General features: G+C 42.1%; 1 protein-coding gene across 2 annotated transcripts; it reads left to right on the forward strand.

Annotated features, from left to right (window-relative positions):
- Positions 1 to 23,817: 23,817 nt before the first annotated feature.
- On the forward strand, positions 23,818 to 56,725 carry TES (testin LIM domain protein). 2 transcript variants are annotated; one of them, XM_084279600.1, is made up of 7 exons: positions 23,818 to 23,949; positions 36,596 to 36,681; positions 47,512 to 47,764; positions 48,963 to 49,298; positions 52,453 to 52,668; positions 53,822 to 53,980; positions 55,237 to 56,725. In XM_084279600.1, the coding sequence occupies exons 1-7, from the start codon at positions 23,923 to 23,925 to the stop codon at positions 55,426 to 55,428; spliced, it is 1,269 nt and encodes a 422-aa protein (XP_084135726.1). In that variant the 5' UTR covers positions 23,818 to 23,922; the 3' UTR covers positions 55,429 to 56,725. The 2 variants fall into 2 exon arrangements, with proteins under 2 accessions (XP_084135726.1, XP_084135725.1); XM_084279599.1 differs by lacking the exon at positions 23,818 to 23,949 and having other exon boundaries at positions 36,371 to 36,681.
- Positions 56,726 to 72,089: the final 15,364 nt, after the last annotated feature.

The following is a 72,089-nucleotide window of genomic DNA, read 5'->3' on the forward strand; positions in this document are numbered from 1 at the left end:
CCCATCCACCACCTCAGTGGGACAGCATGTCCCTGTCACCCTGGAAGAGTCCTTATGCTGGAAAACAGTGTTTCTTAAACGTAAGAAGAAAGTGCTAGGCACCCAGCCTCAACGTAGAGAACTATCACAGGGGATGTGACATGTTTTGACACTGGTTTCTTTATCAATCTGTGGAGAGAAATTCGTTTGTTTTTAAAAACTAAATCATAGAATCACATAGGTTGGAAGAGACCCTTTAGATCATCGAGTCCAACCACAGCCTAACCCTGACTAGTCCACCTCTAGATCATGTCCTTAAGGACCTCATCTATACGCCTTTTAAATACCTCCAGGGATGTTGACTCCACCACCTCCCTGGGCAGCCTGTTCCAATGTTTGACAACCCCTCCAGTAAAGAAATTCTTCTTGATATCTAACCTAAATCTCCCTGGTGCAATTTCAAGCCATTCTCTCTGGTCCTATCGCTTGTCACCTGAGAGAAGAGACCAACCCCAACACCTCTGCAACTGCCTAAATCAAATGCATGACAATGACACAAAGTAAGAAGATGGAAATAAATGAAAGAAAAATAATATAATCACCAAGACAAGGGGACAACCAAGGTATTGATGGTCTCTGTCCGTCCCAAAACAGGAGCAATAACACACAGACTTCATACAGACGTTGCAGGCTGGGTACTACCACGGGCTGTGTTCTCAGGAGGGAGAAAGGCAGAGGGGAACCCCAGGATTGAGTTGAGGGGGAAGGAGGAAAGAAGGGGTACGAGTGGTGGGGAACACGGGACACAACACAACACAACAACAGACTCCCCAGGACCTCCTAGTGATTCTCTAGCTAAGGAATAAAGAGGCAGGAATATAACCAGCAATAGCCGGGCTTTGCAACAGTACCTTCCAGTGCACGCTGATGATATGCTTGCCTTAGGCAAACTAGTTATCCCATTTTTCCCTTAAAGATGAAAGCCTAATTTCAGCAATCAGATTCTAAGTTTGATGTTCCATGTAGGTTTGTTTAACTAAAGTAAGCCCCATGTGTACCTCTTCTTAAAAAAGACAGTTTCATACTCTCCACTGAGTGCTTGCTATACGAATGCCCAAACTATCCACATCCAGAAGAAGGGACTAAGCTATAAGGACAGAATTAGTCATTTTGTACTTGGGCAATTCTATCCTCAGTCATGTATTAAGAAGTAGATGTTTAATGACATACGATAAATTATGTCACAAGAAGTTTTTTCTTTGTGGTAAATAACTGCATGTCATGCCAGAACAGGAACATTTCTTTAAAGTCAAAAGGAGAGGTACTTGGAGTGAGAGCTATACAGTGACACCGATGTTGTCCTGTCATTTTATTCATTAGGCTTATCGTATGACATACTACATACTTTTAAATTCCCTGGAAAAAAGCCTGTGATTCCTGCAGTTTACACAACTGAAGTACAGGGGTATGCACACACCAACCCCACTGCACCTTCCTTTAAATGAGCAGGAAGGTAAAGACACACAAGAGCATTAGGTAGAAAAATGTATTTCTATAACCAGTGTGAAGCCCATGATCCTTTCACCTCTCTGGGTATATTTAATAGAGGCTTTACTTGGAGTTTGGCAGCTTTGCCCCAGAGACAGCAACCTCCAGTGCTCCCTGACACCGCTGTCCTGGACGGGCACAACCTGCTGCAATGAAGGAGGCAGTAAAAACGCTGAGTGAAAAGGCTGAGGGTTCTGGCTGCAGTGAGTAAGGTCTTAGCTACCGTAAGATATTTCAGAAGAAATCACTGCTGCAGAGTGCATTGCTTCCAGCACCACCAGTAGCCATCCCTAACACGCCCGTCAGCCACTAGAGGGAACATGTAAATGTTACGGAATTATTAACATAGGAAAAGCAGATGTTCGCCTTTTCTTAGTCAGAGTTGGGCTTGTTCAGCTTGGAGAAGAGAAGGCTCTGGGGGGACCTTATAGCGGCCTTCCAGTACCTGAAAGGTGCCTACAAAAAAGCTGGGGAGGAACTGTTCACGAGGGCATGTTGCCATAGGACAAGGTGTTATGATTTTAAACTTAAAAAAGGTAGATTTATGTTGGATATTCGGAAAAAGTTCCTCAATATGAGGGTGGTAGATCACTGGAACAGGTTGGCCAGAGAAGTAGTGGAGGCTCCATCCCTGGATATGTCCAATGTTCAGGCTTGATGGGGCTCTGAGCGACCTGATCTAGTGAAGGTGTCCTTGCTTACTGCAGGGGGGTTGGAATAGATGACCTTTAAAGGTCGCTTCCAACCTTACACATTCTATGATTCTATGATAATTTTTTTATATCTCTTTTAGAATTTTTTTCTCAAAACTGTCGCCTACAGAATGTTTCTGAAATGTGCTCTACTGAGCCATTTCAAGTCAGAGAAAGTACAGCACTGATGTTTAAGGGAAAGTAAAATTCTTTGAAGTGAAAAATTGCCTGCAATTCAACTTTTTGCAACTCAATATGCCCCATTTTCCTTCAGATTTGAAGAAAAACCCAACAATATCACTGAGCGGTTTGTGAATAAATCTGAACAATAACCTTTCAAGGAAATTAGCCTAACAGAAAATGCTGACTCACTGAAGAATAATTTTTTGCAGAAATGAAAATTATATCTAAATTCAGTAAGTTCCTAATTTCAACTTCCATGGAATTTACAGGCAAAGTGTGACTTGCAATACCAGGGAAGGTGTTCTGCACCCCTTTCCAGCTTTCTTGCATGGTGAGAAACACATCCAAGGAGCTCTTGCATAACACTTAGTTGGTCTAGTTTTCAGACACTCTTTCAGTTTGCATAAACAAATGTGCAGGCTTATTGAGGCAGGATTTTCTTCCCTTTCCTCATGAGGTGAATGCACTAACTAGAGGAATATTTACTATTCTGGAGCTTCTTTCTCTAAGAAATTTGTAAATTTCTGGTTTATTCTAAGAAAACAGAGGGCTCTTTAAGGTCAGAAACTTGTGTATATCAGGAAAACTTTGCCCCATTGACCTCCACAAGTCAACCGGATTGTTACTAGGGTTTTAAAAGTAGCAATTTAAGATTTTAAAATAATTTCCACAGAATAGCTAGTAGACAATATAATAGAAGAAATATACATAAGTTGCAATTAACATATAAAAACGTGCATTTGGGGTAGGGTGTTAACATCTCTTAAGAAGAGTGACCTTTAAAGCACTAAATGAGGCAGTTAAATAAGGAAAAAATACGGCAGGGGTTTGGTTATTAAAATGTAATGAAAAATTAAAAGAAAAATATTTAGACTAGGGGCAGGCTAAACGTATAGCTGCTCTCACAAGACCATTAAGGAAAGAATTTTTAAGAACTATTCATAACCGCGTTACATTTTCAGGAGAAAAATACTTCGCAAACCCATAAGGTGGCAGCAAACTCCTTTTTAGTGGAGAGCAGCCACTTTCTGTCCTCTTTTGCACAAAGTTGATGGTTTTGATGCGCTTCAGGACCGCTCCTCCCGCCCCCTCCACCCCCCACCTCCCACCCCCCACCCCCAAAAAAAAATACCAGTACACCAGTAACAGATGCATTCTAACTTTAGAATTATAATTTCTCATCAGGAATATTGGACGCTTTCATAAAGTAAAACTAAATGCCATTTAGAGCCTCGGGGGGTAAAAAAAACCCAGCAGACTGAACCTCCCACAATGAAAGGGCCGAATGCGTCCCACTGTGAACTGACTGGCAACTTCTTCTCGTTAGAGATCAGCTGACTTCAGCGCTCTGGCTGTTGCATGAGCAACACCCACAGCGTGGTTCATGCAGGGGTTGCTGTGATAAAATCCCCCTCCCCGAGATTTTTCATCTTACCAAGCCCCACACCATTCCCATCCCCAGCACCCCCAGAAAGCACGTATTTGCAAGCAGCATGGCAGACACGTTACTTTTCACAGTTCGTGTTTACAGCTAAGGAACCTCCCCATCTGTGTGCCAGTGTGTCTCTCTGTCAGAAACGAACAAGCCGTATTGTATATGAAATCCTCTCATTGCTCCTGCAACTCTACAGCTGCAACACAGTGCCTGTGGTGCTGACAAGTCTCCAGGAGCCTCATCTACAAGCCGGGCCCTGTATTCCAAACCCACTTGATGTGGGAAACGAATTACCATACGTTTGGGTTTCCCCAGGTACATTTAATCGCTTTGCACTGAAGACAGGCCCAGGCAGAACACGTGGCACTGTACGTCTGTCAAGGATGGCAAAGCACAGTTATGGCTGGGCTCCTGACCATGCAGATATCCCAGGCACGGGTACCCTGCCTACGCCTACCTAATCTCAGTACATACATAGTTAAACTGGTACTTCTGCAAAGTATCTAGATTGCACAAATAATCCCATAATTTCATTATACTTTCTGATTCTGTACAAATGGCAGCCTATGGCACCCACTGCACACAGATAGGACACATTAACAAACACATGCACACACAGAATCACAGTCAAGTGCACACAGCACCCATTTTAATTTTGGTCATAACATACAAAAGCCTAACCATGTAATGGGATAATTTTGTTCATTAACATACACAAGATTAACCACATTACTGCAGTCTATATGTAACAGCAAGCGCTTGTTCCGTCAGTTTCCAAATTAAGATGATTTTTATGGCTGCTAACCTTGCAATCTCAGCCTGGAGTTTTGCAAATCTTAAATGTTAAAAGCTGTTCAGCTTGTAAAACACAGCAGGAATGAAGACTTGCATTTCTGAGCTGTCAGAGCAGCCCTTGGCTTCCTCAGAAAGCTAATGCATAAACTACTTTTCGAGATCCATAACAGTAAGCCACAGCAGCCAGTGGAACTAGACCTGAACTAGACCACACCACTTCATGGGCTGCAGGATTTGCAGCTACGACTTCAACAACTGTCACCTCTTCCTTGCCTGTGAGGGAGCGAGGAGGATTGAAGTTGCTGTTTCCTGACTTTCTCACAGGTGTTTCCTATTCCTAGGCCTCTCCTAACCAAGCTCTTGTACAGTTCAATAGTCACTGTTTTCCCTGTTTCTGCTTCCATAAACAATCACCAAATCTTTAATTTTGTCAACTGACACAAATGGCTATGCTGACATACAAGTACCCATTGTCAGGATATTCCTCTGACCTTCAAAAACTACATCCTTTTTCATCCGCGTTTCATGCATTACTGTGAGCCATCTGGTTTTATGCCTTCCTAATTCCATAAGATCATATAATACTTTGTCATAATTAATGTACCCATATTAACGATTACACATTAAATCAAAAGAAAGAAAAAGAAAAAGAATGAAGTAAGCCCCACATCTGCTCATTAAATTACTGTTACCAGCTGTGAGCTAAATTTGTCAGAAAATTGAGCTGGTTTAGTCTAGATTTATCAACAGGGCTTTTACGTGGAAGAACTATGACCTTTAGTTAGCACTATACTTTCTTCTTTGGACTTTGTTCAAAAGCTAAACTAACTTTGACTCTCGTGGCAAAGCAAAATAAGTAATAAAATGCCTTCTCTATGTAACAAAGAATAATTCTTCAGGGGGCTGGAAGATGTTCTTGCTTTAAGAAGGCATTTGGGAATGGTTTAATGAAACCATAAAAAATACAGTGGTCTAATTCTGAAATGTTTTATATATTGAATACACAAATATTTATACATGCAATAAAATCATGGCACGGAAAAGATATCTTCATGCAGCACTCATTTAAAGATATATGAATCAATAACAGGAATAAATCCTCTGATGTCATACAGTTATTTGGTTCCTTCGGGGCTAGAAACAGCTTTTAGGATTGCCTTCTTGGGCAATGGAAAACATGGTCCATTCATACTGCTGCTTGTTATATCAGTGGTTCCCTCCTACCCCTCCCTTTTCTCCATGTAAGCTGTTAACAATACAAAGTTTATTTACATAAGATGAACTCTTAGGAAAATCGAGCTTTTTTAAGCCAGGCACATCTCTGAGTTTTTATTTGTATGTAAGTTCAACCGAAATGGTTGTTACACTTTTAGAACAGAGTACAGGGCTGCCAGAGCTGAATTTCTTACCATTGTAAGAAGTTATCAGCCTCACTCTTCCATTCTGTCTTGCTTTCCAAGATGCCTGATGAGTTGTGCCAATTAAACTGTTTTCAGAGCCACATAATAAACAAGGCTGCTGTGATGCACCCACACTAATATGTGTACAGAAATATGCACATGGGCACGATTAAGAAGGAAGGGGGCTGCTTTGGGGGTCAGTGGTGATTTAGATGCATCTCAAACTACAACCTGAGGATGCTGTTTTGACAGCTTTGGCCTATAGGCCAAAGGTGTCACAGTTCTGTCTGGCCACTTGTTTCCTCCCCTCCCTTGATTACAAAAAGAACTAGTTCAAACACGTAAACTGGCAGAATGTTACCTTTGTCTATGTTTACTGCCAGCTTAGGAAGGCAAGAAAGTTCACTGCGGGATCAGACCGGCAGAAGAGAGGTGGTAAATACCTGAAACTAGGGGCCAGGAGGTGTGGGAAGGCCTCCAAACACCGAGTTTGATCAGCTCCAACTAATGTGGGAAGGGAAGTGCAAAGAGGCATTGTTTCACTGGAAACAAGTCTGCGGCTTTCAGAAAAAGAGGAAGGCTGGGGCTAAGGGGAACTGTAAGTTGTTACCTTACAAAATTTAGACTGAAAAGCTGGGAAGCTCCAGAGACCGATGGTTAACTGTAAATGATTAATCGATGCCCATGACATTTTGTTTGGTTTTCCACTTCACATAAAAGCAATTAAATCTTAATTTGCCAAAGTCAAATGTAACTTCAATCCCTTGGTATTACAAAAGGGCAAAAGACAGTGGCATCACCGTCACTAACTGATTCAAGTATGGATTAAAATTTGGTGGGGGGAAGGGGTTAAGCAGGATGGAGTGGAGGAATAAGAGAAACCAAAGAAAACCACTACCAAATAAATTCATCCATGTAAGATGAAACTTGCTGGTTAAACTCCTTTGCATTATGCCCACAGCTAGATAAATAAAATACTACTGACTCAGTACCCAGATACTCTTTGGGGTCCCTAGAGTAATTTGGTTGAACTATTTGGTTGGGTTTCTACAACCCAAGCAGCTTTCAATGTTACTTACTTCTGAGTTTCTACAAATAGCCTTGCTTTTGACGAAAAACTCTAAGAGAAAGTTGCATACCTAATAATAGCTGAGATAGCTAAACTGAGCAGCATTTCTTGAACCCCTATTTAATGGTTAATCCCAGTTAGGATGTTAATCTGTATGGTTCTCCTGCCAGCTTTGCTTTGCTCTAACTCGTGTCCAGGGATCCTTCCAAGCTCAGCCGTTCGGTGGGTCTGTGGTTCTGTGAAAATGAGTTAAACCACTCTGGCCTCAAGGCTGCAAATACCACAGCTAGGGGTGATCGGACAAGGAGTGAGATTAAGTAAACATCAAATGAAAAGAAAATGCTGTCTCTAAAGGGTGAATCACATCACCCTAAGACTGGTGTCTAAGTAAGCCAGATGAATCACCCTCTAGTAGCACTTATTTCTTTCCATAGACTATAAAGGAGGTTCAGAGCAACATTTAACTCCTAAGTGTCTAAAGCGAATGATAAAAAGCTCTTGCTTAATAAAGAGAGACAAGAGTATTTGTCTTTGGAGGGAATTCAAGAAGTTGTAGACTACCCTATGATCTATGTTTATACCTGAGCTATAATGATGCCTGGACAGATTCCTGCTCACCAGTCACCTGTGGTAAAAGTAGGTACTGTTATCAGCTGTGCTACTGTTACACCACATACCCCTCCCTCTGGTAGCTCTTTTCTCCTAAGTAGTGGGGTTTGTTCTTTTACTTACTTATTCTGGTTTAGGTTTTGCATGGTTTAGTATTTCTCTTCCATCAGATTGTTGCATCTCATGGCTTCCAGGAACGTTCAAGATAACAGCATCTGGCTGACTGAGGCTTTTTCAGGCTGGTTCATGATTAAAAATCCCCTGCTTCTTTAGTCATTAGCTTCCTACTGATTAGGGAGCAATCTGCTATTCATACACTGTGGGAACCCCTATTTAGCTGCGAAACAGGAACGCAGCAAACAGTTTGGTGGCTAGTAGGGCAGCTTGTTTAGAGAAGGCTTAAAGAAAACCTGTTCCAGGTGGTGTGGGACAGTGAAGCAATGGTGGTGATGTGCCATGTGGTGTAGTCTCTGTCATCAGCTGGAGAAAAAACCCTGGCACATAAGAGACCTCAACTCTGATGGCAGTCTGAAGGGGATATGCTGTGGCATGGTGTTAGGCTGCAGGGAGTCTCTGGGCTGGGGCTTATGGTGGTCTCATGTGTGGGAGGTATAGTCTGCTGACATGGCCAAGTAAAGGGTGTTGTGGGGATGAGTTGATTGACTGCACACCATCATGAAGGAGGAAGAGAGGACTTAAGGGTCTTCCCAGACACCTGAGCTATACAGTGAAGTAAGAATGGCATGAGGCTATGCTTGAGCCCCAGGTATATGGAGACTCTCAAAGTGGGGGAAAAGTGGAAGCTTAAGACTTCTGGCACCAACCAAATAAGTCCTTCCTCTGCCTTCAGATACGAGCTTACAGTGCCCTAAGAGCTAATGAAGGGGCACCACTTCCACTGGGGAGACTCTGAAGCCTGACCTGTGCATCAGGACCAAGATGAAGCAGTGGTTGATAATGGTTGGAAATTCCCTTATGTAGGCAATGGAGCTGCTGTCATGGGAGGTTTACTGTTTGCCATAAACCTGTGGATCCAGGACATTGTGGAGAAACCAGTGGGGATCCTGATGCCCTAATTTCTCATTGCTCATCCATACAGGCACCCAGGGAGACCTGAAGCAAATCTAGGGGGTCTACAGAGCTCAAGAGGCAAAGGTGAAGGACATAGGAATCCAAGGGGAATTTTCCTAAGTCTTACAGATGAATGGGAAAGGCCCAGTAAGATTGAACATCCTCGGAGTTACTATATTTCACTACAACTAAGGACTGGAGCAGGTTGCCCAGCGAGTTGCATAAACTCTATTCTTCGAGGTTTTAAGACCCAAGAGGACAAAGCCCTGAGCAACATAGTCTGAGTGCTGATCCTTCTCTGACCAGAATGATGAAGTAGATGAGCACCCTTCCAATCACAATGGTTCTGTGAAATAGTCTTTTTCTCCTCCCATTATTTGTAAGCAGTGACAATTCATGGGTAACCGTGCATGAGAGTGGACATACCTGAGAATGGTGAGGCTCCCATCCATCCATGCAGCAGCAACTCTGGAAATCCCATCTGATTTCCCAGATTCAATTCTTAATTATCTTTATAGGTAGGAACCTTAAAAATACTAACAAAAAATTAATCTTTTGAGAGCAGTGTCACCTTCCCTTCACTGATCCCTGAAGTGCGCCAAGATTAAAATCTGTGGTATTCTTATATCTCGTTGTGGTTTTATGATCTGCTTCACTCCAGGTTCACCTTCCATTTAAGAGAGAAAAGAAGATAATTAATTATTTTTCCCACAAAACAAGTTTATACCAAAATTGTGATGGCAGCCATGGTAGAATTTCATCCTTAGTTATATATTAGCTTTCCAGTACCTGAAGGGGCCTACAAGGAAGCTGGAAAGGGACTTTTTAGAAGGGCATGTAGTGACGGGATGAGGGGGAATGGTTTTAAATTGGAGGGATAGATTTGGGTTGGATATGAGGAAGCAATTCTTCACTATGAGGGTGATGAGACACTGGAACAGGTTGCCCAGGGAGGTGATAGCTGCTCCCTCCGTGGCAGTGCCCAAGGCCAGGTTGGATGGGGCCTTGAGCAGCCTGGTGTAGTGGAGGGTGTCCCTGTGCATGGCAGGGGGGTTGGAACTTTTTGATCTTTAAGGTCCCTTCCAACCCAAACCATTCTATAATTCTATGGTATAAGAGCTTCAAAGCAGAATGTATACTGGTGCTACACTATGCTTAAATGGAGTTTAGAATTTAAATCATAGTTATCTCTGAAAGCTAATTCAAAATCACTGGCATTTTATAATGATTATCCAAAGATGTGAAAGTCTGTAAAGCAACTAGAGCATTCTCAGACTTCACAAAAAGACTACTGTTAATGTAATTATAGCAATTAAGACTCTTCTATTAATAACTTTCTTTTCAGATTAACAAGCCACTTATATAACAATATAAAGAGGCTTCTAATTACAGTGACAACATTGTGATTTTTGAAAACTGTTTAATAATGCCTGATAAGTGACTGCCAACTTGCATTATGATGTTTTAGGAGCACTGCATAGACCTGATATTTGATAAATCTGTTTTGAAGACATGATTTGAATTGCAAATTGAATTCAGAGGAGAATGCAGCATTCTTCTGCCAGAAGTAGAATCTTTATTTGCAGTGCTGAGCAGACCTTTAAAAGCATAGCAGCACTTGATAAAACAAGTCTGTAATTTGTTCATTGATGTAGCAGGCCATCTGATGCAAAGCACACTGATGAGAGAAAGATCTGTTTTACTAATCTAGGTGAACCAAAATCTGAAGTTAATTGTCTGTTTTAAGCAAGGCATCCTTTCAACAGGAAGCATACACTAGCCCAGAACAAACAAACAAACAAACAAATAGATAGATAGATAGATAGATAGATAAATAGATAAATAAATAGATAAATAAATAAATACTATATGAATTTACTAACATTAGGAGATTGTAAATGTTGGAGCAGAGTCACACTTTGATTGCTTCAGAGCATTGTACCTATCTTAGGTATTTATGGAGTTAGTCCCTTGCTGGAAACAAAGCTCTTGGATTCTTGAATTACCTTCTTTTTCAAATGTCATATGAGTTTAAGGAAGAGTTATTATTCATATTTTATACTGAGATTTAGACAGATCAGGTTTTTCAAAAGAGAAATGAGTAAGCTTTAAAGAATGTTAGCTGATTTTTTCTGAAATTATCTCCAATACATTAGCTGGAGTCATGTAACCATTTCTGGTTAGGAGCCCGGGGTGAATGACTGCTGAACTACACGATACTGACAGGTATCAAATGGACCTACCAAATGGTGACAAGTTTTGGTGAGCATAATTCTTCAGAAATTTATAATATGGCAAAGCTAGAATCGAATTAATCTGTTCTTTAGAAAACATGAGAAGAGAATACCTAGGCTTACTGCCCACAAAAATCATAGCATTCATTGCACAGATTAGAATTATTAGAGCTGGGTGCACTTTTGGAGGAAATAATTAACTTAACTAAAAGGCAGTTTTGCTTCATCTGATGGCATTTGTGAAACTAGGCTAACTTGAGAAATAGTTTCTATTAAAGGGAAAAAAAAAGAAAAGCCATTTACAGCTGACATTTACAAAACCAGGAGAGAAGGGTATGCTTTCCTCCCAAACCTTATCTGCTAGTGCATAATAAAATTGCCATGGATTACAGAAATTTCCCTGTTTATGTATTCTAAGTGTGAGTACAGTCACAACTATCCCACATGAAGTGGAATGGATAATTATCCAAAAGCAGGGGTTGCTCCTTCACAGCAGGGATTCCACACAAAAAGAGATATATCAGAAAAATATCAGATATGTATCTTGTCAAAGCTGTTCTGCTCAGTACAAAATAATTTAAGTACGTACTTGGTGGGACAGAATGTTTCTTTACCTTACAGCTTACAGGATTTGTGTGAGAGATGCAGTATTGGAAGACAAAGTATTAGATTATGATCTCCCGTACTTCAAAGTTGAAGGCACTGACCACAAGACTACCCAGGAGGAGATCAGTACATCCACTGAGCTTCTTTACTGTACGCAGCCATTAACTTCTATTCAAAATACCTCCCAAATTGAGTGCCTAGCTGTCAGTAAAATTTCCAGTGAAACAGGAACGAGGATTTTTTAGCTCTCACAAAAGAAGGCAAAATATTCTCTGCAATTCATGTTCTAGGAAACACCTTAATGATCTGGCATTAGCAATAAATCAACATATTTCTCTGCTCTATTGTTCCACCTCCACTTGCAAATAAAACAAAAAAGAAACAACAATAAACAAAATTTAAAAAGAAAAAAAAAGAAGAAGGAAATATGCTGGGTGACATGTGAGCCAGCAAAACTTTCATCTCAAATGGTTGATATCTGACAAAGTTATAACAGACTGAAATAGACCCTGTACCCAAAAGTGTTGAATAGCTTTGGCTATTGGTACTATATTCTGTCATCCATGAAAAAATGAGCAAAGAAATAAATGAAAGAAAAAAAACCTATTGGGAGGTCAACATGTACGTGGTGAGCACACTGACTGCTGACTTTCTTTTCTCATGTACCTTTTTGCATATATTTCCTTAGTAACAGATAAATACAAGATGCTATCAAGCTATATTAAAATAGTTTTTTGAGAAAGGAGGGCAAAACATGGGAAAGAAAAGTAAACTAAGACTTCAGTCACTCCGTATAAGGGAGTGGGAAGAAGATGGAAACCAAATAACAGAGAAGCAAAGGGTAAGATAATGCATATATAGAAAAGAAAACCAAGGAAAATATATGAAAAGCTCTAATCTGATGAACCATGTTGTTCATACTGTTTCTTTTTATTAATGTCTTAGAAATTCTTTAGTCTTTACCAGTAAAGGAGTACAGTTAATGCATATATGAAGCAACTGTCAGAAATTCTGCTGGAATTTTTCATGCCTAATACATACAGAAAAGGAGAAACACACCACATACACAATGAAGTGTAAAAAAAAAGAGAATCAAGTTCAACAGCTTCTCTTTTCTTCAGCATTTATGCATCATAGTCTATGCAACAGCTTTGAGACAGCAATACACCCACTGTTCATTAGAACTAGATGTTTGACCAGTGAATTATTTAGTTTTCAGTCTTTAGCTTCTATACTGCCATTATTTTACTACTACCCATTGAACAAACGAGAATCTAGACAGCACTGTACTTCAAAGCACACAAACATACCAATAGCCTTTTGGACCCATTGATTTTGTTCTTCCTCTGTGGAATCTACAACAACCGGTTTCCCAGTGATACAATATAGAAGACGTATCCTAAAGTGAACAACTAGCTGCCCATGCTTGCCTCTCTGGTCCCATCTTCAAGGCTCAGTCCTTAATCCCCTCTGGACATAATTTTGTAGTAAAGTCGTCTCACAGCTGTATATAGTAGCCCTTCCACTTCTGCACTGACTTCTCCCTTCATCTCTCCCCCTCATCATGGAGTTCCATGAGAACGTCTCTGCTCCCAGGTACACCATCCTTCCTCTCTCCTTCTGTCCTCTTCTCGTATTTGATTATGTCCACAACCCACTCACTTCACTAAGCTGATGGGAAACTAATCAAAAGATGAATATATTTCTCCTGGTCTACTGAGTTGAAATGGCTACTCAAGGTATCAGAGAAGCATCAGCGGTGGCAGAAGGAAGGTCATGAGACTGTGTCAAGGGCAGCAGGGAGGGAAGGAGGAAGAAACAGAGCTGCTGCTTTAGTCAGAAATGGCTGACATGATCAGTTGCCTTCACCATTTGCTCCTCAACTACATAGGTATCTTTACTGATTATTATTTTTAGCATGTGAAACACACTTTTTAATTGTATGCAAAGCAATAAACCATTTGGACACCCACCTGTGTGATCTGTCCTAAGGAACCTGCTTTGACAGGGGGGTTGGACCTGATGATCTCTGGAGGTCCTTTCCAACCCCTACAATTCTGTGATTCCATGCTTTGAAGTCACTGGCTGTGTAGAGCTAAACACCTAGGCCAAACACACTAAGTGTATGCAAGCATCAACCTGTGGCTTAACTCACAGCTTTGTAGGCTCTTTGTCACAGGAAAAGAAAGCAAATTTCCTGAATGCTTTCGAAAATGCTTTGTCATTTTTTGGGTCATTAAGGTGTCCTGGTTTTGGCTGAGAGTTAATCTTATTTCTAGCAGTTGGCATAGTGCTGCGGTTTGGATTTGGGATGTTTTTAGTTGTTTTCTGATATTTTTAGTTGTTGCTAGGCATTGCAGTGTCTATACTAAGTCAAGGACTTTTCAGCTTCTCATGCCCTGCCAGGTGCACAAGGTGCTGGGAGAACACAGCCAGGACAGTTGACCCAGGCTGGCCAAGGGCATATTCCCTACCATGTAACATCATGCTCCCTATATAACTGGGGAAGCAGGATGGGAGGCAGGATCACTGACATGAAAACAGATGGGCCAGCGGGTGTTGCTTTTCTCCCTTCCACATACAGTGAGCAATTGCATTTGTGTATCACTTGCTTTATATATATGTTGTTCTTTTGGTCATGGTAGCTGTTGTGGTTGTTGTGGTGGTTTTGGTGGTGATGGTGCTTCTAGTGCTGGTTATGGTGGTTAGGTTTTTTTTGGTGGTGTTAGTGGTGGTGGTGATTATTGTGGTGGTTGTTGTTGTTACTACTATTAGTGGTATTATTATTCTCTCCCCTTGTTATCCTATTAAACTGTCTTTATTTCAACCCATTTTTTCAACCATATTTTTTTCCATTCTCCACCCCATCCCCTTGATGGGTGGAGGGGTGAGTGAGCAGCTGCGTGGCACTTAGTTACCACGACAAGGGCCTAAACTCGTATTTAAATAGAGGCAACAAGTGCTAGACTCAGAGCAACACTCTGATGTTATGTTATGATATGATGATATGACACCACTTAAGTCTGAAGAAGAATTCAAGTGCAGTAGAAAATCTTCCAGGACTGGAAAAAGGAGAAGTAGCAAGCCCAAGCAGGGAGTTTACTTACTGTAGTTTAGATAATGGTCCTAATTTTAATATTGTTTTTACTATATACCATACATAACACCAGAAATTGTAAATCAGTCCCACTGAGATTAGTCCTTTTACAAGCTGTAAGTTACTGGGTAAGATTTCAAATAGGTACCTTTTTGGTTGGGCTAAGGGTGAGTTTGATCAGTGACAGAAAAAGCAAGAGTGTCTGATCTATTGAAGTGGCATCTTGGAGATGTTATGACCCTAATGACAACCTCAATCCACTTGAGAGAAAAATTCCTGCTTGCAGAGCCAAGTCAGAAAGATTTTTTTCAATGGCTGTAAAAGGAGCCTGTTACTCAGGAAAGCTGATGATCAGTGCCTGTTTCCTAGGACTCAACAGACTTGCTTTTCTCAGATGTGGGTGGCAAGTATTGTAAAAGGCTGTAATTATGAACGGACACATAAAGAATTCAATTACCTAATGCTGTTCCTTGGCATTTGTAGTCATAAAAAGCATGATCTCATATACTGTAACTAGTTTTTTTTCAGTGGGGTTAGACATCATCTCTGAAAGCCTGGGCTGAAGTTATTAAATATACATTATAGAAGGAGTTGCTATGTTTCTATCCAGCTGGTACTTACGTTATCCCTTTTTAGACATTATATACAATCTTTATGTAAATTATTATTAATGGATAATCTAAGAACCGTAGAACATTTGCTGGAGCTCTCTTACATGGGAAAGAAGCCAAACAAGTGCTCATAACATTACATTACTTGCAGAGCTGTATAGGAAATTATTTCCCATCCCATTGGTGTTTTTTTGAGAAATCAAAAATTGTCTTGCATTGCATTGGAATAAAACCAAGAATGCTCAAAGAAAACAAAGAGGAACTGGACAGAAACACTCTTAGCCCTTTACTGAACTAATTACCCTTGCAGTAAAAGCATTTACCATGGTTACATTTTCCTACTCTTAGCTGGGCAGAGCAGGATCAGATATTAGTCTTCTGTAATTCATGGAAATACCTTAATCCTAGGTGAGATGAAAATCTTTTTCCTGTGTTCAGAAATTGCACTCATAGTGTTGGAATTCATGCAGAAAATTTTTATGTCAAGAACTGGCCTGTTCTCATAGTAAAACAAAAACTGTTTGGCATAAAATTTCCAAATAATTCTAATTTCAAAATTTTGCTACTAGACATTGAGAGGCATCTGACAGATAAACATAATTTTTTAAATCTCTCTTCAGATGGAAAATACAAGTGTCTAGATTGCTATTACAAATCAAAGTAAAGCATTAGAAACCCACAGAAATTACGAGAAAAAAACCTGCCACAACAGAATTTCTTACAAAAAAAAAAATCATATTTGTCTTTTGCTATTTTTTCACATTTTTATGTGAGACAGCACCTCTCAGTACCTTCAAAATCAAATCACGGAATGGCTGAGGCTGGCAAGGACCTCTAGAGGTCATTTGGTTCAACCACCCCATTCAAGCAAGATCACCTACAGCCTGTTGCACAGGGCCATGTCCAGATGGCTTTTGACTGCTTCCAAGAAAGGATACTCCACAACCTACTGAACAACTTGTGCTGGCATTTGGTCACCCTCACAGTAAAACTGTTTCCTGATGTTCATACAGAGCCTCTGGTGCTTTGGTTGGTGCCCACCCCATCTTGTCCTGTCACTGGGCACCACTGAAAAAAGCCTGGTTCTGTCCTTTTCGGAGGCTCCCTTCAGATATTTACAAAGCCCTCCAGGCCCAACAGTCCCAGCTCTCTCAGCCTTTCCTCATACAAGAGATTCTCCAGTTCCTTAATCATACATGCTAGCCTTCACTGGACTCTCTCCAGTATACCTGTGTCTCTCTTGTACCAGGGAGCTCAAAACTGGACACTACACTCCAGGTATGGCCTCACCAGTGCTGGGTAGAGGGGAAGGATCACTTACCTTGAACTGCTGGCAACACTCTTCCCAATGCACCCCAGGATACCATCGGCCTGCAAGGACCCAGTGCTGGCTCATGGTCAACTTAATGTCCACCGGGACTCCCAGGACTTTTCCTAACAAAGTGGCTTATCAACAGGTGAACCCCCAGCATGTACTGGTCCCTCATGTTGTTCCTTCCCAGTTACATGACTCTCTAATTCCCCTTGTTGAACTGCACGAGGTACCTGTCAGACCCTTTCTCCAGCCTGTCAATATCCCTCTGGGTGACAGCATGACCCTGTGGCACGTGAGTCACACCTACCAGCTTTATGTGATTAGCAAGTTTGCCATGGATAGACTGTCCCATCATATGTTCATGAACGTTAATGTTATTATTTTTTAAAATATAAGTAATGACTCCTTTTTGAGCAAGTTTTCGGGTGGTTTTGGTCCAAGTATATTTACTTCAATTAGGGATTTAATAATACAGGAACCTTCTTCAGTTTGCATGTTTGTAACTACTGATTTTGTACTGGGTCTAAAAAGCAGAAATGAGTTAAAGAATTCATATCACTCCAATACATGAATTCTGATTTATATCCAGCAAAGCCTACAAGTTACACACCATAATGCTTCAATTCTGTGCTAGAGCACATAAAGCACATAAAGTTCATGGACCAGTTCCATAATCCAGAACAGACTCCAAGCATACTGAGGAAGAACCAGAGCCAGCAAGCAGCTGCCTCCCTATTTATCTGAACCACCAATACTTGACAGGAAACATCTCTGCCTGTTGGGGAACAGAGACTCCTCCTATCCCAGTTCTTTCAAAGTAGAAAGCACAGGTCATTATTTCCTTTTAGGAGAGGTTTTTATTTTGTTTTCTCCCCTTTTGTTTCTGCCTCTAATAATGTCCAGAAGGTGGAAGATACAGATTCAAGTTCCTCTTCTGAATGAAGGAAGGTTTTCTTTTCCCAGCAAGCGCCATAATCATGGAGCTACCATCTTGCTTTGTTTCAAGAGCTGAAGACTCACAGAGACAGGCAGGAAGAACAACAAAGAGCATAGCTAGAGTTTGTGTGAAGGGTTCTTTGGAAGATGGTTCCTCCTCACCTGTAATGCTGTAAGTTCACCCAATACCTGGTTAATGCAGGTCCTGGGACTGCATACCCACACATATTATTCTCTCGCTATTTCAATGGACTTATATTTTTCTCCTGTAGTCCAAAAGCAGAGTTAAAACATCTTATTTAACCATCTAGCCAACATCTGGTAGCTGGGCCACAGTCATACGGAAGCTGTAGTTTGAATCTCCGTTAGGCTGAGGAAAGCTTACAGCTCTTTATTCCAACCTATCTACTTGGGCATTACAGAGAAAGTGAGATAGAGCCTCTTCTCTACTTCTTCTCTTCAGGGAGGTGATTGTCCCTCTCTACTCTGCCCTTGTGAGGCCCCATCTGGAGTCCTGTGTCCAGATCTGGGGCCCCCAGTACAAGAAAGATGTAGAACTGTTGGAGAGAGTTCAGAGGAGGGCCATGAAGATGATTAGAGGGCTGGAGCACCTCCCCTATGAAAAAAGGCTGAGGGAGCTGGGCTTGTTCAGGCTACAGAAGAGAAGGCTGCGGGGGGACCTCTTTGCAGCCTTCCAGTACCTGCAGGGAGCATACAAACAGGAGGGAAATCAACTTTTTTAAAGAGTAGATAATGGCAGGACAAGGGGGATTGGATTAAAGCTAAAGGAGAGAAGGTTTAGATTAGATATTAGGGGGAAGTTTTTTACAGAGAGAGTGGTAAGGTGCTGGTACAGGCTGCCCAGAGAGGTGGTGGATGCTCCGTCCCTGGAGGTGTTCATGACCGGGTTGGATGGGGCCCTGAGCAACCTTGTGTAGATCCAGGCTTGGGGGTTGGTGGCCCTGCCTGTGGCTGGGGGTTTGGAACTCTCTGATCCTTGGAGTCCCTTCCAACCCAGACCATTCTATGATTCTATGATTCTATGATTCTATGATTCTCACTATATTCTTACAAAGAGCCAATAGCTGTTACTGAATTTTCCAAGGATCTTAAATCACCTTCTATTTCATGCATGGTTCTGAAACTTCCTAACACTGGGGTGCATTAAAAGGTCTGTGACCAGCAGGTCAAAGGAGGTGATCCTCCCCTGGTCAGGCCCCACCTGGAGCACTGTGTCCAGTTCTGGGCTCCCCAGTGTAAAAAAGACAGGGATCTCCTGGGAAGAGTCTGGTGGAGGGCTATGAAGATGATTAAAGGCCTGGAGCATCTCCCCTATGAGGAAAGGCTGAGTTAAATGGGGCCTTGAGAAAAGAAGACTGAGAGGGAATCTTATTAAAGTTTATAAATATCTCAAGTGTGGGACACGGGGGGATAGCCAGCCTCCTTTGAATGGAGGAGGACAGGACAATGGCTGCAAGTTGGAGCACAGGAAGTTCTGCACCAACATGTGGAAGAACTTTTTCCCAGTGAGGGTGACAGAGCCCTGGGACAGGCTGCCCAGGGAGGTGGTGGAGTCTCCTTCTCCGGAGAAATTCAAGACCCGTCTGGATGCCTCTCTGTGCAATATGAGCTAGGGAGCTGCTCTGGCAGGGGGTTAGACTTGATGATCTCTGGAGGTCCCTTCCAACCCCTACAGTTCTGTGACTTTCTGATTCTGTGATTAAGCTTCTCTGAAGGATTAAATACAACGAAGTTTAGTCCAAGGGACTAAAGGTCCAAAGGACCAAGCATGAAACACACATCTAGTCACTCTGTCAATATCAGTATTCACAGAATCTCAAATCTAAGTTAACAAAACGTAAAACAGTTAATGTACAATGGAGAACTAGATATATGCTTAGCTGGGAAGCAGATAACCAGAATGCAGTTATGATTTGCAGCTGAGGCACCCACGTTCCTCTCTGGTTTTTTTATTGGACCTAGCCCAGGACGTTGCACATAACATTCCCTTGTTTTATCCAAATGGATACACAAAAGCAAATGTTATTCCTTTCTCAAACTGAAATGTTCTTTGAAAAGTAAATTAGTGTATTAGGCCACTTTGAAGCAAGACAGACTCCTATATTTATTTCACACTTAAAATTATTCTTACCAAAAAAAATCTTAAAAGCACAGTGTCATTAGTTATAACATATAAAGCACCAAGTAAACAGCGCAAGTAGAAGAACTTAGCTGGAAGCTAGTCTGAAGTATTTGCTTCAAAGTTTAAACAGAAGAAGTGTTTATTAAATTAGAGCTTTAATAGAAACAAATTTTCAGCATCACTAAGTCATTATGATACTATCCTTCCTCTCATTTGAGGATGGACTCATAAATCATCTGTATAACCTACACATCTAATGTTGGGAGATATATAGTTACTCCAAATGCATTCATCATTGTGGTATCTGAGTGCAAGAAAATCATAAAAACAGGAAGACAATCTGACAGATCATCCACTCTCTGTTGTCTGTGTTCCCAGAAGTGTGTATGGTAGAAGTATTAGCCTCATCTTCTGCCTGTTGCCTCCATGAACATTCTTGTGGGAAACATAATGCTGGGGTGCATCTTGCTCTTTCTTCAAAAAATAATAATATTTAAACCAGGCATTGGATATTTCCTAGACAGTCAGGAGAAAGCCCAGCTCCATTCCCTAGCACATTTCAATGCTGTGCGCCTGGCAACTTCAGAATCCTTAAGGGGAAGAGCTATACAGGATCACATTCACGGAACAGGAACTTGTTTCTGCCAGAAAATAGTCATAGAAAACACAGAAAAGAGTTAGAATCTTAAAATACACTTCTTTACTGATCCAGGTCTCAGAGGAAGTCTGTTCCAACAGCAATCTGCTGGTTTGCAAAATAGAAGCCTTTGATTACTGTCTGCATTTTCCATTTCACATATGAATTCCTAGGCTTCATATACAAATTCACAGATAGGAAGACTGGTAAAGTTTACCGTAGTTTGGTCTACATTACACAATTGAAGGATGCACAAATCATAACCAGAGCATCTCCAACTCAAGGAGTTCAAGAAAAATATAAGCAAACAAAATTATTATTAACCCAGCAGTGTCATAGCTTAGTCTGAGAAAAAATAGAATAAAAATGTCATGATCAAAATTAGCATTATGTTATTACTCTCAGGGAGATATGAATAAGCAAAATACACTTAAATCATAGAAGACTCTTTCACGTTTTTTAGCTTCCTAAAATGAAAAGATATTCTTATATCCATTGAAAAGCATATAATGATGACAATGAGATTTTCATTTCTCTGCTTAGCACAGTCAAAGGTGCTTAGCAAATCTTTGCAATTGCTGGTGTTTTTCACTATCACATTACATCCTTCAACAGCACATTCAAGGATCAGGAATAATCTTCCGCTCAGTACTATAATCTTAGAATCACAGAATCACTTGGGTTGGAAGAGACCTTTAATATCATCAAGTCCAACCACAGCCTAACCCTGCCTAGTCTACCTCTAAACCATGTCCCCAAGCACAACATCTACGTGCCTTTTAAATACCTCCAGTGATGGTGACTCCATCGCCTCCCTGGGCAGCCTGTTCCAATGCTTGACAACCCTTTCAGTAAAGAAATTCTTCCTGACATCTAACCTAAATCTCCCCTGGTGCAATTTGAAACCATTTCCTCGCATCCTGTCTGTTTTTACCTGTGAGGAGATACCAACCCCCACCTCTCTACACCTTTCTTTCTTAGTCTGAGAAAGTTACAAGTATTCAAACTACATTGGTCACAGGCATACCAGCTTTTCCGGTACTCTTAACTTCCCCTGGTCTTTCAGCCCCAAAACCAGTAGAAAGGAACCACTAAACTTAAAAAAAAAAACCAACCAAAAAAACCAAAACAAAACAAAAAAACAAAACCCAACCCCAAAACAGAATGAGAACAAAAATATATGTAGCTTGGCTTGCATTCAAAACAGCATGACCAGTGGGTAAAGGGAGGTGATTATCTCCCTCTACTCTGCTCTCATGAGCCCCCACCTGGAGTATTGCTTCAAGCTCTAGGTTCCCCAGTACAGGAAAGACATGGACCTATTGGAACAAGTCCAGAAGAGGCCACAAAGATGACTGGAGGGCTGGGGCACCTCTGCTATGACGACAGGCTGAGACAGTTGGGCTTGTTCAACCTGGAGAAGCAAAGGCTCTGGGGAGACCTCACACTAGCCTTCCAGTACTTAAAGGGGCTTACAGGAAAGCTGGAGAGGTGGTCCTTATCAGGGACTGTAGTCATAGGACACGGGGTAATGGATTTAAGCTGAAAGAGGGTAGGTTTAGATTAGATATAAGGAAGAAATGATTTACTGCGAGAGTGGTGAGGCACTGTGTGGAACATGTTGCCCAGAGAAGTTGTGGATGTCCCCTCCCTGCCCAGGTTGGATGGGGCTTTGGCAATCGGGCCTTGTGGAAGGTGTCCTTGCCTGTGCCAGGGGGCTGGAACTACATGATCTTTGAGGACCCTTCCAACCCAAGTCATTCTGTGATTCTAAGATTCTTTAAGAAGTGAAAAACATTTCAAAACCAACCAAAAAATTCATGCAACAGCCTTTATTTACCTCTCTTTGGGGGACACAGAGAGCGCAGCAGCATTATCTGATGGTCTATGTCCTCTCTTTTTTATTTCTAATGTTATGGTTTGAGACCAACTTCTCTTAGCTTTGTACTGAACTTCTTGGCCAAAGTCTGCCACATAGATTCATTGGTAGAAGCAGTTGGCCCATGCCATGCTCCATGATGCCTTTTCCAGCAGAAACATAGTCAAACATAGTTTTCCTTTAACCTGTTAACAGATAAAAAACAGACCAACTCTCCTTTTTGCTTCATTTCAAAGATCTTCCAAAAAGTGAAGGCAGACAAAAAAAAATTAAATTCTGAAGGAGAAGTACATTTGCCCTCTGGGGAAAGAACAAAATGACTTTAGACTTACTTGAGAAATGTTGGTATGTGTGGTGAGAAAAGATTAGGTTCTGCAAATGAATGACAAAATAATCTACCAAACTACTCACAGTCACTGCCTATTCTGTAGGAATATTTGTTACTTTTTTCCAAAGATCAAAAGAAATATGAAAGAAGAAAATATTTATGGAAGCATTCTGTCATTTTCAATTACATATACATTATATATATACTTTATCTCATCGGTGATATCCCAGGACTGATCACACACATGTGGCTTTTAAGACTGGGATCAAACTCTGAATTTTTTTCGCACTATTTTGCATCCAGTTCCCACAAGAGAAAAAAAAAAAGGTGTTTGGTTCCATGCAGAGACAAAACCGACGCCTGTAAAACGTGTGGACACCCACGATGAGATCAGGGTGTCAAAATCTCTGGATGCAGAGGAAAGCAGATCCACCTGGGCAGCACCAGTCGATTCCCCCCGCTGTGCCGAGGGTGAGAGGGCGCAGAATTTGAGCACGGAATTTGCATTAGCCAAGCAGTTCCACACAATCCCCGGGGACGCGGCTGGGCGGAAGGTCAGCAGCAGGGTCCTGCACCCACCGCCCCGCCGCTTGCTGCTGCTGCCACGGCAGAGCCTGTCACCAGCTACACACAGCTCCGCTGCCTCCGCGGACGGCCCACCCCATGCTCCCCTGGGAGAGCTCCGCCCTAGCAGGGGGCATTTCAACTCTTCTCCCAGAGCTGTGCCCAGCCGCTCCCTCCCGAGCACCCGGCAGCTTCCCGGGCTGCCGGCGGGCAGGTGGAGGCTGAGACCCGGCCCTGTCTATAGGAGGCGGAGGGCACAGCCTCGGCAGGGCCAGGCCTCGCCCGCGCTGGCCTCCAGCCCCGGCTCGTGTCAATAAACGAGTCCGAGATTAAACGTATTACTTATTTCCCCCCCCCGCCCCCCTCCTTCGGGAGGCACCGCGTTTCAAGGCATCTGCACTCGAAGGCAAAGCGCTGCGCCAGCGAATGCCTTCCCGGTGACCTTATCATCCCGCCAGGGATGACTCAAAAGCCTTCCCGGAGGCCGTGCCCAGCTCCTCCCGGCCGACACCGGCACCGGGACGGGCAGGGCAGGGCAGGGCAGTGCGGGCGAGGACGGGCAGGGCGGCGCGGCGGCGGCCGGCGATTGGCTGTCGGGCCGGCGGGCTGCCGGGCCGGGATTGGCTGCCGCCCTGCCTTTGTTCGGCTGCAGCCACTGCCGCAGGGCAGCGGAAGTTTGAGCGCGGCGGCGGCGGGTGTCGCCTCGTCTCATCGCGCCCCAGCCCGGCGTCGCCGGACGGGAGCTACTGCCTCGCACCTCGCCCCGCTCCGGAGCCCGACCCGGCGGCAGCATGGACCTGGAGAACAAAGTGAAAAAGGTACGGCGGGGACATGTTGCCCGCAGGGTTTACCTGCCGCGGCGGCCCCGGCCCCGGGGAGTGGCGGCCGCGGGTCCCCCGCTCCGCAGGAGCCGCCCCCCCGGGCCCCGGGAGCGGTGCGTCCCTGCCGGCGTCCTGCCTCTCCCCCTGCCCCGCCTCTCCCGCTCGGGCTCCCTCGGCCCGTCTCAAAGGTAGCGGCGGGGGGCGGGGGAGGTGAGAGCTGCCGCCGAGCGGACCCGCTGCTGCCTCGCTCTCCGGAGGAGCGAAAGGCTTCTCCCGGCGCCAGCTAGGGGGCTGAGGTTTATCCCCCCGGTAGCCAAGCGGGTACCTCTGTCCTGTCATGCGAGTGAAAACGCGTGTCCCCCAGCCCCAGGTAGTTGCGTTCAGGTATGCTCGGTGTGTGAGGGGGGGGTGTGTGTTTAGGTGTGAGACCCCAGTTGCGTGCTGCCTGTGGGTATGCCGCAGTTCATCTCTGACCTCTGGTGCCACTGGCCCATTTACAAGCGCCTTGTCAGCTCCTGCGTGGATTACCCTCCTGGGGCAGAGACCGAAGGGTGGGGCGGGCTGTGAAGGCACGTTCACTCGTTAGCTCGGAGTCAAAACTGGCAGGAAGTGGAGGATAAAAGTAGCAGAAAGTGATAAGGAAAGCAGCTGTATTGGATCCCTTTCCAAAACTTGCTGTTTAAGTCTTCATATGTAAAACTGATTTAATGGGGGACGCGCCTCTGAATCTGGTTTCTAGACCTTTTGCCAGTTAAATGCATCACTGGAGTCGGGACTTCTTTAATAAGAACTTCTCCATAGCTCTGGTTAGGACGGTGTTTGATAAAGACAGAAGGAGCTTTGTATGTGAGCACGGATTAAATCTGTACGTAACCTGCAACGATGCACCGAAAGTAGTCTTTCGAGTTGTGGGTCATGTAGACACACATGGTCTGCATTCCCAGTTTGCTATGTTTAAAGGTAGCGAATTGTTTCACAGTACACATATGTGCTTTTGTAGATCTGTATGCTTTTCCAACTTTCAGGCTGGAAACTGACTTGGATATGGAAGTAATTGTGCAGAGTGAAAGGCTACCTGTTAAGTCAAGGTTGAAACCAAGCCAAGCAGGTTACCCTTGGGTTACAGCTTTCTGAGTGATGTAATCATATGTGATGATCTCACCTGGATGAGGATCTTAGTTTGGAGGAACTGCGTATTTCATCCCACAGTCAACTGGAGGATATCAGTGTATAAATGGGTGTAGCTAGGTACTATTGCTGTCTTCACAGGCTAGTCGTGTGAACAGAGTTTGTACTGTTTGTGGGACTATGTAATGAAAACAAGCCTCTCTGCTTATACTTTCTGAGTCAGTTTTGAAACCTAAACTTGATGGTTTCACAAAGCTTGGTCAATGAAAGTTGTTTTTATGAACTCCAGGAGAGTAGAGAAGCATGTTTGTGGAAGACATAGCATTCCTATTCAGAATTTCTCAAAAGAGTAAATAAAAATATGCTGTGAAATGCAGATAAAAATCTGCTGACAGTGGTGTCTTGGTTTGAGTGAACTTGTAGTAGCTGAATGTCTACTTAAATTGCACTGTAATTATTGGCTAGCTGCGTGTGGTGTAAGCTTATTTGACTATTTTTGGTCATCTTTTGCAGTTTTTATAAACTGCAAAGTTTTCTGAAGATTTTTTTCTGAACCTGCTCATACAGATGCGGAAGCTGGTCCAATAGGGAGAAGAAAAAGAAAAAGCAAAGCTCTGTCTGTAGAAAGTATTTTTTATCTATTCTGTTCAGTTTTACTATTAATATTACTAAGAAATGTTTCTAGTAAACATATGTTCAGAAAACTATTTCTGTTTTTCCTATGTTTCCCCTCCCTTGTTTACAACTCCTCATCACCTTCTTTCCCTTTATAACTTGAATGAAGCTCATTTCCCAAGAGAACAGACAAGCATCTGTGGTAAGTCAGTGCAGAGAGAACTGAGAAGCTTTGCTAGGTACCAGTGTGCTTGGTACTAAGTTCTTTTTTTCTTTTGACTGATCATACCACTGTAAATCAAAACTTCTTCAGATTTTGTACACTGGAATGGATAACAGTTCACATCAACTCTGCAATAGCTGCATGTCTTCAGTTTTCACCCTTAATTCCTCTTCTGAACCCATTTGTTTCCTTATCTCTTTTTTTTTTTGTCTTTCCCAACTTCCTTCTTTCTTGTTAGGTAGAAGAACATTTTGGGAAGTTTCTGGTAAAGTTCATTAAAACCAATAAACTACTTGGCCTTTAAGAGAAACTTGTCTTGAGGTGGAGATGTCTCTGTCACACTTTTAGTCCATCAGCAGTAATGGGTTATTCAGCCACGCATCATGGTTCTCACTCCTGTCTTTAGGCCCTGTACCCTGGGCCGAAATAACTTGATTCCTTTCACCAAATCTGCTTGCTGCCTTGTGTTAACTTATTTTGTAGTGACTTGTACCTGTTTACTGGAGGGAAACATTAGGGACTACTGAGTGGCTTACCTGCCTGTTGAGTAGGAGCTTCCAAGAGCACTGGGCAAAAGAAAGGGGGAATTGCCACCTTATCCCAAAACATGTTGCTGTTCCCTTGCTCTTCTGAGCTCCAAGTGCCAGCTTGGAAGTCTGCTGCTCTTTAACCCTGCTGCTCAGCAGACCAGAAGGGAATGAATGCCTGCCCGGTGGAGCAGTGTTTGGTGTGGAGGGTCTGATACCCAGCTCATACTGTAAAGGAACAATTTCTACTCCCTCTGTGCCCAGAACTGCTGAAGTATGACTGCACAGTGTAATATAATGGGACATATTCTGCTTCCAGAAAACTCCAGATATAAAATTTTTAAAGTGACATTTCTTAAAATTTCTCCAAAAGTTAGTAGTCTCTGAGGTCTTTTCTTTATTTGTGAGCTTCTGCATTATCTCTTTGGAGAGCTGATGCTGGATTTCAAGGAGCTGGTATTGTACTGGAGAAGTGTGTACATATATATGTGAACAGTACATCTATATGCATCTGGGTTTGTACAAAAAGAAAACACTGCTGAACTAGCTCAGGGAAGTTTGTTTTCATTGTTAACATCAGGTTTAGGGTTTTTTTTGCCCCCAAATTTAACAGCTCTCACACAGTTCATCTGACAAGAATTGCTTCCCTTCCAGTATGAAACCAGTAAGGCTCAAACAGCCTACATGACTTTCAGTAGAATGAACTACTGTCCCACCTGCTGCAATTTCAAACCCATCCTTTTAGCAGTAAATAGCTTACATATTTGCTGTCAGGTAAGAGAAAAGCAACCGTCCCATGTAACGTACCCTTCTTCAATGTTTCCTGCAAGCAGTCTAAGGACAGGATTACTTCAGCTCAGACTTTTCATGTAACTGCTTCCGTTTGGTTTATTTTGTGTCCTGCAAACCCCCCCCTTGTTGTTTTCACAAGTGCCCAGAGGAAGCAGGTCCACTGTGTGGCCAGATGTCTCTTTGGTCTGAATCCTGAGTTCTGGACAACCACAGTCTGCAAGGAAACACAAACTTCAGAATACATTTTCAGTGCTGAGAATATATCTAGAACATATACCTACGCATGGAATCCTGTGTAACTTTTTTGTAGTCATGTCACCATGCTGCTTAGAGACATAAAATGACTTGCAAGCTCTAGGCAGTGAATAGTGTGGGGAAAATACAGTTGCAAGGCAGCCTATTTAGCTACTATGTGAATACTGATACCTTGCTGTCTTCCAGTTTCCTTTTAAAGGGGATGGAGACAATTTCCTCCTTTTTCTCGGGAGGGGTTGGATTCGCTCTTGCATTTCAGCAATATGATGATCGCTTTATATACAAAAAGAGATTGCACAACAGATCTGAAGCCTAAAAAACTAGCTCCAGCTTGAAAAGTACTTGTACAACAGACAGACTGCTTTTTCTCCCAAATACAATACGTGCTGTGTTCTCAAACCCTGCTTTGGGGGGGAGAATGAAGATTTAATGCTTTTTGTTGAAGACCCTGTTAGAACAAAGTTCTGCCAGTCTGGATTCCTGCCCTGTCTGTCACCTCTGTGAACTCAGTAAAGTGAATCAGTGGGTCAGGGTTCCATTCTGCAGTCTCATGATTCTCGAAAGAAAGTAAGAATCCGGCGGCACGTCTGTTCTGTGTGAGCTTTCCACAGCATAATGCTTGCCTTAGAAAATAAACTTTGATTTCAACAGAGAAGGGGTGGAGGATTTGGGGGGAGAAGAGGTGCAGCTTCTCCAGCATGGAACTCTGCACAGCTTTTTTTCTCTGTGGCATGAGACTTAGTTTGTTCTGTTGCGGTGGAAAAGCAGACAGAGTGCTTCAGACATGAAGTCAACAACTGTAATGCTCTTTGATAAATGAACGGTGAATAAAGTATGTATAGGAGCAAAGTCAACTTTTTCATGTTTTGCAAAGCAGGATTTAGTAATACCTTCTGGGCTGAGCTTCCTGTTTGAGGTCACTGTTTGTTGTGGTGTTGCTGCCATGGAAACCCTTGATAGAGCTTTTTTACTGTTCCTTATGTATCGCAAGATCAAGAAAATGCAAATTTATTCATGGGCGAGTTTTGTCTGCAAGGAGAAGTACAAAAGCAAGTGTGGAGGTGAGAGAGGAACTACTTCAGTTTTATGTACAAGGAAGCCTGAGTAACTGCTTCCTGTATAAGTTGTGGTGGGATTTTTTTTTCCCCTTCCCTCTAAACTTTAAAACAATAAATAAATAGATGTGAATTGTTTTCTGGAACACCTGTCTGAAGGCACAACCCTAGTTCCTTTTTGTCTATCACTCCTGTTTATTAACTTGGCAGAGACAGCTAGGCTAAATTAAATTTTATAGACTTTTAGGTTTTTTTCCTGTAACAAAAGTCGTCCTCAGGTATTTGATCATAAAATACTATGAAATGCCTGAACAGCAAGCCAAGAAACTCCTTGGATGCAAGACTCTGTGACTGCTAAGGTCAGGTGAAATGTTCTCTAATCTGGTATACTTATAAGCCAAGTATTAAACAGTAAGATGGAAAATTAACCTATGCTTACAGTGTTCTGCTTTTTTTTAAAGCAGAACGATCTGTTTCTGCAAGTGTTCCTGGGGAAAAAAGAATTTGCCTTCCTCTAAGTAAAATAACAACGGTCTGTAGTGGGTGTGAATGAGATTTTATTGGTAAAAGTTATTTAAAAACACTTGCCTCTTACCTCAAGAAAGTGTACTGAACATGTCTTACAAATTTATAGCTTCTTCCTAGCAAATACAAGTTTAGAGATCTAATGGAGTAGATGTAAATGTATACTGTGCTGTATATAAAGTATATTTTACACTCTATTTAAGAGACATGCATGTTTTATTTATATAAAACTTACATAAACACACAAATCTGTATATAGGGGGTATATATCCTTAATAAATCCCTCAATATTTACTTTTGACTAACATAAAGTACTGGCAAAGTTCTTCTAGGCACTGGAGATGTGGGTGAAGAGTAGGGCTGAGAAGATGAAAGCTTGTCAAGGCTGTTATCTAAGGTCTCTGACTTGGCCAAATGCATAGGGTCAAGTGTAAAGAGAGTTAAGGAGACCTCTGTCATCACAATTCCAGATTGCACTAGATGTAACTCTACTCTGGTCCTGCTCTGGGTGTGATTCTGGTCTTGTTTTTTCTTTAAGTCTGCCTAACTCTCCCTTTGTGCCTTGTTTTCAGTCTAAGGTTGCCTAGCTCCAGCTTCTAAAAGCACTGGCTGGAAGAAAAGGCCAATCTTTAATCTTCCTGCAAGACTAACGATCCTAATAAGCAAATACATAGACTTCCATGTCGGCTTCTGCAAACCTAATATCAGGAGATGCAACTGGGCAAGAGCACTGGTGTCAAAACAAAATTCATAAATATTGTGAAAATACCTCTGCAGCGATGGATGGTGCTGCATTGGAGGTTAATAGACAGCGTTACAGTGCCTGTCAACTGCGCTCAGACTTAGCTGGCATAGAGCTGGACTCTGAATAACACCACTTGTTTTCTGCTCGGCTGAGGTTTTTAATAGCTGTAAGCCTTCTGACAGTAGACTGTGTAGCAATGTCTTAAATATTTATATTCTGAGCTCTTTGATATTTAGTTGAACACATCACAATAAAATAAATTCTTAGCACTAGTGTACTGTCACAGGCTGCTGCAGCTCCTTGATTTACTTTTCTGCCTGTCCTGCCCAGATCATCTTTCAAATATTGTTCTTGGATGCGACCATTTTTTGGCATCCTTTCTGTGCAAATGGACTTCCTTACCCAAGCTTCTTAATCCCAGTCAACTTTTCCCTAAATCTAAATGCATATTTAAAGAAAGCTAGGACAGACTTGCCATCAATTTTAATAAACATGTTAAATAGTAACAAATATGGAGTGGTCCCTAGGATACTGTTCTTGGCTACAGATAATACTTTTTTCTCTCATACAATGTCTGTAGAAGCTTTGTAACAGCATTATCCTGGTATAATCATGTATTATGCTGTTTGGGTCGCTGTGGGTTTTTTCACTCTGGAATCATAAAAAATAATATAGGTCTTCTGTTTTTAAGCTTTAAAATGTTAACTTATTTTAATTTCCAGTTTGTGGTCTTTCCTTACTCAAGAAGACTTCTGCTCTACAAAATGTAGTGATGCGTTAGCATGTCTTGGCAATAAATAAAGCGCACACAGCACATGAGGTCTCTAATGCACCTTGTTCTCATGGTCTCTTTTTCTTTTTTCTTTTTACCTTGACTTCTTTGGAAGCTCCTAAAGTACACTAGGATATGCTGGAAACCTGTTCCATTGTGCTATACGTGTCTGTTTCTCAAGCTTACGTTGCACACAGGAAATAACATCGCTTAATCCAAACAGCTGAATAGATCAATTGTTAAGGAATCTTCAAACCACAAGATCCCTGGGATTTAATGGTAAATCCAAGAGTACATTTATCATAGATCTCTTCACTCACATCTGCCCTTGGAGCACTCAAGTGTATGGGAAGAGATCTGCAAGGAGAACAGCGAGGAGGATTTAAGTCTTCTCAGGGGCTCACTGTGAGCTATTGTAGCCCACTAATGACAACTTTCTTGCTGTATAATCACAACGTTTCAACAAACAGTATCACCTGTCTAGTGATGTCCTTTTTATAGAAGTTCCCTCAGGGATAAGAAGCCAAGACTTGAGCTATCTCTGATCTTTTGGGGTGACTGAGGTAAAAAGGTATCTTCAGGAAAGGAGACTTTTGTAAAGGGGCAGGAAGGTAAGAGCAGCTAGCTTTATTCCAGGGTTGTATTTGTGCTGGGGGTGATGACTACTAAATTGTGACTATTAAAACAATTGAAGACTTCCAGCAGAACTGTCAGGATAATCATGGTATGATTTGTGCCTAGCTGCTCAGTGTGAGGGAACAGAAAAGACAGAATCGGACTCTGTGCAGTGATAATGTTAGAGACAGTGGGCAGACCTGAAAGATTCTGATAAAGCATACAGATTTTCTTTCCTCTGTGTAGTCCAACACTATAATACACTGTTGAATTTGCATCTGGACAAGGCTCTGGGTAAATCTGATTGAGTTGCATCTGCTCTTTGTGGGCAGTTAGGTGACTCCCTGAGAGCCCAGTTATTTAAGATAATCTATGCCCACTAAAAGCAGGTATAAGCAAGCTTTAAAAACTATTGCTCTATATTAGGTTTTAATTTTTCTAAGATTTCTTGTTTAGTGAACTTAACCATGTTTTACCACATAAGACTGGCCTGTGGACTAAGCTGGTCTGTGTAATGTATTTGCAGCAATGATTTTCTTTTTTTTTTTTGTAGCCTCCCACATGGGGAGATGCTTTGTGTGATGGTCTGTGAAATCTTCTGTATATATATATAGGAATACAAATTTTGAAGCTAGTATTGTAAAACTGCAATGAAGCAGGACATTGATGTTTGCTGGCAGATTTAAATTAATGTGAGGGAGGAACAGGATTTGTTGGGAGTGGAAATCCAATAAATTTAACAGTAAACCTGGCTTATCAGAAGGGTTTAAACTGCTTCTTAGCAAGTACTGTGTTTCTCTTGCCCATCTGAACAAACTATTAAACACTTGAATGGGTCCATTTGGGTTTTTAAGATGACAGCAAGCTTCTGTACGTGGCTTCTTAATGTAAAGATAAACAACTTCTGACACTATTGCAGTCTGAGCTGAAACGGGGCGGCCCTTCGCCAGTTCTCAGCTAGCTGTATCCATTTAAAATTCTTTGCCCTTGAGGACTGTTTAATCTTGAAAGCAGCATGCAACGGATGATCTCAATCATATTTATATCATCTTCCATCCTCAGACTATTTAAATCTGTATTGGGTTATGTTAGTAATAACAGATGGTTTGGGATAGTTTTTTTGCTGTAAAATGAAAATTAATGGCAGTAGACAGGCAGGAACCTTCTTCTGGCAGTATTTCAGCTGACCTATCTGTGCCACTTCTCCCATAACTCCATGTATGGGGGAAAATGGGTTCTTTCCTGTTCCCAGGCGTGCGTTCCTGCTCCAGTGCGTGCTCAGCCCGCTCTGTATCTCGGGGTGCTCCGGCACAGAGCCAGCCATGGCCTTGGTAAGGCTTGGGGGATAAACAAAGCAAACTTCAGACTTGGGCTCTCAAAATTTCCTACATTATAGCAAAACTGGCTGCTAAAGAGGAAAACGGTCATTTCTGAGGCTTCCTTACCGCCAAAATGTGTCCTACGTGCTACGGGACTGGAGGAATACTTGATGTGCACTGACTTTTAGACAGAGACAAACTCAAAACCACTTTGTGCTCTTGTTGGCTTATACCTTTATTTTTGGCCTTGTAGTTTCTGAAGTAGTGTGCACTGAGACTGCTGGTTGTGAAGATGGAAGGAGGCTGGCTGGCTGTTGTCTGTGTAATCTGGGGAGAGAGTATCTTTTAGGTGGAGTGGTTAGGCAGCATCTATTTCCTCCTTAATTTGCTTTGGGCAGGGTGTTTTTAGGTTGAAAACCCCATAAGTGTTAGGAGGCTCAGAAATAATATGTTAAAATACCTTGCAAAAATAATTTTAATTTTTCTACTTGCATTTCAGGTACACTTGAAATGTTAAGGCTGTTTCTGTGTATTGTACAATAGCACTCTGTGTACAAATGATCCTGGGTTTCTAAGCCTTCTAATTACATAAGATTATAATTCCATTTTCTTCCTCTTCCCCTCTCCTTAAAAGCAGGGAGAGCCCAAGCATAAGGAATTAATGTCAGTTTGTAGCAGAAGTAGCAGCAAGAGAAGAAAATGGATCAGCAATTGCTTGCTACTTTTTTTGGAGGGAGGTGGAATGCGTGGTGTTGTGGGGTTTTTTGGTGCGTAGTTTGTTGGTTGTGTGGTTGTGTTGGGTTTTTTTAGGACAGTACAAGCACATTTTAATAGCTTTTTAGGGAGGATGGCATTAAAGAAAAAAAAAAAACAAAGCAAACAACAACAAACCCCCCCCCCCCCCGACCTTGAAAGAAAAAGCAAAACCAAAACCACCAAATAAACAAAACCCCACACAGTTGTTTTGTTTGATAAAGAGGTACTAAAGTAACACATCGTGGCCAACATTTTTTTCTCTGTGTGTGACTTGAGGAAAGTGCTCAGTTGGTGTCTGATGTACCCAGGGGGGAGGGGGTGTGTGTATAAGGACTCTGCATTCCAGGTGAGAACTGTCCTGCAAACACTCACCTTGAGTGGACATGAACTTAATTCACCCCTTGGCTTTCTACATCCAACATAGACAAAAATATTCTTAATGAAAGAGAACTGTAAATATCGTTTGGTTTAGATATCTATTGGTCTGGCTTCAGATTAGTGCCTGTAGTGTGTGAACTTCTTGAGCCCTTAGGCTGATAAAGATGTCACCACAATCACAGATCCACAGAATTTTAGGGGTTGGATGGGACCTCCAGAGACTGAATCCAACCCCCCTGCAAAAGCAGGTTCCCTAGAACAGGTTGCACAGAGAGGCATCCAGACAGGTCTTAAATATCTCCAGAGAAGGAGACTCCACCACCTCCCTGGGCAGCCTGTCCCAGGGCTCTGTCACCCTCACTGGGAAAAAGTTCTTTTGCATGTTGGTGCAGAACTTCCTGTGCTCCAATTTGCAGCCATTGCCCCTTGTCCTGTCTCCACACACCACTGAAAAGAGGCTGGCCATTTCCCTGTGTTGTAGGTTTGTATTTCTTATTCTAGGTAGGAAAGGAAGAAATAATTTCATGTACCTCTGCCTGTCCCTGCAATTCCAAGCAGTAGTTTAACTGCCAAAGTATCTCTTCTCCTTAAATAGATTATAATCTGCAGGGAAGTTTTGTAGCATCCTCAGAGATGCTTCCCTAAACCCCATCCTCTCACTTTTTACTGTTGAACATGATGCTTCATAGCATGGAATATCTCCAGCTAGTTTGAGTCATCTCTCTGGATGTGACCCCCCCAGCCTTTTGCACACACTGCAGATGGTTCACTGGGTGAGGGGTAAGGGAGAAACAGAAAAGGCCTTGATGTTGCGCAAGCTCTGCTCAGAGATAGCTAAAACATTACTGTGCTATCAGCATTGTTTTGGTCATAAATCTAAAACACAGCACTACACAAGCTACCTTGAAAACATTATCTTAATCTCAGCCAGACCCAATATGTAAATGCATTTGTGACTCTTTCTTTGTCCCTCTACTTTGTCTGATCCTAATGCAGGTATTACACAAATAATACCTAAATTAGTAGCCAGAGTGGGAGATTTAGCTACAAAACTATGCATTACGCAGTTCACTCTGCTTCTGAACTCTTGAAGCATTCATGGCTGTCTTCTGCTGGGCATATGTTGTTCTCTGTGTTTCAGTTTAGGTGGAAAATGAAGCCTCAGATTACTTCTGCAGCTCTTGTTCTTGCTGAGGAAGTGTGACATTAACAAATGCTTAGTGCGTATCAAGAGGGAGTATGTGCTGGATGGGAAAGATCTGAACAGGTACCAATGAAAATACAAATTCAGCTGTCAGCAGTGGATAGATTTCTGAATAGACTGTTTCTTTCATGGTGACTTTCTCCTTGAGCTTGAACTTGCGAGTCCTAATTTTGCACACAATTCTTCTGCGGAGAGTAGTAATTCATATCCTGGTTCAGTGACCAAGTAAGGGTTGCTGGCAGGCCCTGTGTGGAGTCAGGAGTTGGACTCAATGATCCTTGTGGGTCCCTTCCAACTCAGTGTATTCTATGACTGTGGAGGCAGCAATCCTTCAAATTACAAAATAACTGAAAACACACTCTTCCTCTATCTTATCATGTGTTCTGTGCTGAGCAAGTGGTTTGTGAATAATCTCTTCTTTCATTTTGGACAGAAACAAGTTAAAAGTAGAGTTGTTTATATCCTTATACGTACAAAAATAGTAGCATGACTTCTCAGAATAAGTTGTTAACTTCTTAATAATAAAATTGTATCACCACATCTAAAACCCTGGCATTGTATTATTTTTGCCAGAACTAAGATTAGTACTGACCTTGTCAGCCCTACCTCACTTTCCATTCATGGTAAAAGCCAAACTGGAGGTAAGCTATCTCCTTGGTGATCACCATCCCTCCCAGTGCATTCACCCACCCATGACTGGGAGCTGCTGGAGCCATGGGTTCCCCTCTGCATGTTGGGCAGGAGTCTGCACACCCATGGCCACAGTTCCATGGTCCTTCATTCCTCTGATTTAAGACCAATGTTCCCCAGAGGCTTAAAAAGCTGGAAGGGAGGCATTTTAAATTTACTGTGTTATATGGCAGCATTAGTTATTGTGCTTGGTGACTATTTTTCACCTCGGTTTCCAGTGGCTGTTACCCAGCTATATCTGCTGATGTGTTGATACATTGTGTGAATACCTGGCCTTTACTCTGTGCTGGTTTTTATATTCTCTCACTTTTCCTCTGCATTATGAGTTGGTCGCCTGTCCTTTTAATCTTTTCAGTGACACCCTTTGCATATCATTTATGGTCATTGCTTTTGCTAACTGTGCTGTTCCTCTTTCTCCTCTGTAAGCAAGCTGATATTAGTCCACTTAAAGTAATTGTAAAAGGTGTGTTCTGCTCTCAATCAGTATCAGAGTAGTTTTAAACACACTTGGAATTATTAGACCAATCATTTACATGTTTCCCTTATTCCTATCAGATGCCCAGGTTAGTGCATATAAATGTGGGATCTGTTTATTTCTTGCTCTTCTGCATTTTGCCAAGTCATACTGCAAATCATTTTGTCCTGACAGCTGGATTAAATGTCCTTTGACTTGAGATCTCATTGCCTTATTCGCTGTGGTTTTACAGCCACAGACCTAAGGAAGGGCTGCAAAGAATCTGCTGCTTCCCTTGTGTAAAGTTTGCAGAGTGAAGTGGGTGGGGGAGATAAGTTGCCAGAGAAATACTTGGGTTTGGCTAACTGCCTGCTAGCTCAACCCCAAGAACAGGCCTGTGCAAACATTGTTACTTACGTAGGCACCACAGAAAGGTGAGTTGACTCCAAAATACTACCCTGATGTCAGCTTAGTCAATGTTTAAACATCTTTTGCTTCAGTGGTGGATGATGGGTTATAAAGGCAGCAACAAGATCATTCACACAGTGTATTTCTTGAAGCTGACTGTTGTCATCTTGCTCTGTACACAGATGGGCTTGGGCCACGAGCAAGGATTTGGTGCCCCCTGCTTAAAATGCAAGGATAAGTGTGAAGGATTTGAGCTTCACTTCTGGAGGTAAGTGACACCAGATGTCTCAAGTTGTGACTCAGCACTACAGATCTTGGTACATTTATGCAAATATGTAAGTAACTGCTTTTGTTCTCTGTTTCAATTAAACCATTCAGTAAGAGCTGATGATGCTAATGGTAAATAGCCTAATCTGTGGTCTGTGCCATTACTTCTGCAGAAGCCTTGTATGCCTTTAAGATCTATCTTTTACTGAAAGAAGATGTATTTATCTAGATAGCCCAGTTCATGGATTATACTATGTGTACGTTAAGATGCAGCTTAGTGTTTCTAATTTTTAAAAACTCAGAATAAAATCCTTCTCAAAGGAAACATCCTGGAAAGGACATAATTGTTAGTAAATAATTGTTAGTGGCAGTAGTGCAGCTAGCAGTGAAAATGATTACATTTCACCAGCACTATTTAGCTATGGTCATAACTATCTGTAGCAGGGGTTTATTTTGTGAGTTTTTTAAGGTATTCTTTACATCCCAGCCACAGTGGCATCAGGTGCAGATAAAGCCTAGGAGACTTTTCATCTTTGCCCAAGTATTTGACTGCAGCTGAGACTCAGTTTTGGAAAAAAACAAAATGAGTTTTTGCTGTGGCCTGAGTTGACGAGGGTATAGCTTCTTGGTTGTGTAGCTGTAGAAACAGCTTAGAAATAACATCATAGAGCAAGAAATAGTAATATGCTAGTAAGTAAATGTGATCATCTAGAGACAAAATAATGCCATCCCGAGGGACCTTGACAGGCTGGAGAGATGGGCCTATGCGAACTGCGTGAATTTCAACGAGGCCAGGTTGCAAGGCCCTGCACATGGGGCAGGGAAACCCCAAACACAAGCTGGATGGAGAATAGATTGAGTGCAGCCCGAAGGAGAGGGACTTGGGGGTGCTGATTGACAAGAAGCTTAACATGAGCCAGCAGTGTGCACTAGTAGCTCAGCCAGGTGTGTCCCAGGCCGCATCAAAAGCAGTGTGGCCAGCAGGTCGAGGGAGGTGATTCTGCCCCTCTAGTCTGCTCTGATGAGACCCCACCTGGAAATCTGTGTCCAGTTCTGGGGTCCCTGGTACAGGAAAGACAGGGACCTGTTGGAATGAGTCCAGAGTGCCATGAAGTTGATCAGAGGGCTGGAGCACCTCTCCTGTGAAGACAGGCTGAGAGTTGGGCTTGTTGAGGAGGCTCCAGGGAGACTGAACAGCTGCCTACCAGTACCTAAAGGGATGTTGTAGTTTTGCATGGCAAGGATCTGGTGGAGGAGGGAGGGCTGCAGGGGTGACTTCTGCAAGAAACAGCCAGAAGCTTCCCCAAGGCCCAACAGAGTAAACACCAGATGGGCTCAAGGACGGACCCACTGCTAACCAAGACCAAACCCATCAGTGATGGTCAAAGCGCCTCTAAGAATCATATTTGAGAGGAAAACTGCAAGCAGCATCTTTTTACCACCGGAGAATGGAGTGAGAAGGTGTAAGAAACTGTGTAGGCACAAAGGTCAGTGAAGAACAAGGGGAGGAGGTGCTCCAGGCACTGGAGGAGGGAGATACTCCCCTGCAGCAGGTGGAGACCACGGTGGAACAGGTTGTCTCCCTGCAGCCCATTGAAGATGATGGGGAGCAAAGATCCTACCTGCATCCCTTGTAGAGATCCCATGCTGGACCTGGTGAAGACATATGGAAGACACTGATCAGTGCTGAACCAAGCTCCTGGCAGGACCTGCAGCCTGTGGAGAGAGGGGCCCATGCCAGAGCAGGTTTGCTGGGGTGACTTGTGACTCTGCGGGGGGACCAGGCTGGAGCAGTCTGGGCCTGAGAGACATTCTATGACTGTACCCCAGAGAAATGACCCACACTGGGGCAGTTGGTGAGGAGCTCAAGCCCTGTGGGAAAGGACTCATGTTGAAGTGTGTGGAGGACTGTCTCCCTCTGGTAGGACCACATGCTGGAGCGGGGAAAGAGGTGTGAGGAATTTCCCCTTCTCACCCCAGCTAAGAATGAAAAAACTCATGATGAACTGAACAAAACCTTCATCCCTGTCTCCCCCTGTGACACCTGGGAGAGGAGAAAGGATGAGAAATCATGAATAAAGTTAAGTCTGAAGAAGGGAGGGGTGGGAGGAGGTGTTTAAAGATTTGGTTTTACTTCTCACTCTCCTGCTCTGGTTTTGCTCTGTGTGTAGTGGAATAAATTAGATGCCTTTTTTTAAGTTTTGTGTTGAGTGTGTGTCATGATCTCTCCCAGTCATTATCTCAACTCCTAAGCTTCTCAATATATATTTTCTTCCCTGTCCAGCTGAAAAAGGGGGGTGATAGAGCAACTTTGGTGGGCATCTGGCCTCCAGTCAGGGTCAAACCACCACAAAGGGTCCTACAGGAAAGTAGGAGAGGGCTGTTTATCAGGGAGTGTAGTGATCAGGCAAAGGAGAATGAATGAAAGCTAAAAGAGGGCAGATTTAGATTAGATGTTAGGAAGAAATTCTTAACTGTGAAGGCAGTGAGGCACTGGAACAGGTTGCCCAGAGAAGCTGCCAGAGAGGTAACACCCACAGTGCTCAAGGCCAGGTTAGATGGGGCTCTGGGCAATCTGGTTTAGTGGAGGGTGTCCACGCCCATGGCAGGGGGTCAAAACTAGATGGTCTTTGAGGTCCCTTCCAAACCATTCTGTGGTTCTATAAATTAGTAGTTTATGCAAAGTAATTTATAAAATGTTTCTCAGCTAACATGTAGGTAAAGCAGTGAAACAGAATTTTAAAAGATCGCAGGAGAAAAAAGTGTTGTTTATCCATGGTTAAATGAGAAAGTATGTCAGTTCTCACTTGAGAGAAGGCTCATTGTTGTGTGACAGAAGAGGAAATCACAAGTAGGAGAAGAAAAAAAAGATTAGTCCAGTTAATGTTTTCTCAACTCCTCCTTTTTGTTAGCTTTTTCTTAGTTCCCATTGTTAGACCTTGTAATTCTTAGCTTATTCTTTAACAGGGAAGAATGTTGGATTAAAAAAAAAAAGGTCTGAAGAGGTTTAGTCACATAATCACATGATTACTGAGTTAGAATGTGTCTGTCTGTGTGTGTGCATTTGGAGGTGTTTGTGTGTGTTTTTTTCTTTACACTATGCTCCTGTGGTTAGGGCTTACTGTGCCAGGTCCTGAATAGAAAGCTCATGAGAGTGCTCAGTCTCCTAGAAAGCAAGAGCTTTTACACAGCAGTGGATAAAAGAACAAGTAAGAAAAGACATAAACCCAATGACTATTTAGTGAAGGTTAAGATTTAATTTGGAAATCAAATATATAGGATAGACTGGGTAAATAAGGTGGTGGGGAGCAGTCAGAGAAGCATCACCTACCTGTCTCAGATGTGGCACATAGCTCTGAAACAGTTGAAAAATAAATCATTGCAGCAACTCACAAATGGGTTGGGAAACAGCTGTTTTGCACCCTTACTGTCCCCAGTTAGCAGCTCTGACAGAGAATCTAAAGTAATTTTGTGTACAGTTTTGAAAGGTAAAAATAGATTAATATACTTTGTATGGTTTGGGAATCCAAGACCTGAACACAAAAGTATAGATTCCAGATATCTGCTCATTTAGTCATGTCAGCCTTAAAATCTGAAACTGTATCTTAATTAGAAGTGAATTTTAGCACAAATGGATAGAGTATTGTCTTTATGTATCATGAATTATCAAAATCAGTTTGGGCTTAGTCACTCATCTCACTGTTGCTCAGCTGGAAAAGGTAGGTGTTGAAGGGATTGCAGTTGAGTGGTGCAGAAGAGTAGCTCTGGTGGGTTGACCCCAACCTGCAGCCCCACATGCAGCTGCCCGCTCCCTGTGCCCTCATAGCAGTGTGGGGGAGTGAAAAAGGTGAACAAACTTGAGAAAAGTCAGTTTAATGGGTGAAGGAGGGGTGAGGGAGGGAGCAGGTGGGCAGTTACTCGCTTCCTCCCACCAGCAGACCCACGCCCAGTCTCCAAGCACTGTCCATTGTGGAATTGGAAACCCTGCCTTCTTCATCCCCTACCCCATCTTTTTGCTGTGCGTGACATCACATAGTATGCAGTGTTCCTCTGGTCAGTTTGAGTCAGCTGTACCCCCTCCCAGCTGCTTGCCCAACCCTCAGCTTACTTACTTGCAGAGTCCAACAAAGTGGAAGGCTTGCCGTTGCCAGAAGTGCCCAGCAATAGCAAGCGCTGCCGATGCTGTTGTAGCCAGGAACCTGAAGCACAGCCCTGTACAGGCACTGTGGCTAAAGTTACCTCCCTATGAGCCAGATCAGTCCGGTCAGCAGGCAGCAGTTGCTGCTGCAGGCTGCAGGCCTTGCTGGGGTTGTGCCGGGGCAGCACTGCCCTCTCCTGGGTGGAGCTGAGGAGCTTCAGCGGGTCACTTCATTCTTGGCCTGATACATGGAAAGTCGTGTACCTCAAAGAGCTAAAATGTAGTTTCTTTCCGTATTTCTGTACAAGGAAGTCTCAATTCTGCCTTCGGGGTGTCAGATTGGGAAGTGCACAGAAGAAATCCAAGCATGCCTATCTAGTAGCAGCGCTTCACATGAAGTAGCTACGCTGTTCTCCGTACTTGGGGATGTTGGGAAAATCCCTCTTCTGGGGTGGCAAGTGCCCTTTAAGCCCTTTATGCTGTAATTCTTGGCACAGGGTGGTTATATAGGTGCAGAACTGTTAATTTGGGCTGGCGTAGAAATGGTGGCACACAAAGCCCTTAGTAAAATACCTTCCTAAACTTTGCAGTTCTGAAAGCTTCAGTGTTGTGAACCCAAAATGAATACAGTAAGACCCACAGTCTACAGAGGCAGCTGAACAGTGAACAATTACCTGCTTTATCATAGTGTGTTAATAGCTTTTGCTTTTTAAATTGCCCTCAGAATTGCGGCCTGCGGGAGCAGGCAGGGACTTTCTCAGCTCAGGGGCTGAGCTTCTTTCAGACTGCAAAACTGCTCCTGCAGTTTCCAGGGCAGGCTGGCTGTAAGAGGGTGCTACCCGGATAAATGTTACTTCTCTGTGAATGCTTCCCACTAGGGGGAAGTGTGGGACAGAAGTCAGAAGTTGCCAAAAGCAAGAGGTAAGGTTCTGATTTATCTGGGTAGTGTATATACTGGGAAGTGGTAATTGTCTCCGGCGTGGATTGCCAAGATATTAAAAGCTTCTGGAGACAAGAGCCTTAAGCTTGGGAACAACCGTTTTGAGCATCTGGCTTCTCTGCAGAGATACAATCCCTGGAAGGCAGGCAGACCTTTAAGTTTGCTTTAACGTTTTCTGATACTCAGCTGACAGGCAAGTACCAAGGCACAGTTCTCAAAGCCTTTACAATTACTATAGATGAAATAGTAGCAAGGTAACATAACAGAAGGCATCACAGGAAGGAAGATGTTAGTCTTTCTGCTTGAAGGACACAAGTCTTGGGACTGGTCAGATATTTGTGAAGGGCTTCTCAGCTGCTGCATCCTGTCACTAGGAGCCACTGCAAAGCCACTGTAGGAAGGGTCACAATCTGAATTAGTTTTTGTGCTGGGTTGACCCTGGCTGGAGGCCAGGTGCCCACCAAAGCTGCTCCATCACTCCCCTCCTCAGCTGGACAGGAGAGAGAAATTATAACTGAAGTCTTGTGGGTCAAGATAAGGACAGGGAGAGATCGCTCACCAGTTACATTCATGGGCAAAATGGAGTCAACTTGGGGAAATTAGTTTGATTTTTTTACGAATCGAATCAAAGTGGGATAATGAGAAATAAAAACTAAATCTTTGAACACCTCCCCATACCCCTCCCTTCTTCCTGGGCTCAACTTCTAATTACTCTCCCTCCTCTTCCCCCAGCAGCACAGGGGGATGAGGAATGAGGGCTGTAGTCAGTTCATCGCATGTTGTCTCTGCTGCTCTGGTACGTGATTCCCTGCAGGTGGATATCTGCTCCACCATGGACCTCCATGGGCTGCAAGGGGACAGCAGCCTCACCATGGGCGGCTGCAGGGGAATCTCTGCTCAGGCACCTGGACCATTGCCTCCCCCTCCTCCTTCACTGACATTGGTGTCTGCATAGTTGCTCCTCTCACATCTTCTCATTCGTCTCTCTGGCTGCAATTGCTCCTGGTTTGTGGGCTTTTGGGTTTTTCTTAAATACATTATCCTAGAGATACTACCTCCATCATTGAAGGACTTGGCCTTGGCATTGGGTCTGTTGGTCCTAGGGGAAGCTTCTAGCAGCTTCTCACAGAAGCTATGGGTGGCCCCTTTTAGCCCCCTCCACGACCAAAACTTAGCCATGCAAACCAAATACATTTTTCCTTTCCATGCACCAGAACATAGGAAAGTAGGAAGATGTTTGGCCTTTGGTTTTGGAGAAGGAACTAGAAGTCTCTGATCCTTGCTGTCAGTAGACATCCAGAACACATGAACACACCAGCTTGGAAAGAGGGTGGAATCTCTTTACTTTCTTTTTTTCTACCCACCCAAGACATGGAAGCAAGATATAATCTACTAGATATCTCTTTTACAGTGATATGCAGCTTTTAATTCCACAAATTTTGAAACTTCCCTCTTCCTTGTTTTGAATGGGAAAAAGCTTTTCAAACTGCTGAGATTTGACTAGAGGAACACTTTTTTTTTTCCTTTGCTGAAGTCCTGAGATCTGTGAACACATAAGCAGGAGTCCCTAATAGCTCCTTCAGCAGGGATCTTGCTGAATGTTCTCAAGCAAAGGGAAAAATCTTTTTGACAGTACAGATGGAGAAAACAAGTAATTTTCGCTGTCTGTCTTCTTGATAGAGCCAGAGGAGATAAATTTAGGTCTATACATGTGAGTTTATATATGTGTGTCTGTGTGTGTGTATATAATAGCAACTGGGTTTCCTGGCACGTGTGAAGTGTTTGCTTTAACGCCAAAAATAAAAACTAAGCATCAGTTATCAGGCAGATTTGTGATGTGCTGTGGGTCGCTGCAGTAAGATACCTGTATCGTGGTCAAAGAAATGACCAGCTGATCTAGTCTGAGTAGAAGTAACAGGCCATATCCCCTCTGCAGAAGGGACAGTGACTAATGAACGGGGCTCTTAGTGGAAGAAGGTATGACTACATTGTAAACAGTACTCTGCAGGAAGAGTCATGTGTGTAAATGTCAACTGGATATCTTTTAGGACTGGACATTTTTCAAGAAAAGGGATTCTAAGTTAGGCCAGTAAACTTTTTGGCTGTTAGTAGTTGGGCCACAGGCATCTTCCCGTGGCTGAGGTCCAGGGGAGCCTTGGGGAGTGGGGGAAACAGCAGCAGCCTCAGGGATTTTCCTCCGACTTACTGAGTTATGCTGACATCAGTCATGACTCAGCATTCATCATGTTCTTTCTGGATTTTCTGCTGCATTTTGAGATTTAATTATTTACAAACTCGTAATGCTGAGGCCACTCACTACTCTTGGAATTTTGTGACACAGACCCTGTAACAGCAAACTCCTTGAAGGCAGAGTCATTCACTTGATCTTGAAAGAGCAAGGAGGTAATGTTAGGCTGAAATGTGCTCAAATTCATAATTTCAGTTGATCTGGGCCGGGCAGGGAAGGCGAGATGAGTATCTTATTCTTTTCAGTCAAAGTATAAAGCATGGTAGTTCTATGCCAATTTCCATAGTGGGACCTAGGAACAGCCTGAAGAAAAGTTTTTACTTCTTTGCAAGTGTCTGTTCATCTATTTATCAGGACAACAGAAAATCTCTCAAGGATACTGAAATTAATGAAAGATGTTAAGCCTTCAAGGTGCGACTGAGGACAATAAAAGCAATGAAGTTGGGGTACTCCCCTAGTTGGAAACAGAAACAGCATCTTAAAGCTGTTCTGCATTCTGAGAGAATGCTACTAGTAAATACATAGGCAATTTTATGACGTAGCATGAGCAAAAACAAGGTGCCTTTGTAGCTTTTCTAGCACATGTGAAAGTCTCAGGGGAAGAACTTCACCACAGCTGTTGCTGCCCAAGCACTGTGATGATATGAGCTGTTTTTATGGAGTTCTGTTTTGCAAGCAGAGCAGTTCTGAGCAGCAAGACTGTTCTTTTTTTGCAAAGGTCTGTGCAGGTTACCTGAGAGTGTCTGGTCATTCACCAGTGTTACATCCTATCCAAAGGCAAGGTGTGAGACTGGGTCTTATGATTGCTAAAGACTTAAACTGAAAGTGAATAAAGTATCTAGTAAGCTATTGTTCAAATGGACGAAGCGCTTGGATTCAAGTTCCATGTGTGCTGTGAGGCATGTAGGTGCATGATGGTTGTGATGTCATGATGAACTAAACCTGCAAAAAGTAAGGTCTGATTCTGTCACCTACTGTTAGACATCAAAGAAGATACAATCGAGAGTTGGTAATGATGTATAACCATATGCCCACCTTAAAAGATGAACAAAGTGACTATAAATTGCTTTGTAAGTATATTAAATAGTCTAAGTATTAACTAGGTAAAGGACTCGTGTAGACTGCTGAAAATCTTGCAAACCTTTGCATGGCAAGTGACTGAGATGCATGTTATGGTATTTAGGCTTAATGAGCAGTGCTAGTTCACGCTGAAACATTTTTGGGAGACTGTAAAATGTTAACTAAGTATATAGATGAGTATCAGCTTTGAAATTCTGTACTGCTTTTCTGCTGTGGAAGTGAGTTGTAAGCCATGCAAGCTGTCAGCCAGCCTACGCTTCAATTAGTGATCTCTAGGTTTTTGTGTGTCATTAGTTGGAGTCTGTTCTGCTTAACAATTTTATTTTGCTTGTTATTTTTAGAGTGAAGTGGCCCGTTTCTATTGCAGAGTTAGCTATTTGTATATGGTAACTTAAGTTGCCATAACTGTTGGTTGCTGTATAGCCACGTGACCAGGGCAGCATCTATCACACGCTGAAATAATAGTACCACACATCATAAACTGGTGTAGGTATCTTTGTGGCTGGCTGTGCATTACTTTAGAAGGACAGTTATATGCCAGTCGTCCTTCTTCCTTCCCTTCCCATCACCTAATGGGCTTGCTGTAGTCATGGCATGTTTTTGTCATGTACCTGTCAGATGCTTTAAGGTAGATGTCATGGTTTAACCTGGCAGCAGCTAAAATCAACCACACATACGCTCACTCCCCACCCCTGCAGTGGGATGGAGGAGAGAATTGACCATGTGGAAAAAACACAAGCAAACAAACAAAAAAAACCCAAACAAAAAAAAATGCAGAACAAACCAAAAAACCCTTATGGGTTGCAATCAAGACACTTTAGTAGGACAGAAATGGAAGGTAATAATAACTAAAAAATGTACAAAACAAGTCATGAACAGCACTGTTGCTCATCAACCAAAGGAGATGTTTCACAAGCCCCCAATATGTCCATTCTCCTGGCCCACCCCCTATTTATATATGAAGAATGACATCATATGGTATGCCATATCCCTTGGTGAGTTGGGGTCAGTTGTGCTGGCACTGCCCCCTCCCAGCTTGTGCACTACAGCACGTTCCCCTGCCTTCGTGTTGGCAGGGCAGTATGAGAAGCTGGAAAGTCCTCGACTGCTTGGCAACAACTGAAAACATCAGTATGTTATCAACATTATTCTCATTCTAAATCCAAAACACAGCACTATACCCGCTGCTAGGAAGAACGTTAACTCTATCCCTCCCAAGATAAGCCTTCAAGACTTTAATACTGTTCTGCATCTTCCTTTCTAGAGTTTGATGGGTTTTGGTGAGCAAGGTCAAGAAGCATTTTATTGGAAGAGGTTATAGGCTGTTTGCTATGTGAAGAATAAATAATGGAGTTAAATATTACTACTTCTTCCTCAAAGTTGAGATCCAGAAGGCTGGTTTGGGTTTTGTAGGCTGTAAGAAGAACCTTTAGTTAACATCCAGCTTTGCTGATTTCCATATACTCTGGCTGACAGCTTTGAACTGAAGCTCTGGGGAAGCCATTAATAAATAGTAAACTAGCTTGTCTAAGCAAAGGTTCTGTTTATTATATGTGAATTGTTTCATTATGCTAAAGGTAATAAATTGCTATCTAATACCCCTTAATCAAAGGAGTTCTAATGTGTTGTATATGAAAGAATACCATTTATATCTAAGTAAAGCTTTCTACCTTTTAAGGATGTTATCTGTGAAAATTCTCTGTACAGGCTGTGCCAGAATACCTCTAACTTGGTTCAGAGCCGTTTGAAAGGCTTTGTCCATATAAGCCTTGCATCTTCCCTCTTAAATGCTGAACTTTGAACAGAACTTGGTACAATTAGGCTGTATATGTGCCTGTATGCATTTTTTTTCCTTTCTAGGAAGTATTTGTTTCCACTTGATAGCAACCTGTGATAACCAGTTATCATGGATAAAGTGAAATGCATATGAAGATAGTTTATAGTGTTTGTAAATTGGAGCCTATAAAGAGAACCTGAAAAACTAATGGCCCAAATGATTGCTGGGGGGATCGTGGTGATGTGTGTAAGTTAAGTCATGGATCACCACCCATAATAAAAGTGGTAGGTGGGTGATAATGGACATATATGTGTGTAATTAATACTGAGATGTAACAGAAAGAATTATGTAGCATTATATTCAAAATGCATTAGTGTAGTTGACTTAGCTGTTTGATCACAACTTCTGTGAACAAATAATATAACTAATAGGACAACAAATTGAACATAAATAAAACAACAGGAGAAATAAAGGATGTCCTCAAGAAGGTATGTTTGGCATATTGCAGAATAACTTGTATATTCTGTAATCAAGGCACTGAAAACAAGGCTCTGGGTTCCCACTGATGTTGTTGCTCTGCGTGCAGCTGGAGTGAGCTGTAATTTTCAGCTGGGACTGTAACTTTGTTGCTGTTTCCATTAATTTCAGAAAAATATGCCGCAACTGCAAATGTGGCCAGGAGGAGCATGATGTGGTTACAAGCAATGAGGAGGATCGGAAAGTGGGGAAGCTCTTTGAAGATACAAAGTACACGACCCTTATTGCAAAGCTGAAGAACGACGGCATTCCCATGTACAAACGCAACGTGATGATACTGACTAACCCGGTGCCAGCCAAGAAGAACATTTCCATCAATACTGTGACATATGAGTGGGCTCCTCCTGTTCAGAATCAGACACTTGTAAGTCCGACCCACTGTTTCTCCATGTTTAAAGCAGGATCCGATGGGGGAGAGAGAGAGAGAGAACTATATAAGTTTACCTCTTGTAGTCGTTCTGTGTGTACCGCTTCTCTTCTTCCTCCTCAATACTGAAAAGATGGTGCCTGCTTATTGAGCCTTGCCAGTATCTTGCAGATATGGATGCTTGTCTCTGGAACTTCTTGAGAACTGGGGAGATTATGTGAGTTTTAATAGATGAAATTAAGATTTATCTGCTGAGTCCCCGGAGTGCAATTTCTCTAACTTGCCTTTTTTAGTAAAACTCGAAAAATTTGCATGGATTGTGGGCTTACACGCAGGGAAAAAAAAAATAAACAACAAACCACCAAAAAACTCACCCCCCCCCCCACCCCTAACCCCACAACAATTTATGTCATTGTTTAATGTTAAGGGGAACACTCAGTCTTGCATATAGCTTTTACTGTATATGGTCAGAACAAGGTTAGTGTTGACATCTAAAAGAAGAGCTCTTTTCCAGTATGTTTTCAGCTGAAGTAGATGAGATGGTAGATAGCCTTCTGAGGATTTTACTTCACTTCTCAGACTTTGATTGCTAAGGCGCTGTGCTGCAGTGTTGCGTGATCCCTGCTGGAATCACGTTATCTCTTCACCTGCCTTTCAAAATACCCTTTTCCAGTGAATTAATCAAACTTTGTGTATCCAAATCAACTATAACTTCATATTCAGTTACCACTTTGATTTTTTTTTTTTAGGCTTGTCCTTGCTTTATTCAAGATAAAGCTTTTTTATTTAGCTAGAATTATTTCTGCAATGGGCTGTGTGCCCCAGGCAAACTATTTCAGCTTCTACTTTTTCACTTTTTCAGCTATAGCGATGATCAGTAGTTTTAGATAGCTTTGAAGAGAGGAGGTGCTGTGTAAATGTTAATTATTGTTTACCCTGAGAAGTAATAACTCTGTTCTGTAAAAGGCTTAAAAGGAAGCCTGTCTCTGACTCTGGGAAGAAGCCAGTTAATGCATCTGCTGTATTTTATCTCCATCTACTGTGTTTTGGGAGCGTAATGTTTATGGAAAGAACCTTGTTTTTGACAAATTTGACTGTCGCTAACAACAGTGGAGATGATTTTAGTCACGTGCTTGCTTAAAAGGATGGGTCTATGGTTGAAGTGGCATCTGATATCTAATTCCTCCTGGTTCAGGCTAGACAGTATATGCAGATGCTACCAAAGGAGAAGCAGCCTGTCGCTGGCTCGGAAGGCGCGCAGTACAGGAAGAAGCAGTTGGCCAAGCAGCTGCCTGCTCACGATCAGGATCCTTCAAAATGCCACGAGCTCTCCCCCAACGAAGTTAAGCAGATGGAGCAATTTGTGAAGAAGTACAAAAACGAGGCGCTTGGCGTAGGAGATGTCAAGCTCCCTGGTGAGATGGAAACGAGAGCTACTGACAAGAACAATGTGAACAATGGTGACAGAAGCACCTCAGCCGCTGTAGGAGCGATGGAGGACAAGTCCCCAGATCGGAAGGCATCTCAGTATGTAAGTATAAGAAAGAAAAGATAAAACAAGAAGGTATGATCACCACCCGAGTGCTCTCAATTAACTTGTTTGTTAACTTGAAGTGGTGAAAATTTGGGGCGGGAAGGAAGGAAAGAAAGAGAGAAGGGGAACTGGAAAACGGTGTCAGTGTCTGCACAGAACCCTGGCTTCTGAACAAACTTAGTGCATTGCGGCAAATAACTTCCTAGGTGACCTTTTCATCTGTGTTGCAAAAACATGCTAGCTTGGAGAGACAGTATAGCAGGGTGGCTTTTACAGAATAATAATCAAGAAACTTGTGTAGTCTTACAGACTAATTGCTGCACTTCTCTCTTCTTGGAGAAGTTTAGTTTAATTTTAGAAGCCTGTTTTCTCCTCTTTCTTGGAAGGGCACCAAAATCACCCACTTGATAAATTGTGTTTAAAGTTAAATGAAACTACGAAATAATAAAGTAACACCTCTCCCTCCCATGTCCAATAAGCCAAGCCACATAATGGCTGTTCTGACTAACCTTGGTTTCATACTCAGACCTGGTTTTAATCTACCGTTTTTCTTTGGCATCCAATTCCTGCCTTCTGATAGCTCAACAAAAGATAAAGTATGCAAAATTGCCCAGTTTTCATTGATGCTTCTAAAACCACAGCCTTAATAAAGTATTTCTGGCACCACATGCAAACTTGTACTATGCATGTGTCTGCTACCACTTATAATACAAAATAGAGGGAGGATTACTGAAATAGCCTTAAAATAGCTTAGTGAAGATAGACCTTTCACTGCAGAGTGGCAAAAGCTCCTGTAACTTGGTTTCCAGAAATGTTACTGTTACATGTATGAATCCCAAAAGTTATTTGTTGCCAGGCTAATTACAGAAAATGAATATAGGAGCTCTAGATGGAGATAAAAGTCTGTTAATGTTGCTGTAGGATATGGCTTTCAGTGTTATTAGGGGGTGTGGTGGGCTGGCATTTCTCAGTGTATTTTTGTTGGTTGCTTTTAACTCACACAGTATAGTATTTCTGGTGTGAATCCTAAGGAATATAAAAATAACACTTCAGATTTAGCTTTGAACATGCCCACTTACTTAATCGGTTGTATCCTGCGCTGTTTGGTTACCTGGAGCTACTTCCTGAAATTAATCATTCCGTTACTTTTTGCCATTTGTAAGGTACTTTTCAGTATGGTGGCTTGATTAGCATTTTGTCTTAACCCAGCCTCTCCTCCTGGGTGACTAGTTTCACCACAGCAGATCTTCACTCCTCTCCTTTGAGAAAGCCCTATGGAAACAGGCACCTTGCCTTGCACCCCGCTGGCCAACTGGTGGGGACCGTGCTGTCCTCTTGAGTAGTTGTATCAAAAGGTGCCTCCTTCTTACCTTACACCCATTCATCACTTGTAAACTGTTCTTACTCAAGCACCTGTCTGTACCTCCTACTGTTCAGGCCTGGGATATCTCATCACTGCATACAGTGATTTAGAGAGTCTTGTAAGTTAAACAGTGTAAGTGAACATTTGAGTTGCTTATCTGTCGTTAGGTACTGAGCTTACCCTGGACTAAATAATCAGGATGTAGATATGTTATTTTTAAGTATTTTTTTTTGCCTGATTTCTGCAATGTGACTTAGTCTCAGCTATAAGCTGTAGCATTATCTCAACTTCTTAACAGCTCAAAATAAACCAATGCAGAGAAGAGCTCTTAAATACCTTGCAGAATTGCCATCTTTGTCTGCACTCTTTTCTATCCATTAGTTCTGCAAATAGAATTCCTTGGTTTTCATTATGTGAACAGGTTGCAATTACTTTAAATTTGATTATTTTTTATAAAGAAACAAAACAAAAGAAAACCCAACCCAGGTCTCCACTATTAATGTAAATATACCTATAATAATTGCCTCTGTTTAAAAAAAAAAAGTTATTTCATCATGACTGATATCTGAATAACAGAAAAATGGATATTCAGCACACTTTTATAAAGAGGTAAATATCTTTATACACTTTTTAACTACCTCAGGATGTCACAAATTAGATAAATGAATCATCTTGCCCTCATCTAGGTCCATGCAACTACTAAACCTTCCAACTGACTCCTCTTGGAGTAGAAGATCTAAAGTAGAAAGTAGATGTAAAAAGCTTTATATAGATATATATATTTACACTTCCTCTTTCATTCGTTACCCTTTCATTCTGTTCCAAGCTGTTGTTCCTCCCCCTTTGATGTCTGTCTTTGTGTATTTTGAAACTGCACAAACAAGTGTGGGGACCTGATCAGTATGCCTTACAGCTGTGACTGAGACACTTTAGATGTATTTTGAGATATATATATATGCACACACACAAGCAATTAAAAAAAAGCCATTTGTGACTGGGCTTGTAGAGATGTGAATCACAGAAAAAGCCTTCCCAGGATGTTCAACCCAGTCCACAGACCAACTGGAGTGCAGGAAATGCCAAACTGATGATTAAACTGTAGATGAAAATTTTTGTTTCTGTAACAAACCTTAATTTTTTTGAACTATTTGTGGTGTAGCTGTGTTCATAAATCTTGTAGTCCCTTTTCCATAACCATGCTCCCTATCCAAAAATCATTAATCACAGACTACTGGACAACAGCCATGAGTGACCAGCATCCCTAGAACACAGCTTTAAACAGAATGAGTTGGAAATTCTCTCATTATGTGGTTTTGGTGGGTTTTTTTGACCAGTGATGCAGATATAACTTGATCTTTTCATGACATATAAGTACACCTATTTTCTTTTGTGTTTTAGTCCGAGTCTAGCTGGTTAGCTCTTTGATGGAGGCTCCTTCTGATTCTTTATTCTTGAGTACATAAGACTTATAGAACATAATGTTAATTTTAATTCCATGGTTTGGGTTTTTTTTTAAAGAGTTGTAGTTGCCAGAATGTGAGTGTTAAAGTACAATAATCCATTCCCAAGTATCGCTAGTGCTATGTCAGTAGTATGTACATCATCTTGAATTGCTTTGTCGGGCCTGTACTGTGGCATCATGTTGCACTACTGCCTGATCATGGGAGTAAACTAAAGCTTTAATTTCAGTCTAGGAAGGTGGGATTTCTTAAATATGTCAGTAATACATAGTTGTTACAAAGGTACCTCTTTGAAGACTTACTTAACTCATTAATAACTTCTCTGCAGTCCTGCTACCGCTGTAAGCTGAGCATGAAAGAAGGTGACCCAGCTGTCTACGCAGAACGTGCTGGATATGACAAGTTGTGGCACCCAGCTTGTTTTGTCTGTTGCACCTGCAGTGAACTTCTAGTAGACATGATCTATTTCTGGAAGAATGGAAACCTGTATTGTGGAAGGCATTATTGTGATAGCGAAAAACCCCGCTGTGCTGGATGCGATGAGGTAGGAAATACCCCAGTCCTTTGTTCTAACACACAGGTGGTGTGAATATGACTTTTACTAAAATATTTCAGTGCAGGTATCAGAGTCATAGAATGGTCTGGGTTGGAAGGGATCCCAAGGTTCATAGAGTTCCAACCCCCCTCACACAGGCAGGGCCATCAACCTCCAGGCCTGGATCTACACAAGGTTGCCCAGAGCCCCATCCAACCTGGCCTTGAACATCTCCAGGGATGGGGCATCCATCATCTCTCTGGGCAGCCCCTTCCAGCACCTTTCCACTCTCTTTTTAAAAAACTTCCCCCTAATATCTAATCTAAACCTTCCCTCCTTTAGCTTTAGTCCATTCCCAATTGTCCTGCCGTTATCTACCCTTTTAAAAAGTTGATTCCCCTCCTGTTCATAGGCTCCCTTCAGGTACTGGAAGGCTGCAATGAGGTCCCCCCGCAGCCTTCTCTTTTCTAGGCTTTCTGACCCAGTTCCTTCAGCCTCTTTTCATAGGGGAGGTGCTCCAGCCCTCTAATCATCTTCATAGCCCTCCTCTGGACTCTCTCCTACAGTTCCACATCTTTCTTGTATTGGGGCCCCAGATCTGGACACAGGACTCCAGATGGGACTTCATGAGGGCAGAGTAGAGAGGGACAACCACTTCCCTGTCCCTGCTGGTCACCCCTCTTCAGATGGAGCCCAGGATCTCCACAAGTTTTAACTGATTGGGGTTGCAAGGAACTGAAATTGATACAGGCACTCCGCATTTGGGAAGATCCATTGTTTCCTTTGGATTTGGTGGGGGTTTTCTGCAGTCTACAGGGACAGGGGATATAATACAAGAGTACGGATTCTGTCAAGTCCCAATTATGCAGTTGGTTCCCAAGGAAGGTCACTAGGGGGAGCGCCTGACTAAATTACACCTCGTGCAGCATAGAGAGCAGCCACCCTGGTGTCTGGCATTGGCTCTTAATAAGCGTAATGGGAATGGAGGCTTTTGGAGAAGAGGCAAAACGAGTGAAGGCGTTTGGTTTTGTTGTTGAAATCATTTGAAACGGTGGAATCACCAGGAGCGCCGTGGAAATTGCAAAGTATCCTGAGGCTATCTGTATTGAAATAAACACTGCTCAAATGCACAGATTCATATTTGTCTGTATCTCCTTCACAGCTGATATTCAGCAATGAATATACTCAGGCAGAAGGTCAAAACTGGCATCTGAAACACTTCTGCTGCTTCGACTGCGACTGCGTTTTGGCTGGGGAAATATACGTGATGGTGAATGACAAGCCGGTCTGCAAACCCTGCTACATGAAGAACCACGCTGCGGTGAGATATGCACGGGCCTGCTGGCCCTCTGAAGGGAGGGAATGTACATCTGTGGGGTTTGGAGCTCTTGCTTTCTCCCCCTGTGGGAGTTTCTGAAGAGTGTAAATTGAATCCAAGTTCAGGCTCAAGTCAATCATCTGTTTCACCTTTGGAAAAAAAAAAAAACCCCAAAACACAGCAAACCACCAAAATCAGCCAAACAAAAAAAATCTCCAAACAAAAACCCAAATTAAAGGCACACAAGTATCTTGTTAATTCATAAACTTGAACAAAAGCCTCTGGCAGGGGGAAGCTGTTCTGAAAATACTTTCAGCTGCACCAATGGTGAAACAGGATTTTGTAACAGGGAGTAATGTAGGTGAAGATGAGTGACGCTGCTAAATGTTTAGTTGGTGTCAGTCATAGTTGATTGTGACCAGTGGGATTCAACTTCAACTGGTCTGCTGAAAGCCTGTAGTAACAATTGCAATATAGGTACTTGGTTTCTTTGTGTTTCTAACCATATGAATTATGGAGGAGAGTGACTGATGGGATAAAGCTGAAAGTTTGGGGAAGGATGGTAGTTCTTCATTCCTAGGTATGCTAGCAGCTCTATTCTGAGATGATTGTCCATTCATATCTACTAATTTGCTAGCTATCAGCTGGGAGTTCAATCTAACGTTCATCTAGACTGTTTGCATAGTAAATGGAGGAAAAAACTGTCATCTCCTGATGGCAGTTAATAGTCTTCCAAGGTAGGTGTGAGGAATTATCATTTGGAAAGGCTCTTTTGTCTCTCAAAACATTAACTCCCTTTTGATCTAAATGATAATTTTTGATAACCAGATTTTAAGATTAATTACATCTCAGACTTTCTAGAAACCTTTAATACTTTGCCATTGCTTTACAGTTACCAATGCACAGAAAAATTGGTAACTAATCTCTTCAGATGTAGGGGTTATATGAAGATCCATACTGTTTGGCATGACAAGTTTTTATCATTATTTGGGTGTTGGGATATCCTAACTATGATAATTGTCTTAAGTTTCGCCCCAGCATCATCGAACTTCTTGTGTGTGTCTAATTATCTTGTGTCTTAAGCTGTATTTTGATTAGAAACACTGCTTTAAAATAAAGAAAAACCAAAAGCTGGAGCTTTATTTCAAAGGCTTCTTTTGAGACCTGTCTTTTCCAAAAGCAGAATTATGCCAGCTTTTGTTGTACTTGTTGAGAGGGTGTGTAGGTCTCACTTAAGTGTTGTTTTTGTTTCTGAACAGATCTGCCAAGGCTGTCATAATGCTATAGACCCAGAAGTTCAGCGGGTGACATACAACAACTTCAACTGGCACGCCACGCAGGAATGCTTCCTGTGTTCCTGCTGCAGCAAGTGTCTCATCGGCCAGAAGTTCATGCCAGTGGAAGGGATGGTCTTCTGCTCAGTGGAATGTAAGAAAAAGATGATGTCTTAAGAGAAGACGTGCACAGAACCAAGCGCTGCTGCGTTCCAAAGCCTCTTGCATTTCTACTGTAATAGTATTGGGGCATTTAAAATTACTGAAAGTATTAAATAGCATTTTCCCAAAGATTTTTTGTTTTTATTTTGTTTTAATGACTAAAACTTGCTGTGTAATCTTCATGTCTTAGCTGTAATAATGCTGTCTTCTTTTGGAATGTTTTCCCTGAGTCAAATGACTTTACATCCCAGAAATGTAAGGAAAAAAAATGTGTTATGAACTATAGACACTTTTAAGGAAGCTCTTAACCATGAAGGGACTTTTGGCTCTTTCTAATGGAAGAAGAAAATGTGAAAATGCTTTGATTTCCCTCGTTTTTTTGTATGATAAATGTACCTCTTCCACTTTCCAGTCTCACTAATTTATCGTTTTTATAGTTTCCCTGCTTTCATCAAGCACTTTAGACAAGATGCTCAGCTTTAGCATATGGTTCTGTTCACTAGACCTCAAGTATGCAGGGGGACTGAAGCTTAAAAAAAAAGGTTGCCTGTAATCACTTGCTTGTTGTTGACACTTGAGTTCTTGAGGGATAGTGACTATTCTAACATCTAGTTTGTAAAGTAACTCTGCCCCAGTAGAAAACTGAGGTTGCTCATGTTTCTCTTCCTTACAACTATAAACACCTGGAAAATTTTTGATTTTGTAAATACTGAAGTTACTTTACAGCTTTTATTGGGGGGTAGGGAGGCAGAGAAAAATAATATGATGGTCTTGCCCCAGTTTTTTAAAAAATAAAAAGACCAAACCAAAACTCCACCAACATTAGTGGATGTCACTCTTATCCTTTCAGAACAGGCTTCTGTTCTTTCATGAATGTTCTTTTCATAAATTGTGCCTTTTATCAGAGGGATGTGGCACACAATATGCGTTTCCAAGAATGTAACTCTGCAGAGGGATCATACTTAGGCTTTTGATTTCTAAGTTCTTTACCAAAGCACAAAGAGGTCTTCCCCAGAAGATACTTCCAGTATTTGAGTAGAAAAAGAAATAAAAATCACAGTTGTGTATTAGCTTTGCATACTAGATAAACCAAATGTGTGGCTCTTTCTTTTTCTTAGGAATTACAGATCTAAAGTGAAACTTGTTAGCTGCCTTTGTGCCAAACAGTGCATGGAGAGTCTTTGGCCCAAAAACAAATTAAAATAACATAATTTTAAAAAATAAATAAATCTATGCAAGTCTTATGTTCAGCTCTTTATTTTAATTTGATGGTGGCTGTATTGTAACACTTACAAATAAAAACTAGCATTGTTCACTTGAATGGTGTAGTCATTCTGTTCTTGTTTAATCCCCTCAAAGGGAGACAAAGAGGAGGAGACATTGCCATACTTGCTTAGCTTTGACATTATAGGGGCAAAAAAAGGCAATGAAATATAAGGCCTGTATGACTGTAGAGTGCCTGTTGTCTTGTGGAACGTTGCTAATGTGCTTATTGGTGCCAAACAACAGGTCTTGCTCCAACAAATACATGACTTCAGAACTTGCTGTGAATTTGCTTTTTGTTCACATAAGCTGTGTATGACCTGAGTGTTAAGATACAGAATCATAGAATGGCATGGGTTGGAAGGGACCCCAAGGATCACAGACTTCCAACCCCCCCTCACAAGGCAGGGCCACCGACCTCCAGGCCTGGATCTACACAAGGTTGCCCAGGGCCCCATCCAACCTGGCCTTGAACACCTCCAGGGATGGGGCACCCACCACCTCTCTGGGCAGCCTGTTCCATATAGTATTGGGATGTTTTGAGTTTGCACAAGTGAATTAATGTGCTGAGAGAATAAAGTGCCTTGTGCCCCTCTGAGTACTGCAGAAACAAGACACTGGTGTGAGATACTTTGGATGATGCCTAAATTGAGACATAAGCTTTAGGTCCATGCTCTGGAATCCTGTAACAGCTTTCCTTGGGGATTGTCAGGACGTACAAAAAACGTGTATATCTTCTAGCATGTACTCCTGGGGCTGTATTCTTGCCAAATTTCAGCTTTAAAACAAGGCACAATGTGATACCTCAGCGAAAGAAGGTATTTCCATTTTTCTATCTCTGTGCTCTGTAGCACATGCTGCAAGAATGCCACTCAGGGGTGAGGGACAAGGTCTTACTTAATTCTTCATAGAGTCACAGAATGTCCTGAGTTGGAAGAGACCCATATGGATCATCAGGTCCAACTGCTGGCTCCACACAGGCCCAACCAAGTCAGAGCATGGGACTGAGTGCATCATCCACACGTTCCTTGAACTCGTCCAAGCTGTGACCACTTCCCTGGGGAGCCTGTTCCAGTGCCCAACCACCCTTTCAGTAAAGAACCTGAAATTATTATCTATGAGGATGGCCTAATAGTGTGCCTGGGTTTTACTTGTCTTGAGTGCAGCTGTCCTCACAGACTCAGTAACATCTAACCTAGAAGTCTGAGCTGGTGTTTATAAAGAAGTCTTTGTGAAAGGCTGTTGTGCAACTTTCCCTGCCCCTCCCTTGCCACCCCATGTGACAGCTTTATTTCTTCTTAATGAGATTGCACTGATGGCAGCCTTACTTTTCACTTTAAACCTTGTTCTGTGCAGTTTGGTTTATTAAACTTTATTATTGTGTAACCTTCATTTAAAAGGATGAGCAGGCACTCCCTGAGGACCTACTCATTCCATCAAGACAGAATTGCTAAGGAAGTTTGTGTCAAACCAAACGTCTCAGTAGTTCATCTTTCTGGGACTGGCTTTTACTATGGCCCCTTCTGAGGCATGCTGGCTTGCTCTATTTAGCTAGCTCCCTTCTTCAGAAGGTTAATTTTCTCTTGCTTGCTTGATCCTCTCTGGCTCTCTTCCCTGGAGCCTGATGCATCTAGGTGTTTCTGCTATGGGGGTAGCCAAAGTTTAATTTATGTCCATGCAGTAATTGGAAAAGATCCTGTGCAGATGATACAGATGGGAGACACAGATACTGCTGTGTGATTACACAATCACAATGGATCAAGAGATGATTAGGAGTGTTAAGCAGCTCTTGTAAGGACCTAGGAAGGAATTAATGTTCCTGAAGATAAAGCTTCTCATGTTAGCTGAGCAATATGTCAACATGCTGAAGCCTGAAAACAAGCATCAAGGAGATTTTGTTCTGTTGCTGTCATAACAAAAATATTGGAAGTTAAGTGTTGGTTTGTTTTTTTTATTCTCTTGTATTTTTGCCTGTTTTATCATGGAGGTCCCTTCACATCGACTTATCTTAGTAAGCTAAGAGTAGAAGCTGGAAGCTTCTGTCTACTTCAGTAATAACAGCACATACTTTTCAGATGAAATGTTGAACTCGGGGTTTGCGAGTTGAAGGTCTGTGCTCAAGAGTAGACCTTTGGGGGTAAGAAGGCCTTATAAGCACTCATTACAACAACATCATAATCATCAGGAATAGTTAATTGGCTGGAGGAAATAGGAAGAGGCAACTGGCCAGATCTGTTTATCATGCCCCTGCCTGAGTGATGTATTTGATTTTAACACTTCACAGGTTGAGCACCAAATAAAGACAAGGATTACCAGCAGAAGACAAGTTTGGCTTTGTCATTATCAGCGTGTGCAACCAGAACAAAACCTGAATTTCCCATTGGGATGAAATCTGCTGCCTGTCTTGGCTTTATGTTCTGCTTTGCATTTTATGCAGCTACTGTGACAACATAGGTTGCTATGACTCAAACTTTGAGATGAGGGATGTGTTTGTAGGGTCTTGCTGCGAGGAACAAGTAGGATTATACACTAGAACAATTTAAGAGTAGAGGGATGAAACACAAGCGGCCTGTTTCTTAGGCAAAGATAGCAGAGGGCACCAAGAGTCCAAACTGGTCTGTCTGGGAACTTGATTTTTCTTTTCCACATGGCAGTGACAGTCAGCCTTGTCAAAGAACACCTAAAATTACCGGGTTTGTGCCCACCTATGCCTCTAGCACTTCATGAAATTTTGAAATCTGTTTTGTGCACAAAAATGACAGACAAGGTGCAATGCCACTGAGGTTACTGGCAAATCTTGCTTCACTTGACCTGTTGATAATCTTGCCTGGAGCATCTAGGTATTACTTGTTGGTTGACCACAGAGCCCACCATCTTCTGCTAGGTCTCTGTACCTCTCCGTATGTCAAGACTGTGCAGTGCCCCATTTTACCCTAGAATGGCAGGACTCCAGTCCAGCTGCTGGTGTAAGGCCTGCTGCCCACATACCCACATTACTCCACGCAACACAAATTTTATTTTCATTATAATGTTCCATGTGAAACACAGGGAGGGTGTGTTCCCCTTCTTTTCTATCTCTGGACGAGTGGAAGGCTTGCTTCCAGAAGTGTGAAGCCTGGATACAAGGTTGTCTTCAAGCATTTCAGCGCTAAGTTCTGCTTCTCATCATTCTGGAGAGCATCCCAACCATCCAGCTGCAGTGTCACCTCTGGGCAGGTGCTTTTCATGCCAGCTGTTGGAGGCAGGCCATGACAATTAAGAATGTCACAGTCAACCTAAACTACACAAAGCAGCCAATGCCTGGCTTTGAGTGTTAGCCAAAATGTGCTATTAAAACTGCAACGCTGTGTCATGAGCAGCCAGCAGTGGGTAGGATCACACAGAGCTCGATTTGGTGGGTTTTGTCTTGCAAAGAGCTGCTTGCTAAGGATACAAAGCTGGAGGCTCTCTGCACTTACAAAGGCTGTAACTGATCATCCACTTTGATCTACTACCCTACTGTTTCAAAGTGCCTAGGCCTTGCAAGAAGTCTGTAGCCCAGGACTTGCTGAGTCTGTCTTTACTCACTCCTTCAGTAAATAAGTAGATTGAGTATATTAATTAAGCGTAAGGCTTAAAAATGGCACTTAATACCATTAAGTGTGCTATCAAAAAGGTCCCAGAAGCAAGTGTTAAATGGAAAACAAATCATCTAAAAATCATCAACAACCCTGGAAAAGTGGAGAGGGAAAAGAAAAAAATCAAAAATCAGGATCGTTTCTTCCATGTCTTTCTTAATAGAAAGATGGATACAGGAACTTCAGGGAGCAGAAGTCCAAAATCACCTGAGACCGGACTAGGCTCAGATTGTAGATTGCCACCCTGTATTCACTGCTTAAACCACAAAACATGAGCCAGATATTTTTTGCCCTCTCTCTGGCGGGCACCCAGGCATCCTTGCCCTCTACCCGGCATTGCTGTGCCGCCCCCGGAGCAGCACTGCTGAGTTTTGTGGTTGCTATGAGCAACCCCAACACAACCTTACGGATCAGAGTTTCCCCCAGTGCCTCCCCCGCCAACCCAGCCACAACCGACCCAAATAAGAGGATGTCTCTGCTACAGGTTAAGCCCGGCATTGTTCAGCTTTGGCTTCAAGCCCAGCATTGTTGTCGAAAAAGTTTGCCCCCACTTTATGAGAAATTACTCAATAGGGTTCTTAACTTGTCATTCGCTGGGGGGGTGGGGGGTGGGGAAGGAGTATCATCACAATAAAATATCCAGAGCATTTATTGGCTGCCCTGGACAAGTTGTTTATGTGACTCAGGTCTTGATTTTTATGTCCTCAGCAATTGGAATATTCGCAGCCGGAGCATGATGTTCTTCAGCTACCCAGCAGATGCCGTCTGTGCTACGCTGAGCACCCCAGCGCCAGGCAAGACCCTGGGAGGCACCCGTGTAAAATGAAGTTTGGAACTGTAAGAAAAAGGAGATGTTCTGGAGGTTTTAAGGAAAGGGTGAATCAAGGAGGGAGCTGTAAATCCAGGAGCTGTGCGGGACTGGAAAACAGGATGAGCATGAATTCACCTAGGAGGAGGAGGCGGCACGGGAGAGGTATTTTAGGATGAATACAGGTAGAGTGGGTAAAGAGGGGCATGGGGGAAAAGTAGTGGAATAAGCCAAGGGAGATAATGCTGAATCATGGAGGTGCTCTGGAAAAATCTTGGCTTACTATGAAAACTTAAGGTGGCAAAGGGCTATTGCTCTGAGGGAGAAAAGTTGGGGATGATTCTTAATTGCTAGGGGTGGAAAACAGAGGCCCTAAGCTTAGGGAACAGCCTGCAATAATCAGGGTTTTTAGGATCAGGAGGAGAGGACATCAAACTGCCAGATGGTGAGGAAATGTTTTTCTTCAGTAGTAATTCATGTTCTTAATGCTGCATGCATATGATACATGTAAAATCTAATCACCTGTAGGTTGATTAATAGGCAAGCCCCGTTTTTGTGTGATAATGGGCTGCTATACTATGCTGGCATCTGCTGTGTGAGTTTAATTTTATGGTTCTTCCTGGGAAGTGGATCTGATTCTGAGGAATCAGATCAGGAGTGAAACAAGGGTTAGTGATAGAAGGCATTTGGAAAAGCCCAAATTGATCCCTATGTTGCCAAGCAGGCAGGATATTAATGTCTATTTAAATTTTCCAAAAGCTGCAGGCATCCAAACCAAATGTTTGTGCACTGGTAACACTTCACTCCAGAAAAATAATGGCAAAACAATTACATTTCTTCTAACTGTGAATTCAGGGTTTAAGGGCTCATGACATCATAGAAAGATTTAAGGGATTTCTGGGGGTCATCTAGTCCAACCTCTGCTGAAAGCAGGGTACACTTGGTGAGTATATGAAGTTGCTCAGGACCTTGCCCAGCCACGCTGAAGTTCAGACAACGGGTGCAGTGTAGTTCTTTGCATCTCATGACCTGCTCTGGTTTCCACTGCCACACATCACCAAAAGGTACCCACCAGGTGCTATTTCTCCCTCTAGCAGAGACCCTGTCTTCCCTGATTAAGCCCAGAGCCCCCAGGAAAGAGATGCAGCTGGATCTGGGCACTCCTGGAAGCAAGCATTCCCAGGTACAGAAACGAAAGCAGCTTAGCTCCCAGTGGGTTTGTGGTTAATTGACAATCTAACTGTGTAATATTAAGCTGCAGCAGGAGTTTATCCCTTGCAGACTTCAGAGAACCTCATTGGGAAACCATACTCATAAATGTATTTATGACTTCTATCCCCGTCTGCATTTTATTAGACAGCAGAGAATCCGCGGAGGTGAGAACTCCCGTCTGAGGTTTCTCTGCTATTTAATACATAAACTCTGACTGAAGTATTTCCCATGATTAGGGAATTCATTAGCTCTCATTTGCCCGTGTGAAATTTCTCTTGTCTCTTCCAGGCTGAGGCTCAGCAGAGAGTCAGCATTAACAGACAAAACCCGTTTTGCACGTTACCCAAAAACTTGTAGGAACTTAATAAGTTAAGTTAGGTCTCTATCCCTCTGCCAAGTCTGGCTGAGGCTACAGGAGAAGAGACTCCTCTGTCTCCCTGTCCCAGTCTCTCTCTCTCTCTCTCCCTCACCGCCCCCTTCCCATGGAAAGGGCATCCACAAGTGACTCAGTGTGACGAGTCTTTCCAAAAGGGCCCTAACTAGCACTTTCACGGAGTCTGCACCCATTTCTGACACTAGTAAGCTTTGCAACAGGCTGGAAAAAAAATCCCTGCTCAGCATTTTCAGCACTTCCTACTGGCATGTTCTGGTAGGGTGACTCTGTTCAGTAAACTGGCCTTTCTGGCACTAACCTTTTCCACATCTCAAATTCTGGACTTGAGAGTGATGTGTTCTCACAGCTAAGTTTCATGTACCGGCACCTTTATGTCGTCTCCAGGTGCAAAGCAAAGAGCTAGATTTTTATAGGGATTTCAGCCCATAGAAGGCACTGGGGCCTCACTTGTCTCACTTGAACACAGGTCTTCATCAAAGAAAACATGGAAAAAACCCAACAGCTTATAGTTCCAGTGGAAACAAGCTGGGAGGCATTCCTAATGAGTAACCTTGAACGCGCATTCAGGACAGAAATTGGGAATAATCAGTCAGAATAAAATCAGTAAACAGTTCATCAGTTCTTAGAAAACATTTTAATGACCTTTCAGAATAGGAAGCCAGAACACCGTGGGCAGAATACAAACAGCATCTCTCTCATTCCAGGAATTCAATGCACGTTTTGCAGTTCAAAAACTCTCCATATGATATGCATTCAGAAGCTTTTCAGGCTGCTTTTGTGAGATTAGGTCTATTCCATCCCTTTTTTTTCTTTTCCTTTTCTTTTCTTTTCTTTTCTTTTCTTTTCTTTTCTTTTCTTTTCTTTTCTTTTCTTTTCTTTTCTTTTCTTTTCTTTTCTTTTCTTTTCTTTTCTTTTCTTTTCTTTTCTTTTCTTTTCTTTTCTTTTCTTTTCTTTTCTTTTCTTTTCTTTTCCTTTTCTTTTCTTTCCTTTTCTTTTCTTTCCTTTCCTTTCCTTTTCTTTTCTTTTCTTTTCTTTTCTTTTCTTTTCTTTTCTTTTCTTTTCTTTTCTTTTCTTTTCTTTTCTTTTCTTTTCTTTTCTTTTCTTTTCTTTTCTTTTCTTTTCTTTTCTTTTCTTTTCTTTTCTTTTCTCTCTTCTCTTCTCTTCTCTTCTCTTCTCTTCTCTTCTCTTCTCTTCTCTTCTCTTCTCTTCTCTTCTCTTCTCTTCTCTTCTCTTCTCTTCTCTTCTCTCTTCTTTTCCTTTCTTCTCTTTTTAATATATATAGTATAAGTATATATTTTAATATACATATTGGGAGATTTATCTCTAAAGCTGAATATTCCTCTACATATTTCACATTTGCAACAAACAAATGGACTCTTGGCCACCTCTAATTAAGTCATAATGCACTGAGAGTATTAATATAAGCTGTTTGAAATCCTTTTTGATGTAATACTTTCTTCCTGTCCGAAGGCATAAGGAGTAGCAGGTCAGTAGACAGCAGAGTACAACTGCGAAGCAGGACCATCTGACATCTAATTCCAGTCCTCTGCTGAACGCAATGGGACATTGTCTGAATTCCTTGGGCATTCAGCAGTTAACACCCTGTGTAAGATGGGCACAGCAGCAACATCCCGGCGGTATTTTGAGGCTTGGTCCACTGGAACCAGTGACATGTATTGGAAGTGTAAACTGTGTCAGCACAGCCTTAGTTACCCCACACTAATGGTCTTTTCCGAGGCACTTGTTTTATTTTCTTCATTTTGGTGTTCCCACGCAAAACTGCCAAGCAGAATCTGAGGTTTATATTCACGAAGCCTGTAGTCATTCCACGAGGTTCAAGAAATCTGGCAGCGATCTGGGAAATTTAGGAGGTAATAAAAGGTTACCAGCAGGAATGCAGAGCTGCCTTGTATGGTAGCGGAGAGTAGAACCAGTACATATTTTGATAATACAGTGCAGCTCTTGTCTGTGGGGTGGGCCCTGATTGTACAGCTCTGCCTGCATCTGCAACGCAGGGCAGTGTAAACATTCTTCTAATAACACAGAGGTTCTCTTAAACATTTGTAAATAGTTCAGCAATTTTGAGAAACGGGGTGGAGCCTGGAGATGGCTAAAGAAAGAAGCATTATTCTCCTGCTTGTTGAAACTCACTGTCCCAAGCCCAGTTCTGCTCTTAACGTAAACCGCTGCCGCTTGCCTTGGGGCACAGTTGTACAACGTGCTGCTGAGCAGGACTTGGAAGGCACACGCTGTTCCAGAGTGGGACGGGGGCTGTACTGCATCCAAACCTGACCCAAATTTGATACCCTAAGCTGAGGAATTGTGGCTGCTTAGCAAGGGAAGGTGCAGTATTGGCAGCGGCTGTAGTGTGAGTGGCTTGCAGGGAATACTTCTTTTTTTTTCCCCCTGGGAATTGCTTATGGTGGAAGATGCGGAGTGAAAAACAAGATTGTAGGATCAAATTCAGTATCATTTTTGCCAGCTTCAATTATGTCAGAAAAGCAATTTTGCAGTATAAAGTGCAAAGTCCACAGAGGATAAGAAATTGTGAATTTCAAGCATGCTTATGTTTATCAAACAGTTCTTTAACTAATTAGTGTCATTAGAATTACAGTAAAGCACTTCTGGGGCAAGATAATAGTACCCCAATTATTTCCAGTCGCAGTTATGAACTCAATAGTGTTCATGCAGGACCAGAACTCCTGAGGTATCATGTTGGGGCTGGCATGTCTTCCTTCCTCTGCGAATCACTCATAGAAAACCATTGTCTTTTCTAACTCTGTGGTCTGATTTTTAAATGAGAATGGCAGGACTAATGTTTCAGGAGTCTTCTGGAGCCAATAACTGGAGAATAATTTGAAGGTGGAAGGTGGTAAATGTTCTACTCCAGGTGGCTGACTGTTACAGCCTCACCAAACTCCATATGGGTGCTTTCTTAGCCAGCATTACCTGGCCATTACCTGGCTTTGAGGTAGGGGTATATCCTACCCCTCAGCTCCCATGCTACTGAATCTTGCCTCAAAGTGTAGTTTCTTGTATTTTGGCAATACCCTGATGCTGTTACTGCAGGTAACTTCACTGCTTAGTTCAACCAGTTGCACTTGTACACTGAGTTAACTCTAGCTATTTATTTAGGTAGCCTATGACACCAATTTAAATAAATTTTTAAAAATAGATAACTTAAAATAAAATATTTTTTAAAATCATCCTTTAATCCAAAACAGTCTCATTAGATTGCCTGATTCTATAAAGTGTTTACTATGGCAGCGGTATTACTGCTAATCATCCAGAGACATCTATGGGGTGAGAGATCTCAGTAGCACAGCAAAAGGTTGTACCTGCAGGTTCTTCATCTTTCAAACTGATAAGAACAGGTTCCCACTGACAGAAGCCTGTGGGAACAGAATAGGATGTGGAATTTAAGACTCCCGTCTCGAAGGAGCCTGACAGCATTTGTCATACGTGGTGGCACACAGGTCTCAGTCCCATTAGCAGAGGTAGTAGGAAAAGGGAGCTCCGCAGGAAGGGTCCCCTAGAGACTCTTGTAGCAGGACAGGAATGAGAAGCCTCTGAGGAATGTCAAAGCCCCACCTCATCAGCTACCCCATATCCTCCACATTATTTCATAGGGATAGGCCTGTCATCTGTATAAGAAGCAACAGTAGATCTGAGTAATCTAACCCAGAGAATTATTTTCACAGGGCTCTCCATGTCACATAAAGCAGAGAAGAAATGTGAAGGTATCATTCTTATTTAAGCACAGTTCATCATCATCAGCTCTAATATTGCGAATACTGACCCCTACAAGAACAACTGTCAGAAGGGGAGGTGCAGAAATGAGATGTGAAACAGGCTGCCCAGGGAAGTGGTTGAGTCACCATCCCTGGATGTGTTTAAAAGACAGGTAGATGAGATATTTAGGGATATGGTTTAGCATAGGACAGGAACAGTTAGATTCAATGATCTTAAAGGTCTTTTCCAACCTTGTAATTCTGTGATTCTGAGACCTAGCCAGATGCACACTGGTACCAGCCTGCAGCCAGTCTAACTGCCTGCCAAGTCTCAGCTTTCGGATGGGGTTTAAATCATGAAATGTCGTGGGGCAAAGAATTTGCTTCACTAAGGACAAAAGTCCAGAAAGCCCATTGTCTGCATACAGTTGACAGTGTTTCTTGTGTTAAAAGGAAGCTTGCTTCATTCTCTTACCACCAGGACTGCACAGCAGCTTACTTAGAGCATGACACTGTATGCCTGCAAAAGGAGCTTCAGACCATTTGGGGATAAGTGACAATGCAGTCTGGGAAATAATAGAAAACTGTGTTGGGAAGAAATCTGAAGTGGTTTCCTTTAGAAAATGTTGCTTTTGGGACCCCAAAATGAACTCTTAGTCCTTCAGACTTCACTAGGTCTTGATTTAGATGGAGCTATTAGGAGGTGCCCAAAACAGAGCAAAAAAATCTGTTGAACAGTGTGGGTGATGAGGACACAAGTGCTTTACATCTGCCTCTGGTATTTTATTTAGCAGCCTAGACATGACCTGACATTAGATTGGCATTTTAGCCCCTCAGCAATGTCAGCACAACCACATACAGATGATGGGCTAGTGAAGAGGAAACCCTTGAACTTTTCTGCACGTTTCTGAGGTTATGCTTTATGTCATCTCCTCTGGTATGTAGGCATGGAAGCCAACATCTAAAGGTCTGTGTTTCACTCTGAACCAAAGGCTCAGATTTATGAGATGCTGGAGTCTGGTGGGTCTGGTGTCAGAATATCCAGACCACTGAATTCCAGCACTGAGAGCAAACAGTAACCATCCTTTCTCTCTTGTGCACCATCTTGCACACCTCTGCAAGGCTGGAGCTGTATGCAGGACTGGTAAAGAACAGTATATCACAAGTAACTCATCCTTTGTTACTTTTTAATAAGCGTGTTAGGACAAGGTCTGGTCTTTAAACTAACAAACAATGCTTCACATCAACAAATAGATGGAGGTGGTTCATTTCCCTTCCCTGTAAGGAAATGATACAAGTGTAGAAATCCATCCATCACAAATGAAATGTCCTTTTCATTTTTTTTTGCTGGTGACCAGTCAACATCTGCAAACTTTAGCAGATACTCCACTTCCCCCACCATGGGTGGAAGAGTAAAGTTATAGGCTGCTGTCTTAGACACGACTTTTCTCAGAATGAAACTATTTGCAGCAGAGCCTCACAAAATGTATGAATCATCTTGGATGAGCAGCACTGCCAAAGCACTTATTGTGGCAACTGGAGTCGGAAAAGCAAATGCCAAGTCCTGTTTTATATAAGTTGTAAATAAGTTGGTATGTAGTAGTCCTTAAAGTCTGAAATGTTTTCTTTCCTTTGTTTTGACTAGAGTTTTAATAAGTCAAACAGTATAATGAAAGTCAGGGCAGAGGTCCTTAAGCCAATCCTATCCTCGGCCTAAAACAACAGTTATGTAGGCAAGAGAACTATTTGACTCTTTCAGGTCATTTTGGAAACTGAACTGGGTGGCTAAGTGAATTAAAATCTATTTTTTCTGGAAATTTGTCACAAATTCAATATGTTTGTTTTGGCAGGATGGTAATGTGCTATACTCTCCACGTTCAAAGCCAAGGCACATTGGTACATTGCTTTATCTTTGTGATACGTACTCAAATAAAGTTTAGCCTCCTACTCAAGCTGCAGCACATTTTATGCCAGACACTTATCTGGATTGTGAAATGGCACTGTAAAATATGGTAAATACAGTGTGAAAAACACTTTTGTGCTGCTTGGACACAAGACTTCAGTGGAAGCTTTTTAGGGTTTGCTTTGCCATTTCACAGGGGAGCAAAATGGGCTCCAAAAGGTGCTCTGCGTTCTTGTAATATCTGATTTTTCCATGTGCATTTTACAATTTTCCAGGAAACAAACAGGCATTAATGTTGCCATTAAACATCAAAATGGGTAACATTGGAGTTAATGGGCAGCTAACTCTCATGTTCCCACTGGCCCCCTGAGCGCCTCTTCCCACGGACTGTAAAGGAAATAGAGATTCCTAAAACTTGTATGTCCCAAACTACATATGCAGTAGATGCCTAAAGTAAACTTAAAAGGTCATTAAGTAAATTTAATAATTGTAAGTTCACACTTCACGGTTCAGTGTCTGTTCTCTAACCATCCCTGTCGTTTTTAAGAAGATCCCCAATGAAAATAACTTTCAGATGTTCAGTATTCAGCCAGGTGTGAGTTGTGCAACCTCTTTTTCTGCACTTCCACTTCCCTCTGGTGAAGACAGCAGCATGGATGAGTGAAAAATAAATCCTTGCAAGGCTGGACCTCTCATTTTGAAGCTGTAATTGCACATTAGAGCAATGATGCTGATAGATATTTCAAGTGCTAAATGCCATTAAAGGTACAGTGTTTGATCCTGCAAACTGATGAGCACTCTGGACCTGCTCCAGCAAAACACTTAGAAAGATTTATGGCACTTGTCTTAGATTTAAGTATAAGTTTGCTATGAAATGCTTTGCTGTATTGGGTGGAAGCAGATAACGGCAAGATAAGGTTCATGTCATCTAATTTTAGGCATTTAAAAGTAAGGTGTCAAACTGAAGCTAATCAGTCAAAGCTCATCCTGTTACTAATGAAAGGAGGTAAACATCTCCAGAGGGTGATTCTATTTTAGGCATTTATTTCTGAATGGACTGAATTTTACCCACACGTTTCTCTCCTTTTCTCTCTCTCTTGATGCCAAACTCACTTAGAGACCTGATTTTCAGAGAGTCAAAGTCATTCAGGCTAATTCTCTATTCCTTCCTGCAGAACTTGTACTGATTTCACATTTAATCCACCTCATTTACAGATTATATTTAAAATATTAAAACATGTCAGCTCAAAATGCTTATATAATTTAAATACAAACGTAAGGCCTGCATCTCTCTGTTATCACATATAAGGAGTAAGATAAAATAAATGCTATCAGCCTCCTAACTATTTTTTTTAATATTACTCAAGGAGTGAAATCACTTGGCCACTAAATTGTCAGATGGGAATAATTTATTTTCTTCCTATCTGTTACTGAACCTGCAGATTGCTGACACACACACAGTGATAAAGTGAAGGTAAATCTATACCTAGTTCTCTGATGGAAAGAATTCGGGCAGGGAGATATAGATGATTGGTTGTTAGGAGTGGAAATCTTATCTAGGTTGGGAGTCTCAGCTAAAAAAGATTTAATAACTTGTTGAGACAGAAGAGCACTGCACTTCGGTTCTTACATATTGAAATGCTTTTGGAACCAGTTGATCATAACTGAAGCTCAAGATTCCCAAGAAGGCAGCCACCCAGCATTGTGGAAAACTCTGCATTTGACATTTGCCAAAGACCTCCTTGTGTGGTCCTGAGATCCTCTCAACGTTAATAAAAATCCTTAAAAAAAAAAAAAAAAGTGAAGTTATCTAATTTATTTTTTCTCTGGAAATACACTTGGTACACAGGGAGGGAGACAGAAAAAGCCTCATGCTAAGGAACCAGGATGAGGAAAATGTGGACAGAAAACATAAAATTTCACTCGATACATGGCTAGAATTTTAATTTACAAGTAGTATCAATACAACAAACCTTCTCACAACCTTGGCACAACAACGTTTCTTTAACATGCTGGATAAGACACTGTAAGGGTATGTTCCCACAAGCACAAGTTGGCACATCTCTCTGCCAGTCAACCACATCGCAGTGACTGGTTGTGCACATGGTCCCAGTCCATTGGGAACATGCAAACGAGCAGCTTAACCAGTCTTCATGGGTGACTTTTTATAGACCCACCTTACTTTGCATTTGCAACAGGCTAGGAGTGTGCTTACAACAGTCAGTCACTACCACTTCATTGAAAACCAGTAACATCTTGCAGTCAGGAAGGCAAAGGCAATCAGAAACGGGAACCTGAAGAACTGCTGACACTTTCACCAGTGGAGTTTTGGGGGAAAACAGGTAAGATTTTCCCATTTACTACATTTCTCTTTTTTTTTTTTTATCTGGCAAATAATTATAGTCCAGTGTAAGTCTGAGCCATAGTTTGATTAAATTGTGTGAATCCACGAGTCAGTCTGATGAAGGAACAATTCACACATGCTTAGTTACTAGGAAGAGTAATTCCTACCCAAGTAAAAAGGCTTCAAGAAAGCAATTGATTTGCATCCTCCAGCTTTTTTTTAATCATAGACCTCCCTCTGCTGAATCCAGACTGAAAATTGAAGTGCCACCCTGAAGTGCCACCTATTTTTTCTTTGTCTTTTCCCTGAACACAGCAATATTTAAAATAAAGTTTCTATTTGTAGTAAAAGGGAGATGATTTCTACTGTTTCTACAAATCATTGAAATTCACGTATATGATTATAGTGTGGTTTAATTTGCTTCCAAAGTTCTAAACAGCTCCCAGTCTTCTTTTTTATTTTATTTTTTTTTAAATCACACAGAAATGTATTTGTTGGAAATAAATCTACTGGCACACCTTTGTTTTCAAGAGCTGCATTTCTCATCTGATAATTTAGATGTCTGTTTTGAGCTTACATGGATACTTAAAACTTTTTCATTTAGGACCCTTTGTACATTTTAATTCATTCCTGGATGTCAATTTAAGTTTAATTTTCTTGTTAGGAAGAAGTGAAAAATACCGACGTGTACCCATCAAAAAACCATACTGCACAAATTACAGAAGGTAATGACCTGCAGTATGGTTAGCTTGTATGGACCCAGAGAGGTCATCAGGTTTCTTTGTGAATGCAGGAGTCAGTGTGGGATGTAGGGCTGGGGCATAAGTGTCTGTTTTTCTTACCTAGGAAATGGATTTGAGGTATTCCTGGGAGGGCTTTCAGGCTCTACCCAGATGAATGTGTTCCATCCTGAAGATGGATATTGCTGATAACACACAGATGTTGTTTATTTGTAGAAAGCCATTTCTTAGATTCTAGAACTATCAAGGGTATACTGAGGAAAAAAGATTTTCCAGTGTGGTGCAGCCTACTCTTGCTAATGAAGCTTTTGACCCCTTCCATAAGCTGCAATCCCAATGAGTGACTCACAGACAGCCTAAGGTGGCTGGAAACATGCACAATTACTTTTCTTGCAGGGCCAAGAGACTCTGGTAAAAGTTGTCTCTGGAAACTACTTGGTAGCCCCCAAAACTGCATAACATCTAAGAGAACTTCCAACAGTTGATGGGCGAGATTTTCAGCTGCTTTTAATGTGCCCTTCGTAACAGTGTAGTTTTGGGACGGGTGTAGTAGGTCACAGCAAAGACTCATTTAGACCAACGTCCTCTCTCCATCAGTGATGACAATTCAATGTGCAACACAGAACGTGAGAATAAGGAAAACAGAAGATATTCCACTGGAATG

Source organism: Gallinula chloropus, assembly GCF_964237585.1.
Source record: "Gallinula chloropus genome assembly, chromosome: 1".
Taxonomy (NCBI): Eukaryota; Metazoa; Chordata; class Aves; order Gruiformes; family Rallidae; genus Gallinula; species Gallinula chloropus.

Bases quoted from the DNA above. Each gene is read 5' to 3' on its own strand.
- TES (XM_084279599.1), top strand. From the start codon at position 36,482: ATGTTTAAACATCTTTTGCTTCAGTGGTGGATGATGGGTTATAAAGGC. The intron at 47,765-48,962 runs GTAAGTCCGACC...CTCCTGGTTCAG, and splicing joins CTGTTCAGAATCAGACACTT to GCTAGACAGTATATGCAGAT. The intron at 53,981-55,236 runs GTGAGATATGCA...GTTTCTGAACAG, and splicing joins ACATGAAGAACCACGCTGCG to ATCTGCCAAGGCTGTCATAA.